Source organism: Lycium barbarum, chromosome 2 (genome assembly GCF_019175385.1).
Source record: "Lycium barbarum isolate Lr01 chromosome 2, ASM1917538v2, whole genome shotgun sequence".
NCBI lineage: Eukaryota > Viridiplantae > Streptophyta > Magnoliopsida > Solanales > Solanaceae > Lycium > Lycium barbarum.
The window spans coordinates 147,230,684-147,302,772 of NC_083338.1; the positions used below are offsets into that span (position 1 = coordinate 147,230,684).

The 72,089-nt window shown below is 34.1% G+C and overlaps 2 protein-coding genes, 2 long non-coding RNA genes and 2 pseudogenes across 8 annotated transcripts; 4 read left to right on the forward strand and 2 right to left on the reverse strand.

The window, feature by feature from the left end:
- Positions 1–2,708: 2,708 nt before the first annotated feature.
- LOC132629126 (B3 domain-containing protein REM16-like) lies at positions 2,709–5,237 on the forward strand. The gene is given in 4 exon segments (XM_060344859.1): positions 2,709–3,404; positions 3,406–3,817; positions 3,948–4,114; positions 4,198–5,237. Coding segments are annotated over 4 exon segments (981 nt in total). The 5' UTR covers positions 2,709–3,332; the 3' UTR covers positions 4,528–5,237.
- A 216-nt stretch (positions 5,238–5,453) lies between these two features.
- LOC132627931 (uncharacterized) lies at positions 5,454–8,770 on the reverse strand. 3 transcript variants are annotated; one of them, XR_009578006.1, is made up of 4 exons: positions 8,627–8,770; positions 7,856–7,915; positions 6,202–6,371; positions 5,454–5,868 (listed from the first exon to the last, which is right to left on the reverse strand). It is a non-coding gene; the product is annotated as an uncharacterized LOC132627931 (long non-coding RNA). The 3 variants fall into 3 exon arrangements; XR_009578007.1 differs by lacking the exon at positions 8,627–8,770 and adding an exon at positions 8,386–8,537; XR_009578005.1 differs by lacking the exon at positions 8,627–8,770 and adding an exon at positions 8,011–8,351.
- A 14,186-nt stretch (positions 8,771–22,956) lies between these two features.
- Positions 22,957–32,206, forward strand: LOC132627932 (probable transcription factor KAN4). Of its 3 annotated transcripts, XM_060343555.1 has the most exons (8): positions 22,957–23,443; positions 23,586–23,707; positions 28,558–29,020; positions 29,121–29,197; positions 29,521–29,557; positions 29,703–29,856; positions 31,631–31,721; positions 31,836–32,206. In XM_060343555.1, the coding sequence occupies exons 2-8, from the start codon at positions 23,690–23,692 to the stop codon at positions 31,971–31,973; spliced, it is 978 nt and encodes a 325-aa protein (XP_060199538.1). In that variant the 5' UTR covers positions 22,957–23,443; positions 23,586–23,689; the 3' UTR covers positions 31,974–32,206. The 3 variants fall into 3 exon arrangements, with proteins under 3 accessions (XP_060199538.1, XP_060199537.1, XP_060199539.1); XM_060343554.1 differs by having other exon boundaries at positions 22,957–23,707; XM_060343556.1 differs by having other exon boundaries at positions 22,963–23,707; positions 31,634–31,721.
- Positions 32,207–34,401: 2,195 nt separating this feature from the next.
- LOC132623506 (uncharacterized) lies at positions 34,402–39,018 on the forward strand. The gene is made up of 3 exons (XR_009576262.1): positions 34,402–34,956; positions 35,944–36,012; positions 37,949–39,018. It is a non-coding gene; the product is annotated as an uncharacterized LOC132623506 (long non-coding RNA).
- A 14,974-nt stretch (positions 39,019–53,992) lies between these two features.
- Positions 53,993–57,076, forward strand: LOC132623510 (cytochrome P450 CYP82D47-like; annotated as a pseudogene).
- Positions 57,077–65,801: 8,725 nt separating this feature from the next.
- LOC132629127 (CENP-B homolog protein 2-like) lies at positions 65,802–67,366 on the reverse strand (annotated as a pseudogene).
- Positions 67,367–72,089: the final 4,723 nt, after the last annotated feature.

Sequence of the window (72,089 nt, forward strand, 5' to 3'; positions counted from 1 at the left end):
TGCAACTCACGTGTGAAGAAACTAGCATACTTAAAAATGACATAAAAATCATTAAAAGAGCATAACGTAAAGAAAAGACATGATAACGGCATACAGGACGGAGCGATCAATGAAAATTCGCTCAAAAATATGACGAGATCTCTACCATTAATTAGAGTTTTCGAATTCAAATTTTGAAAACAAAAAGATTCTTCTAATTAAGGTTTTCTCATTTAATAGTCCCTCATCTAATGTGAATTCAAATTAGTTCGCCGTTAAACACAACATATTGAATGGTCAAGAAAAATATCAAAAAGAAAAATCTCAAGAACTAAAAAACCTATGGTCATCTTCAACTCGAGTACTCCTTCAGTTGATACTCTCCATACTTTTCTAGACTTTCAGTTCTCTTTCTTTATCTCAAGTTTTATATTCAGGAAATCTACAGTTGAGTTCTTAATAAATAAATAAAAGTGTTTCATTCTTCAGAGATTTGATTTTCTTGCAATTTTCTTTTCTTTTTGACTCACCTTCTACTGCATCCATAAAGGGATCTGAAAAATACCTCCTTTGTTTTTAGTTTGTTTTCCTAGAGAAAGAACAAAGAGGGTATATACAGATAATAAGCATCTGGATTTTTTGGGGGTTTTCTTTCAATTGCATACGCTGAATTGTTGAGATATAATTAACTACGCTAATGGTGGATTTTAATCGATTATTGTTTCCTTGTCGTCAATGTCTGAACACAAGGAACGAATTATCAATGACTTATACAAAGTGACTTTCACTCGTTCCCAACCAAAGATAACCCTTTTGTTGAGAGGAAGCCATCATATGCAAGAGCCGTTTGATGAATCTATATGTAATTTCCAGACGAATACGGTGAGACCACAGTAAGGAAGGAATCGATTCTGTGTTCTCGAAATCAGAGTGTTGGTGGAAGACTAGTCTTTGGGATGTGTAACGAGTGTTCCACAGCTTGCTCATCTTGTTTTCGCCTCCCCCCCCCCCCCCCCCCTCTCCCAAACCCCCAATTGTTTTTTCCTTTGGCATAATGAGGGATGAGTGTAAGAATTACAGGAAATGGGATCGTGTACGGCATAATTCGATATACACGTGCAACACACGTGCGCAAAACCAATCTACTTAGAAATGACCTTAAAAGCACTATCAATTAAATTAATCGGTATTTAAAAAATTTAAAAATATAATATTAAAAAAATAAAAATAAATGACAAGTGACGAAGGTCACGATGGAGTGATCAATGAAAATTTAACCAAAATTATGATGAGATTGATAAGATCTCTGTCATTAATTAGAATTTTCGAATTCAAATCTCATGAATGAAAAATTAGACTATTAAAATGTGTTTTCTTCTTCAATAATCCCAAGAGAAATATTAACGGGTACTCGTCTACTAATGTCTAGCTACATCGGATTGACTACTACCTCAAGGACTTGGCTCCGATATCATCTAGAGCGACCAGTACCTCGAGGACTCTGCATCCATATCATCTAGAGCGTCTTCAGGTCAATAAAAACCGAATATTAAATGTTTAAAATATCTCAAATATAAATCCTATTATAATCCTCAACTACTCCTTCATTTGCTTCTCTCAACTCTTCTACACTTTCAAGTCTCTTGCACTCTCTCAAGTTCTAGAATCAAGAAATCTGTGAGTTCTACAATAGATAAATAAAAATGTTCTATTCTTCAATTAAAGATTTGATCTTATTTGCAATTTTTCTTTTTCTTTTTGACTTTCCTTTTACTTCACGCATAAAGGGATCTGAGAAATTCTTCCTTTGTTTCTAGCTATTTTTTCCCTCATTTTTTTCCATTGGAAGAATGAGAAATGGATGTAAGAGTTGTAGGAAATGGGAAGAGGAGATGTACTGGTCTCATTTCCAAGTGGTTCAATTCTTTCAGATTCTCTCGGGACTTTTTGATCAGCAACTTGTATGTGGAACCATTGATATAATGAACAATTGGAAATTTATCGACAATGCATGCCATTTTTTTCTTCTCTGATCTTCAAGACTTCAACTTCTTCTTTTAATTATTTTTGGTGATTCCTATGTGACTTGCTATGTGGTGCTGCTCAAATGTTGAGGTGTTCTTTCTTAAAAAAAAATAATATATATATATATTGATTTTTATTTTTTGGAGAAAAGATGTCACATTTTCGGTTAATTGTTGCTTTTTTGGTGGTACTTTTTCAGAGTTTTTAGTTAAAATTGTCGCATATCTATGGGAGTAGGGAAAAGCCGACGGATTCGATCTATAAGTTTTAAATAAAAGCAACTGAGTTCGATCGATTATATTTGCGCCAAAAATTGGAAAAATAAAAACTACTCGAGCTTGTCATTTAAATATTCCGCAAGAATATTTTTAGTATAATCGGTCGGTTTTACTTTAATTTGTTTTTTTTTTAAGAAACCGACCAAATCGGTCGATTTTTTGGTCAAAACTCTGGTCAAACCTTTTACATAAACCGACCGAATAATCGATTGAGCTCAGTCGTTTTTTTTTTATTCCCGATTTTTGGTGCAAAAAAAAAAAAGATTGAGCTTAGTTAGCTTGATTTATCAAAAAATTGGGATCAAACCGAACGAGTCCTTCGATTTTTGGTTGTCGGGTTTTTCAGTTTGTGCCGCATTTTTTGGTAGTCACCGTCGCCGGTGGAGCTAGGTAGAGTTGAGGATCCGAACCCCCTTCGGCTACCCTCTATATATATGGTTAAAATTATTTATTATGTATATAGTAGATGTTGAACCCCCTTGTCTTCTTCATGTATTTACTTTTTCATATTTTTGAACCCTCTTAATGAAAATCCTGATTCCGCTACTGGTCACCGTTAAGTTAATTATGTTAGTTGGACCAAAGATGCTCCACTTTAGCAAATCTGAGGGACTAAAAATGCTCAATGTTAGATTTGAAGGATCAAAATAGAGCTACTCCCTTAGAGAATAACTTGTTCTTGCATCAATGACAAAAATAACTTTTTATGCTTATAGCCTAGAATGAGTCAGTTTATTAAAAGTCATTTGAGTTGTTGTAACAACAACAACAACATATCTAGTGTAATCCCACAAGGTGGGGTATGGGGGTTGTTGTAACAACAGTAATTTTTTTAATGTATAGTAATATGTGAGTTCTTTTCACTATGTCTAGTTCATAGTTATTTCCATTTTCAGAGAAAAGAATTTTCCAAGTACAAATATTGACTCTGCCATATGCTGCCACAAACTAGAAATTTTCTCTGCTTTGTCGTGCTCCTTTCGTTTATTTGGATTTTGTCGATCTTAGCTAGTGTTCTTGTTGTACATGAAACATGAATCGTAGCCAGGGATGATGAAATTGCAGGCCATTCCCCCAAAATTTGCCAACAATTTGAGAGAAAAGCTAGCAGGTTCCGTTAGTCTTAAAAGGTCCAAGTGGTGCAACATGGAATGTAGGACTGACTGCAAATGGAGATACACTATTCCTCAAACATGGGTGGAAAGAATTCATCGACGCCCATTCACTAGAGGAAGATGACTTGTTGATCTTTAAGTACAATGGAGACTCGCGGTTTGATGTTTTAATGTTTGATAAGCAGAGCTCGTGTGAGAAACAAGCTTCATATTTCGTCAAAAAATGTGATCACACTGATGTTGCAAGTCAAGGCAGGACAAAGAAGCCTGTAACAGAAAGTAACGATGCAACTGATGAATCTTCACATGATGTGTTTGAGGCCACTGCAACAACGAAACATAGTAAGCATGCATTGACTCCAACATCTAGTGCACGGGGTACTCGAGCTAATGTCAATTTGCGGTCTAGGGAAATCAAAAGTAAGCCTTCTTGACTTGAATCTCAATAACATATAATTCATAATTTTGCTTAATTATTTGACTTGAGAGGTGAAACTATTCATGGTTTAATGACTTTGACGGATTTTACATAACTTGATAACAATACAAGGTACAAGTAGTAGAACTGGTGGGTATACCCTGGAGTTGACAACTAACAGACGGGCTATAAATGACGAGGAGAAACAAAAAGCATTTGACTTGGCAACTGCAGCTGTAACACCAAACAGTTTTCTGGTGGTTATGCGTCCCTCTCATGTATATAAAGGGTTTTACAAGGTAAATAAATGTTATGCTCTATATTTATGCAGTCGTAGTTATACAAAAATTTGGCTGCTGAATCAATTGAAATGCTGCAGTAAATTCCATCCGAGTGGGCAAGGGTCCATCTGCCTCGCAGGAACCTAGATGTTATGCTTCGGATTAAGGAGAAGACGTGGCAGGCCAAATTCCAAAACACAGATTATGGTGGTGGACTAACTGGTGGTTGGAGAAGGTTTGTTCTCGAAAATTTCCTTGAAGAATTTGACGTGTGTGTGTTCAATCTTACCTGTGGAGAAGATGGAGCCACAATCTTGGATGTCAACATATTCCGAGTTGTGGAAGAGGTCACCCCACCATCTCGAGTAACACCAGCTTCCTCATCAAAAGTTAGGAAGCCAAACAAATTTGCAAGGAAGAAAGCCCAGTAGGAACTGCATGATGGATTTCTTTTTAGTGGGGGTTTTATGTTTAGCTGTTGAATAGGTTATGGAGATGGCTGGCCTGATGGTTGAACATGTCAAACTTTTTTATTCCTTCTCTCTTTTAAATATACTATTATCGCCTTATCGGCTGGGAAATCTTAAGCTGTTGTAGACCATAGTTTGATGTCTTCTGTGATACTGGATTTGTTGGATTACTTTTTAGTTCAGTTAGTTTCCTTGTTCAAATATGTCCTTGCTAAAATGTTTTGAATATGATGAATTTCACAAGGTGAAGCGTATCCAAAGGTTACATTAATGTTGCATGATGCAACCAGTAAGGTTTTGCTAATGGTATTATATCGACAGAAAAAGTGCTCAAACATGAGTCAGATAACCATTTGGCTGATCAAATGTAGTCTCCTTTGCTGTATCTCCAGGACCAATTTTTGCCTCAGTGTGCAGAATAGTAATAAACTCTTTACCTTCACCTCGTTTCACTGAATGAAAATACTTAACCTTTCATGTCACCAGTTTTTCATTTGTGTCACCCCATATTCGCGATTCAAATGTGCCATCAATGACAACTTTTAATTTTCCATTTTTTAGATAGCTGTTGTGTTCAGGCTATTTTGTGTGCACCTAGACTATTATATCATCGGGTACCTTATACCCCTATCGGCACATATATTGGGTAACTTTTGTCTACCAACTTAAAACAGATGAGAAGAAATCACCTTGCTATTCGATGCCAACTTTTAATCTAATACTCTCGAGCCCAGAGAACACACCACTTTGCTTGAAAATCAACTATCATTATCAAAAAACCAACCAAGTTAGATATCATAGCAAGAGGGCTTCCCAGTATGATTTATATGTGCCGTTTACATGCTCTTGGTTTGCTTTCTCTAAATAAAAGAATGTTAAAGCCATGATTCCACAAATATCATATATCGCCTCTTGGAATGAGCAGTAATCAGAAACTAAAAGCTACTATATCAACTATTACAGATTGCGATTAGCACGTACATCCACATGCACAAAACACCAGATACTAGGCCAATTAACAATATAATTATAGAAATCAATGATGGAAAAAGCTTTTTTTGGTCGCCTATGCCAAAATATCTTGGAAGATATATGGCCTTGACAGTTACATAAAGGTTACAGAAGCGGATAGATCGTACTCGTAGTACCTTATGTCATCTCATCTACTACAAGAAAATCCCTCAGTTAGACGGTCTCTGGGCATGCAACAAACTGCCAACTGATTAAAGCAATTGTCGATGAGGTGAATAGTTCGAAGCCTTCTACTTTTAGAAGGTGCCATCCCAAGCCACCCTCAGATAACTGAAAATACAACAGCAGCTTAGCACATCATGAATTAGCACATCATGATGTTGAATCCAGCACAAATTTTGGACAAAGGGAGTAGGAAGCACATGCAACTATGTTTGTTTGAACAGAAGAAATTTCTTCCGAGTCGGACACTTATCCTGAAGTATTCATCTCAAAATTAAAGCTGGACGCAATAAAGAAAATTTTGAGTATCTTCGTCTTTTCTGGTCAAATGAACCATTTCAAGTTACAACCAAAGAGATTTCAAAGCTTAATTCATGTAAAAGAGCTGGCTCATAAGATTTTCTTGCTTCGGCAGTAATAAGTTATGAGAAGACAACTGACCTAGTAATGGATGGAATTGTTGCCACAAGTCCAGCACATGCATATATAATAGGGATCAAAGTCTTGGGTTTGTTTTTCCGTAGCCACAACAGAGATCCTAGTGCTGCCAGTAAATATCCAGAAAACCTGAAATGACATCATGGAATAAAACAAAAGTAGCAAAGCCCAACCTGCAAACACAAAAAATAACTCTGATGGTGATGAAGAAGAATGTTGCAACTTAAATTATACTTTATCTTTTTTTGTTACTCATTCCGTTCCAATTTAAGTATCCTACTTTCTTTTTTGTCCTATCCCAAAAAGGGTGTCTCTTTCTATACTTAGTAAGTTGACAATTCAAACACCATATGTGGCAAGTTTATAACCACAAGATTGAAAGGACATTTTAGTACATTATACATTGAGATATAAACACTCAGTTTTCAGTAATACAACTTCTTTAATCAATTCCGAATGCAGCTGTGAATAAGATTTTATATGATACCATTGTACTTTACTTTAGGAAACTGGCACTTAATAAAATATTGGCACAAGAATAATTTTATCTACGATCAGAAGACAGGTCCGTACATCACGCAAAATTCCCATTTTCTCAGTTACATTCAGCTAACCAGTCCGGTTAAGTAGGTATATCAGAGCCAAATTTAAAACTGATAAAGGCATGTTAAATCAGGCAAAATTGAAGCATACTAAACCAAAGTCCAACTGCTTGAAATTTATGATTTTGAGAAATATTTCTGTGTGTCAACTGATGTTAAAGAAAAATAAAGTCCCGCAAAATCTATAAACCCAATTAAAGCTTTAAACAATTCCTACAAAAGTAAAAAGTGTTTTTTAGAATTACCGATTTGCAACTTCTTCTGAATACAGAACTAAAAGAACCATCCATAAATGGTCTTTGTTGATATAGTACTAAGGTTTGCACCAAAAGATAAGATGCTTTTGCTAAAAGATGAAAAACGATGCACGAGGAAGAAGAGAATTGATCATTTGATTCATCAATAACCAGGTTTCTATATAGTAAAGTAACTTTTTTTTCCTGTAGTGTACCTAAGTCAACTTTTTGGTTTTGGATGTCTCTGCTGTTTTTGGTTTTCAATGTGTTGAAGACACAGTGTTCAGATCCCATAGGTTTTGGAAACTCTGCTCCCAATTCCTCTTGTTTTGATCTATGAATTCAAAGAGTAAGATAGGCAATAATTAAATTCTATCATCTACCAAGGAATTAAGTCTATGTCCAGCCACTTTGGAAATATATTAAATGTCCGCAAAAACAAACTTTAGTTGCAATCAAGCAACCAAAAATAGGGGAAGAACTTTTAGTATATTATGCATGTTTGTCTTATCTCTCAAGTGCTTTGTTCTTACCTGTTCACAAATTATATTGGTGCCACCAAAAGGTGGTGTAAATTTCAATTATCAGAAGCTGGCTGAGAAGAAAAAACCAGTGTCGCGGGGCCACAGGAAATTATGTACTCCCTCCGTCCTAATTTAAGTGTCTAGTTTGATTTGGCACAATATATAAGGAATACATACATATGAATTATACAAAGCAGACATAAGAATAATGCCAGCAATCAAGATAACAGCTCTTATAGTGGTTCTGATTAAAATAGGAAAAGGAAACATCCATTAAGAGAGAACAAAAAATTACTTGATATGGATCAAAACTGTCGATTCCAGTCACATTAGGAAATGTAGCCAAACAAACAAGCTGCAACAAAAAAAAAAGATGGATTATTAGAATAAATAAGATGCACTGCAGGGTATAAAAAAAAATGAACCAGAGAGAAGAATTATCTGCAGAACCTCTCAAAAGCCCTTTCCTAAAGCTGTTATTTGGAGAGCTATTTCATTAACTAAAACATAAGTACTGAATAAAAATCACGACATCAATAAAAATCATGACATACTCCCTCCGTTCACTATTACTTGTCCACTATTCCAAAAATAAATTTTCAATTTTACTTGTCCACTTTCGCATGTCGAGGAAAAATAATTTACTTTTCCTGTTTTACCCCAAGCATTAATTACTCATTTTCCAAATTCACTAAGACTATACACTAATTAATATGAGTATCATGGTAAATTATGCACTTTATTTATTATTTCTTAAGGGGCGTGCAAAGTCCATACTGAACGAGTAAAAGTGAACGGAAGGAGTAGTTAATAATATGTATTCACCTTTATTAAAACCTGAGCTAATATACAATCTCATTCATAGGCCAAAAGCCTTTTTTCAAAAAATAGAAAATTGATAGATCATATATATATGAGAAATCAGTTCATTAAATTGCATAATAACACATACAAAAATAAGAACAAAAAAAAAATCAATCAGTAATAGCATCACAGTATAAACTAAGCACAAAATGTGTCTAAGGAGATCAAAACACGTGTTGAAGAATAAGAAAAAAAAACGTACAAAGCGGTAGCGGAGTAATAGACGGCGTGACGGCCGAACGTTAGGATTGCACAGTTAATACATACGCATATGCTGAGATGGGCTTTTTTACGTGCTATTAGGCCACTTACTACTTTAATATGGGCTCTGCACGTTTTAAGTGGCTTAAAGCACATATTTCCTAGATTGTAAGGCCATTTTATAGCCCATACGAATGACACTATTTGAAGGAGAGTCTTGACGTAACTAGTAAAGTTGTTGTTATCTGATCAGAAGGTCACGGGTTTAAGCCGTATAAACAGCCTCTTGCAGAAATACAGGGCTAATAGAGTCCCTTATGGCTGGTCCTTCCCCGAGGCATAGCGGAACTTAGTGTTGTCAATTTGTATTCAAAAAATAATCTAAAACAGAATCTGAAAAGAGAGGAAACAATCTAACGTGGAATCTGAAAAGAAACGAAAATAAATTCGAGCCCACTGAATTCACAGTGTTTCCTTAAGGAAATTATTCCCATCAAGTACCCGAGGTTATGGAATATATCCTCCCAGGATAGAACGAATTAACTTACCAGCGTAGCGGAACATCAAACCCTGGTGAACGACGAACCACTCGAAAGTTGTAAATCACACTAGAATTTTTATTGTGCAAGAAGAAAGAAGAAGACAATCAAAATTTTCGTAAAAAAAAAAAAAATCTGAAGGGATGACTAGATATTTATAGCCAACAACAGGTGTCTATTAAGGAAATAGGTGTGTCTTTTCTGAAAAGGCATGTGCCTTTTCAGCAAAAAGTTGTCTTTTCCGAAAAAGGCCATTGAGATAAAACTTTCATTTCCCATTCACACCAAAGACATAACAATCCCCCACATGAATGGGGAATGACTCTATGATATAAAAATGCACGGACAAATGTGTGATTTACAAGTAAAGATTAATTGCATATGGATAAGTACGTTTTCCTTTGAACTTTCCGTAGTGAACATATGTCGGATATACTCGGTCAATCGGTAGATTTGTTATCTTTGAACCGTCGAGCTTTGGTGTATACCTAGATAATCATATGTCACACAATTAACCCTTAACCGTCTATGGTTCTCACGGTTGTGTTCGTTTCAGTCATGAACACCGCCTGGTTTCATGAGTGCATAGAAAATGAGCCTTTACTATCATTCTCATTGAAGCGGCTTACACTTCACACTCACATAGGTGATTTCTAAATGTGTAATCCTATAGATACACTATCTGGTCATATCTTTCCAAACTTAGAAACCATTAAAAAGCTTAAGCTTTATTAACTCGTTAAAAAGCCTTACTACTTTATCCTTGTTTCTGAACATTGTCTTCATCATGAGAATAGGCTGAGTTATTTGACAATGTCAAACCGTCATTCATAACTTTGTTTGATCTCTTTGAACCTAGCTCTTGGGATCTCCAGTCTACTAGGTAGAGTTACTGCCATGATGACTTGTCCAAGGCCTTAAACCCATTCCCCTCGATGATCTTTCAACCGCCTCTCTAGTTAGGCCTTTTGTAAGTGGATCTGACACGTTATCTTTTGACTTTACATAGTCAATTGTGATAACTCCACTAGAGAGTAGTTGTCGAACAATATTATGTCTCTGTCATAAGTGAGATTTTCTGTTATACATCATGCTCTCTGTCCTTCCTATTATCGTTTGGCTATCGCATTGTATGCATATTGGTGCCAATGGTTTGGGCCAGAATGGAATATCTTCTAAGAAATTTCAGAGTCATTCAACTTCTTCACCGATCATGTCTAAAGCTATGAACTTAGACTACATTGTGGAGTGGGCGATACAAGTTTGTTCAGACGATTTCCAAGACACTGCTCCTCCACCAATGGTAATAACATATCCACTTATGGATTTTATTTCGGTTGACCCGATGATCCAATTTTTATTATAATGCGAAACAAAGCTTATACAATATGATATATTGCAGACTACTTACTACACTTAAAGTGACATGATGATACTCGTGGATGGTTGACATTAGTTGTGGCCACAACCTTGTAAAAATATATATATTTCTCAACCATTCCACTTCTTGTAAGTCTACTTCTTCAAATATCCAACTGCTAGCACATTCACCGATGTGAAAATCGCTATTGTCGATTTTTATCATTATCATCAATTGGTTCTTCGATTTATAAACCAATGAATTTATATATTAAGTGAACCGTCTTGTCTTTTCAAAGAATTATCTTTCAACAGACACATTTTATCATGAAAAGTCACAACTTTCAAATGACATCCATTCACGAAATTAATGAACATGACCAATAATAAAAGACATATGATCAGCCTCATCAAATTAGTAGTTCTATCAACTAGTCCTTACCAAGACAGAATGAGTTATGTGAATATTTCACTAACTACCACATCAATACCACCAAGGGCATATCATGTCAATACCACCAAGGACATATATCGTGGGGTTGACATAATAGAATAATGTCAATAAGTCAAAATTTTCTGATTCTATCAAACTTTTCTGATTTGTGAACCAAAAGTCAATATCCTTTACTATTGGTGGCATATCCTACGAAAACGCAATCAATAGTTTTCGGTCCTATTTTTTACCCTATTAGCTTTAGGAACTTGCACTTTAACCAAACACCCCCACACTTTGAAGTAATTCAAGTTGGGCTTTCTTCTTTTCCATTTTTCATATGGAATAAATTGTGTTTTTCTATAGGCACTCGATTGAGTATTCTGGTAGTCATAAGGATAGCTTCCCCCACAAGTTTGAGGTAAACCAGAACTTGTTTATAAGGCATTTACCATCGATGTTAAATCATTCCTTCACTGTGCAACATCATCATTAAACAGGTATGCACTTAGTTTTCGTGAATCAGTACTAGTACATACTAGTCATCCATTAGTAAAAGGAGAACTAAAGAAATCAGCTCCTGCTCCTTGCATCATAACCACTTTATCAGCACTTAAATTATCAATAAAAAATTGATGGCCTGAATCTCTTTGAGACTGTTAGGGAAATAGGAAACGGGACTGATGAAGAAGGCTTTGCCATGAACATAGATGACATGAGCATATTTAATGTCAAGCAATTAATATGATTCTCTTCATATATATTCTTAACCACTGAGTTTTGTAATCAGGAGGACAATCACAAGGAGTTATAGAAAAAACGTGTCCGTTCACACTTTAAAACTCCAATTAGAATTTTCCTTTAATTTTCATTTCTATCAGTCATTCGTACACAGAATGCAATGAACATCCTTACGATCATAATCTTTCTTTTCTCTTAACCAGAGAATAAAACGGTGAAGTTTTATATCTTCAAACCTAATACTTTCTGGCACAACCAAATTTAATAATTCGATGAAGTTTTATATCTTCAAACCGAATGCAGAAACTTATATATACTCAATGAAGTTTTTATATCTTCAAATCAAGTAATCAAATAAGTAGAAAGTTACGAAAACTTTAATCTCAAAACTAGAGTAGGAAATCCGAAGATTTCAGTTTCCAAAAAAGTAACTTTTTATTCTTGACGGAAAAAAAATCGTTTTATCTCAGGAAATAGTACTTTTTTTCCCCTTCAAAACAATGAGAACCAACGAAGATTTTATTTCTTCAAACCAACACAATTTACTAACTTCGGCAAATTTTTTATATTCTTTAAACTAAATTTACTAACTCGATAAAGTTTTTATATTCTTTAAACCGAGTAGTAACTTGGAGTAGAAAATCACAAAGATTTTAATTTTCAAACAGTGGAGTAGAAAACCATAAAATTTTTAGTCTGCAAAAAGAGTACTTTTTTTTTTCATCAGAAAAGAGTGATTTTCTTTTGTAAGTAGATTATAAAGAAAAACGCTTTAACCGTTGGGTTCCATACTTTCTGAAAATTATAACTGATAGATCTCAAGGAATGAAATTTCAAGTTATGTTGCTGAGACAAATTTTCGACACCTTGCCATGTAATACTACCACTTTTTGAATTCTCAGCCTGTCATAACAGGTTGGATATAGAAATTATCCAATACACTTGGCTATCATATCATCATTCCTGATGGTTCTGCCAAAAGAATATACTTTGAGATCATTAAATAATAAACGTCTACCCTACTATTTATAAAACTAAATTTCATAAATCATAAAATGGTAGAAAATAAAAAGACGAGTAAAGAAAATAAAATCCGAATTTATGTCGTTTCAAGATCTTCAACCAGTGGCCAGAATAAAGCAATTGATCCTGAAAAGTCGTGTCATTTGACTTATTCAATGACAACTCCTCGTAGTCACTGTATTGTAGATCTCTTCCGATGCTTTCTAATCCATGTCATGATGCCATCTTTATCAAGTATTGGCCATAAATTTGTCCCTTTTTCAATTTTTACACAATACGTATCAAAATACTACGCTACTGTTTTGGCATCATTGAAAGCCAAGCAAGATTATAAAAAAAAAAAAAAAAAAAATTAAAGATCAGTTCTTAAGGAACTTTGCCTCCAAGGTGCACATGGAGTGCTTCTCACCATTTCTTGACCAGCAACTTCCAGTATTTCTTTCTATCATCATAGTCATCACTCATCAGAAAGATTGTATTTGACACTAATTACTTGGTCTGAGAAAAAGATGCCACAAAATCTTTTCAACCAGACTTTGTGCAATGACCATTTTTGATTGGTCTACCCCTTAATTTTTCCTTATAAACCAGAGAGGACAAAGATAGGTACGGCAACCATGTCATGATGTTTTTCTTTGACGCGAAATAACAAATTTCTAATAAGCATATCCAATATGTTGTACCTAAACTTATTTAAAATACATATCATGATCATTACAAGTGAATCATCTATCCTATATTTCACATAAATCACGCAAAGGGTGGAAATATATAACCAAAAAGTAAATAGAGTTAAAGAGAATATAACCCGATTTTGTCACTTCTTCTTGATCCATTACTTTGATGAAGTGGCCATATTTGTAGTCAAAATTATTTCTCATTGAAAAAATCTTATGCTTTACCAAAAGGTGAATCCCTTTTGTTTTGCACCTTTAATTTTCACATTATTATGAATAGGTGTGTGTTTCTTTTTTTCTTTTTTTTTTCTTTTTTCCCCCGTGTCTTGGTCATATGTGGCAAGTGATCACACACCCACTGATACGAAAAGAATTTCACTTTGTTGTAATTCAAAAATCCCTTGGATTCAACTGGAAACCAGACGTCCGAACAGATTACTAATTACGAAGACCATCATTGTTCATACGCTCATCACTTTTGATCCAAATATTCCCTCGTTACTTGAAGTTGATAACGCAGATTTGCCCAAGACCGTGTCGCTTCTTGGTTTCTCTTTCTCGTTTGGTCTCCACCAAACAAAGGTTACGAAGAACACAAAAATAAATAGTAATTTCCTTAAGATTGTTGTCAATTTGTATTAAAAAAATAATCTAAAATAGAATCTGAAAAGAGAGGAAACAATCTAACGTGGAATCTGAAAAGAGACAAAAAAAAAGTTCGAGCCCACCGAATTCACAATGTTTCCTTAAGGAAATTATTCCCCTCAAGTACCCGAGGTTATAGAATATATCCTCCCAGGATAGAACGAATTAACTCACCAGCGTAGCGGTACCTCAAACCCCGATGAACGGCGAACCACTCGAAGGCTGTAAATCACACTAGAATTTTTATTGTGCAAGAAGAAGAAGAAGACAATCAGAATTTTCGTAAGGCACGAAGCTCAAAGGTGAAGGAGATGCTACACTATTGATGGATTTTGAACTGTCTACCTTAACCGTGGAAGGCACGAAGCTCACCAAGTAAACTAACTCTCGACACAAAACAAAATGCGTTCAAAGAATATTTCTAGTGAAGTTACAATCTAACTTGTGTCACAACTTCGAACCCTAATTGTGACAAAGCTACAACTGCCCTATTGAATGGACAAAATGTCACCATCAAATTACATTTTTTTGCACGGATTGCCCTTCTTTTGGGGTGGTCTTTAAATTTTGCCCCTCATATTTGTGGTCTTTAAATTTTGCCCTTCGCTTGGATACCTGAGGTTCTGGGTTCGAACCCCCGCTCAGGCATAAAATAAAATAAAAAATTCGCAAGGCAGGCCTGAGGAGAGTGTATGCCGGATCCGGCATAAAGTCCTTAAGGAAAAACTAAAGTTATGTCGGAGGGGGCATAACTTTTCCTCAAGGCATAGTTTAGTTATGCCTTATGGGGCAAAACTTTTCCTTTAAGGAACTATGCCTTATGGGGCAGACTTTTAATTAAGGCATAACCAAAAGTATGCCCCATAAGGCAGAACTTTTTCTTAAGGTATAGACTTTGCCTTATAAGGCAAACTTTTAGTTATGCCTTAAGGAAAAATTCCGCCTTATGTGGCATACTATAAAAGTTTGCTCATTAAAAGTATGCCCCCACTGGCATAAACTTGTGAAGGAATTACCAAAGTTATGCCGGACCCGACATACTTATGCCAAGTCTGCCCATAAGGCATAAGTATGCCGGTTCCGGCATAAGTTTGGTAATTCCTTAACAAGTTTATGTCGGTGGGGGCATACTTTTAATGGGCAAACTTTTATGCCGGACCCGGCATAAACTTGTGAAGGAATTACCAAAGTTATGCCGGACCCGGCATACTTATGCCAAGTCTTCCCATAAGGCATAAGTATGCCGGGGTCCGGCATAACTTTGGTAATTCCTTCACAAGTGTATGCCGATGGGGGCATAGCGAAATTTAAACTCTGCCTTGCGATTTTTTTTTAAATTTTGACTGTGTGGGAGTTCGAACCTGGAACCCATGGGGTTTAGCCGAAAGGCAAAATTTAAAGATTTCAAATATGAGGGGCAAAATTTAAAGACCACCCCAAAAGAAGGGCAATTTGCGAATTGCCCATCAAATTAAACTGTAATTTGCAAAAATGGGCTGACAGAATAGATGGAATTGGAATTTGGCAGGCCTTTGTAGCTTTTGTTGGTTGTATTGGTTAGCTGTAGTGGGCCGGCGGGTATCCGCCGTGGATGGGGCACAGACATTTAAATCTTCTGGCTTTGGATTAATTGCAACAACATATAAATCTATCAAATAAAGTATATTTGACAATTTGTTTAAAAAGGGCATATGGTTTCTCTCTCTCTCTCTTTTTTTTTTTAATCACATAGTAATATTTTTCAGTGAATAATGCAACATTGCATGCTGACAAAACATTAACATCCAGCAATTCGCCGAAAAAAGAAGTAAAAAGGAACATCATTCCCTACATAAAGTGCCAAACATTTAATTCTCACACGCAGTAATAAATTGAAAGAAAAAATGGAGATGAGGAGTCAAAATTGATCTTGATTGTACCTCGTGTGAATTAAATACTGTTATGATTGCCGTTCTATTATTGTCAAATTATTTGTCTGGCATACTTAACGTTTTAATGTCTTCTCTAGGAACTATATAAAACACACACTACTTATTGTCTCAGTTCAATCACATCTTTAAACAAAATCCTTATCTACTCATCTTATTTGGTTAGACATTAAATGCAACATTTGCAGGTCGATATGTGAATGTTGATGTCTTTGGAGGAAAATCTAACTCCCCAAGAATCACACACCAAAATTACTTCCTTCGGTTCATGCTATGTCTTAAGGTTTTGGTACATCCCTTTAAAGTATACATCTAATTGCTATATATATTTGACCAAATTATAATCCTTATTTGTCTTTAAACATCTCTTTTATTTAAAACTCCATGAATAAACAGCACTCTTGACAACCAAATTTGGAAAGTTGACTTCTAGCCTGTTTGGCAAACTTCTGGGAAGGCAGAAGTGCTTTTTATTGAAGAAAAAAACTGTTCATTTTATAGAGATGAGGTGTTTGGCCAAGTTGTTAGAAAAAAAAAGTGCTAAAAGAAACAGTGTTTCTGAAAGCACTCTTAAAAACTTAATCAAGCATAAATTGTTGACCTAATATTAGCAAAAATATTTTTCAAATTGATTAGTCAAACATACATTATTTTTAGAGAAAAATAGTTTTTTGAAAAAAACTTTTCAAAATAAAAAAATTTAAAAATATGACCAAACAGACCATATACAAAAAGAACATTTTATGATAACCAAATACTCCTATGACCTAAATGTTCATATAGTTAAAAAAAACAAAGGATATTATCAGAGGGAATAAGGTGAGAGTAGAATCCTGAGGCAGACAGATCAGAGAGCATGTCATTTTGATGTAGATATGGTTCCAAAAGTTCGCCGGCAGAGAAGAAGGTAATCCAAATTAAAGGATGAAAGGAACCAATTGCCCAAGATAATATATTAAAACATATAGATCGTGGATAATATAATAAGGAAGTTCAAAATCGGTTTAATTAAGAAATCAGATGGATCTCGTGTCTAACTCAATCTCAAAAACTAACTCATGAAGTTATGAGATTGTCCAAGACTATATAAGATAATGATCAAAAGGCATCATGTAACGCAAGAAAAACAATGATTCAATAATTAAATTACATATACGGGTAATATAAATATTTTTTGCGATATTAGTGTAGGTTAACATATTTTTGCAGGTTATTTTATCTTATTTCTTAAGTTGTCAGCTTATATACTTGCAATAAACGAGTAAATAATAACATCATATTGTGAGGGGAAAAACAGGTACAGTGACGGTAATAAACAGAATTATCTCAAATTTTTTGTCTGCGTAGTAATTTTCTGTACACACTCAAGTTCCATTTCAATGGGGTCCAACAATCCAGAGACTTATTACTGTCATTTTCCCTGGTCTACAGGTAAATTCATAAGTACTTCCAGTTTTCATCAGTACCAACTTGAATGTGTAAAAAGAGGCCCTACTACTATGCACTATTGTTATGTAACAAATAGTAGGATTTTGTAGTTGCATCTCGATTTGGAGTCCGATATATATATATATATATATATATATATATATATATATATATGGATTGATGGAGCAACAGCGTAAATAATTAATTTCAAGTAATATATGAGAAGGCAGTAGTAGCTATATTGCTATAAAGTGTGACCCATATGTTCATAAATTCGCCCTGAATTCACAGCCATTTTATTGTATTCCACAAATGATTAAACTTATATATCCACTGATAATGTAAACAACTTTACATTATCAACATAAGTTAATTCTTTTCTATTTCTGAATAACTAGTTTCACTTTTCATCATGAATAGTTAACAGTGTGAGGTCGTTTTTGTAATGATTTAATTGTTAAAGATTTTTTTACACCGCGTGTATAAGCAAAACTCTTGTGCAAAAAGATAGTTTTGCTCTTGGAGGAGCTTTAGAATAAAGAGTTCAGAAAGCAAAGGCGGATGCAGCCAGTAAATTATGGGTTCAACTGAACTCAAAAAATAGTTTTAGCACGGAGTATAAGTATATATGTAAGGAATTACTAAATTATAACAATTACTACATTTTGAATTTATAATTTTTAAAGTAAAATAGATTCAGTAATAAATATTTAAAAATTGAACCTATCAAATTAAAATTTTAAATTCGTCTCTATTCGAAGAGCTGGAATATAGCTACAATGTCTAGTGGTTGAGTACAACTACTCAAAGTATGTACAGTATGTACTCAGGGGCGGAGCCAAGTGTAGTTGAGGGGCGGCAGAAAATTACAGTGTATATTGAAGATTAAAATTATTTTTTTATGTATATATGGTAGGTGTTGAACCCCCTTAACTTCTTGTATATTTACCTCTTTATATTTTTAAACCCCCTTACTGAAAATCCTGGCTCCGCCACTGTTAATGTACTAGGGGATCGGAATAATGCACATATGTTGCTACCAAAATGTCTCTTATTGAAAGCAATGAACTACCCTATTTTTAGCTTCTCAATTATTGAACCTTTTTTATGTTTGTTTGTACCCTTTTTGACTGTCTTTTCTTTCTCATCTCTTGTACTCCCCATACCATTCCACAATATTCAAAACAATAGTAAAAAAAATTAGAAATCAAATATTTAGCAGTACTTTTGGACTAGTTGCCTCAGGTACACTAGAAATGTAAAGACAAAAACGAAATGGACCGTTTGTTTTGAAACAGCAAATTAATCAAATGATATATATCTTTGGTTTTTTATATTTGAAATAATTGCGCTTTTGGTCCAACGGTTATTGATAAAATTTGGTTTTGATCCATGTAGTATTGGTTAAGCAATATAACATTTGATTAACTAAATTTTATGTTTTCGATCTTTTTTCAAAGCAAATATGTGATATTCAGCTATTTTAAGATTATATTACCTTAAAATATGAAGAAACAATAAAACAATAAAATAACATAACATAAATAATTGAAGATTTTATCACTTAATAATTCGTTATATTAGTAATGACTTATAATTAGAGGGATCAAAAGTATTCATGATTTGTTAAGTTCCTCGTACAACAAAAAAAAGGTTAATGATGACCAAAATCAAAGTTTATCGATATTTGAGGGAGTAAAGGCGCTAACTTCTCTTTATATTTTAATGGTTAATTTTTTTATTTTTTTTATTTTTTTTAAGGTGGCAATGTCGTGGCTCATGGCACACGTCAGTCGAAACGGCGTTGATTCCGCTGATTCCTTTCTTTCTTTTTTGTCTTCTAATTTTGTACTCTAAGGGGATTTGGGAAGAAATAGTACTATATAATTATATGGTGATTCTATTCAAACTTCGAAGCAAACATATCTCTACTAGCTTTCTCTGTCTGTAATATAGTATTCTACGTACCCCCTTTACGAATAACTATGGAAGAACTATTATTCTTCTCAATTATTTTAAGTTGATGTGTTCAAGTAGCACTATAGTTTAACTTGTTAACGACAAAAAGATGAGTATAAACGTAGAATATAGCGCTAGTTAATTAGTAGTATGAATTATGGAGTATCTACGAATCTAATACTTGATGAATGATGAGTCATGTGCTTAATGCTTGACCGTCCATGTCGTTTAACTTGCGAAGAATCGACAATTCAATTAATTAATTAATTAAGTTTCCGTTTATGCATTTAGGATTTCATATTGAGTTATTGGATTTCATATCAAGTTATTCTTTACTTAGGTCTATGGAATAAAGAACATGCTTAAGAGATCTGAAACCCTTTTGTAGCTCTTGGAGGTCACTTTGCTATACTCTTACTTTAAGTAACGTTCATCGGATGGCATCTTAAAATTCTGTAATTTTTATATGATCTCCGTCTTAAATTTGCATGTGGTATAAGACCATTTTTATTTAAATGTGGATGAATTTTTGCCTCGTACAGGTCGAAGACCGAGCAGAAATATTTTTTGAAACACAGAGCAAATTGTACAATTACATATTCTTTTAACGTGTAGAAAAAAACTAAAGGAGAACCCTATCGTAATAACCCAACGAAAATGTGAAGTAAGAAAACCTAGCTTTAAATTATGGCCAATTATTTTGAAATTTTAGAACGCAAAGAAAAAATTTATGCTTACAACTACAAGACATTTTATCAGATCCAGTAATTAAAGTCAGAACAAACTGTCCCTCAAAAAGAGAGAAAAGAAAAGTTAGAGAAGCATTAATTTAAATTAATTACACATAAAATGAAAAATTACAAGGGAAAGAGGGGTTAGGTGTGTGATGTAATGAGACAAAGGTAAGGAATATGGAATATTAGCTTAAAGCAATTTAAAAGTTTTAAAAGCGAGCCAGCTAAAGAGAGAGATTGCGTGTTGACCAGAGGGAGTATAATACTAGCGGATTTAATTATATGAATAATAATTCCAACTATGAACCAAAAAAAATAAAATTAGTTGTTGTTATTATAGCTAGTATTAATATTCCAATCCGTAGTCCAACACACAGGATCGGGAGAGAAAGAGACAGATAGAAAGGAGCTCGGTCGATCAAGAAGAATATTAATGGGCAGAGATAGAGTTATAGAATAAGGTTGAAAATTCTCATTTCCCGGAGAATCTAGAGCGCATCAGGCGCTGACCCTGCTTTTCCTATTCTATTAAACAAATCAACCTTTTTCTAATCTTCCTAACCCACTCGCGCAACACCCCACCCCACCCCTTCTCCCAAACACCCCCACGCAACACACACACACACACATATATATATATATATATATATATATATATATATATATATATATATATATATATATATATATATATATATATATATATATATATATTATTCAATTTCTTCAGCTAAAATAACTAAAGATGTACATAATTTAGTCCGAACACTGTCATCATAACAAAAAATATTAGAGAAATTTCTCATCAAAGTTTAAATTTGATTAGTTAAGTGAATTTGAATTTTAAGGCGTTTGGATGTGAAAATGTTGGAAAAATTGAAAGAATGGTCAAAAACACTTGTTTGGCTAAAAAAATTCATAGATTTTTCAGACTTTTTTCGGTGGAAAAGTACTTTGAGACACTTCTTTAATCTTATGTTTCATTCAGAAAAAATCATAAAATTTCTATACAAATATAAACGCATTATTCTTGTATATACAAACTTCTTTATCCAAGCATTATTTGAACACTGTTTAAATAATTGAAGGGACCACTACAAGAAAAAAAATATTTGGCAACTTTTTTTTTTATTGTCATAGATTGATTATTGTTGCAAAATGTGCTGGTCAACAATTTTTTTTTGGTTGCCAAAAGTACTTTTTGCAACAATAATCAATACAATGGCAACAAAATTAAATTTTTTGGCAACAAGAAAGTTCATTTGCCAACAATAAAACTAAGTTGTTGCTAAATATTAAATTTTTTGTTACTATTTCTATACTTTCTTGTAGTGGACGTCTTAGAGCAACGATAAAATTATTTTTGTGTGACCTACAGGTAACGGGTTCAAACCACGAAATCAATCACTAATGATAGTACCGTTAAGGTCGACTGCCTACATTACCCCGTTGAGGTGTGCCTCTGCTCTGAATTTTCTATGAACACGGAAAGTTTCGTACGTGCACTAAGCTATCTTTATTTTCTTTCTAAAGGAAATTGTTCAAAAGATAGCTAATGTTGTGTTAATAAAACACTTGTTAGGGAGATCATATCTGATATTCTTAAAAAGCCTAAATTAAAATAAGTCATAGGTCAAAAGAAACAAGTACTCACAGAGAGGGAGTATGTCAACTGGCTATAAGGTAGAGGACAGAGTCACGGCCACAAGTCACGTGGGTTGACGCCGAGGAATATGGTTGGCTTTCTCTCTCGGTAATACCCATACACTTAGCTTGAATATTTTAATGTTGTTGGGAGAGTGGCCAAGAAGAAGGGCTTAATAGACAAGATGAGAAGGTGAGTCCAATACTGAGGAATATTTGGACACGGAGAGGGAATATTGGTGTTCCTACTAAAAACATTACTCCATTTCACAATATACTCCCATCATTTTTGTAGTTGTAGTCCTTTAAACGCAAGTGTCGTTGCCTTTTTGGACCTCCCTATATTTGCACACAACTACTTCTACGCTCCTCTCCTCACGCTCCATTTCTGTATGCTTTTTTTTCTTTTTCTTTTTCTTTTTCTTTTTTCAAGATAAATAAAAATGAAAAGATAAAAAGAAAAGTCATTTCATTACGATGTTTTTTTGTTCCAACAAATTTATGAAATGTGCTAAAATGAATTTAACATAAACAAAGTCGTCCCTAGGAACTTATATATAGCTCTAGGACAAGAGTATAACCTTGAATGATTATCGTAAAATAATGCATTAACTTAACTTATTTTTATCTAATAATTTTTATTGCATTAATTCAACAAATAATTTTTGTACATAGGTTCGTGTAAAGACCAAGAGGGCGATGCATTTCCTTGCTACCCTTATGTTGATAATCTGACCTTTAGACACTCAGTTAGTACCTTGAAGAGTCGACTCGAACATGAAGAAAGTCTAAAGGAATAAATCTAGATATTTATCAGCCATTGAAGCCTAGTCATTTTGATTGTGTATTACTCGGTAGGGGGAAAATAGAGCTCTAGAAAATTAATAGTAGTTTCATGAGGATTAAACAAAATTCACATAGTTTCTATATCGTGGCATTTGAAAGGTACATTGTTGAACTACATGCCTTCTCAATCAATCTAATTTCCCCACTACGAGTTCCCTCAGGAATAGGCTAGACTTTTTTGTCTTGATTTTTACTCATAAAAGAAAATGGTGATCGAATTGATGTCTTAGTCTAAAAGGTTATTTAAGAAAATATGAAAAATGAGTCAGATACATGTGGGACTGAGGCGCCGGTGTCGCCGAAAGTCCTAGCCACCCTCTGACACTTCCAGCCTATTCATTTCCTTCTCTACGTCTACGCTTTTTCCCGTTTTCTCCCAATTAGCCACGACTAAACCCCGTTATTTGTGGCAACTTCCCACGTGTACACCAACACTCTTTAATGTTTCTACTCTAAATACCAAATATAGATTCGCACGTAGATATAGTATATTTGATATTTACACAAAATATATCTTGTATTCATCGTCTTTTCCACTAAATCCCTTCTTTGCCAGACCAATTAAGACTAGTCTTAGTCTAAACTTATATATCCCGTGGCTGGATTTAGATTAGATCTCTGCCAATAGACAGCTTTTGAAATTTCTAGTAGGTATATATGCTCAAGACAGCATTTTAATGAAATTATTCCTTCCTTTTTATTTTATGAGAGGAACAGACCTGAGAGAAAAAATCAGAAGACATTAACAAGATTTCAACCCTACAATTTTGTGAGAGGAACAGACTATGGGGAATATTAGTTAAAATGCTAATGGAGTATATGAATGTGCACCAATAGTTTTATCCAGTGTGGAAAAAGAAAGGTATTAACGTCGCTACTATTCTTTTCCTTGTGTAAATTGCAGTGTGATAATGATGGAGAGATGAATATTTGTAAGGAGGTCTCTATGCGTTGCAGAATACTAGTAGTAATTTCTGATGAATGTCATAATGTTGCTTGTCCAGAGACAACATTGCAAATAGGATTGAGGCATGGAAGAAATCAAGAAATTAAATGCGCTTGTGCCTTGTTCAGAGGAGACTAAGGACTCCAATTTTATGCTGGCTTTATGCATGGACTAGCCATGGTATGGAATTCTTTAGTATGTAGCAATATTTCAATGTGTCAACTTGAAACTCTTGCCTAGTTAATAGCCATGATTTTCTGCTCCCCTTTGAATTTGTAGCATATAGTCAAAATTCATAGCGGGAATGTCAATTAGTCCTTAGTTACATTTTCCGTTATGGCTATATATAAAAATAGTAGTCCTAAAAATAAATGAGCATAAATACTCGAATTTTGTTATAGAACTTGTAGAATAGGTAAAAAATATATTATTTTAAAGTATGAGTAAAGGGAAAAGCTATAAAAACCATTATTTGACGAGTAGTACTCTTCTTAGTATGACATCTTTCTAAATTTGAAAACAATTTAACTTAAACTTTTTTTTTTATATTTTACCCTTAATGAAAAGCTTTCATAGCTACACAAACGTTATGACATGTTTAATCCCACAAGTTTTAGAAGTCTTGTGACCATATACATATATTATGACAAATTTAAGATCACAAGTTTCAAACATTTTCGTTCCCTTTTAAAACTCGATATTTAATGAAATATTACATAAATTAAAATGGAGGAAACGTCTTCTTTCTTGTCACGCCCCGAACCTCGGCCAGGATGTAACACGACACTCGGTGCTTGACTACATGTAACCGAGCAAACCAACTGGCTGACTGAATCAACATGTGATAACAAAACATACTGAATGCGAAAATAAAACTAACACATGCTGATATACTAAAAGTCTGACTGTATAAATCACTGAATGCGAAAATACTGAGCAAAGTCTGAACATAACAAAATTGCCAATCATGACTAACATAAAAAGCATGCGACTCTGACCGTCTACTACTCTAGTCCATGAAGCCTCTGAAGAGTACTGAAAATACTGACTGTTTACCGAGACAAAGCCCCGTCATACCTATCTCTAAAATACTGAAAACATGATTAATTGTAATAAGGATAACGCCCCAAAAGAACTGAGGCTCACCAAGCAGTTGGTATGAGAATCCTAGTGAGCCGATCTATCGTCCTGTAAATCAATATCCGCATCGTAAAATGTAGGCCCTGGACAAAAGGGACGTCAATACATTTGAATTGTACAGGTATGTAAAACAACTAAATGAAAGAACTGTAAGTGGGGTGCTCGAGAAAGGGCAACCCAAATCAATAAACATGTATATATAATCTGAAACTGAACTGAACAAAAGAAGTAAAGTAATAGGTACTCCATGTTCTGAATATGAATCACCTGTTTTACTGGATTTATAATCTATGGCCTTGGCCAAGAATAAGTGCATAAATATATGGCTCGGCCCAAGTAAGTGCATCCAGCTATGGATTCGGTCAAGTATAAGTGCACAAGTATGTGGCCTCGGCCAAGTATGTGCGTCATTCGGTGGTCTTGGTCAAGTATACATATATATAAGATTGTGCCCTCGGGCAAAGATACAGGTGCTCAACATTCATCAACTTATATTAAGGAACTAAGAATCATACTGTAATGCATAACACTGGAATACTGAACATTCTATGTTGAGACATATACTTCATAAACTGATTATGGAGATTAAAGCATTAATTGTTTATAAACATACTGACTTTTCATGACTCAGACTCATGGGATGTCAAACACGAGTTTATACTTATTACGTACTGAGTTCACAATATTTAGAATGATAATCATGAACAACTACGAAACTATATTCTCAAAGGATAGAAGTTCTCAACTTTTCATGAACTTCGGCATAATCTCTATTTCTGATGCAACTCATAATAATCTTGAAGAATGAGGCGTGGGGAAGATCAGTAATGTTCCCACACGTAGATAGTTAGCCTTACATACATGTAATCTCTCCAATCTAATGAACTAAATTTCTTCCCTGACGAAGAACACCAAAACTCTAGCTTTGAATCGCTTGAGAAGGATTTACCTTGGAAATCCTATGTTTTAGTTGAAGAATCATGTTACTAATCATGAATTAATGTTAGAATTGCTTTGGAATTGTTAGAGAGATCTTACCTTGACGTTGGAGAATGAGGAGAGGAGAGAAACAATTGCTTAGGGCTTTAGAACGAAGTAGGAACGTCAAAAATGGCATAAAATTGTCAAGGGTCGCTTTTATAGGCCTAAGGCGAAGTACCCCTTCGATCGCTGAGCAAGCTCCAAAGCGAGCTCACCCCTTGCTTTGGACCTCGCTGAGCGAGCTCCAGTGTGAGCTCAAACCTCGCTCTGGCCCTCGCTCAGCGAGCTCCCAGCTCGCTTTGGCGCTTGTCAAGCGCGTTTCAGTAAAATGGGTATAACTTTTTTTACAAAGCTCCATTTAGGATCCATAATATATCGTTGGAAAGGTATTTCAAAGGGCTAAAAATTTCATGTTTTGAGTTTTCTCAAATTACTAATAGATTTTAACGAAATCAGGATAGGAAGATAGACCTTCCATAAACTTAGTCGATTCTATCGAATCTTATGCACCTCACAATCCGTCTTGATTCCAATACAACTATTTCCACCCAAACTCATCCTGATGGGACTTTATATGGCTAAAATGTCACGTTAACACTCATTTAACACATTCACACCTAATCCGGATTTATGGAGTGTTACATTTCTTACTCAAACTTGGTCATTTCTATGTTATCTCTCTCATTTTATTAGAACAAAACCTAAATTCAAATTTATATATATATAGCTGAATTAGTTATGAGGAGGTTTGGTAAATTTTTAGGACAATTTTCTTTCTACAAAAAGTACTCTCTTTTAACCAGTTCAATTTCCAGAATTGAGTAAGCTAGTAATTAGGCTGGCAATGACATAACTATTCATTTTTTCCCAAATTACAGAAATTAAAACTTATTGGAGGGTAATGGATATTTTGGCCTGCGAGGGCTCGTTTGGTAGGAGGATAAGTTATCTCATGTAAATGAGATAAGATGGGATTACTAATCCACTCTTTATGTGGGATAACTTATCCCATCTTTTATCCCATGTAGATGGGATTGGATGGGATATTAAAGAAGTTATCCGACCAACCAAACATAGGATTAATTTCTATCCCATTGGATTAATAATCCAGTCCATCCTATCCCTCCTACCAAACGACTCCCGAGAGTCACTCAAGCCTCTTTCACAAAATTATTGGTTGGAATATACTAGTAATTCAGAAAAACAACTTAAAACACCAAAAATAAACATCAAATGGAATAAAAACAGCAGAGTGAAGAGAATTTTAATAATAGTACTAAGTCGCTATCTAGGACACTTGAGAGAGAACAAGAGAATGTGTGTGTATATGAGAGAGAGCAATTCCTTTCCCAATATTCCATTGAACAGTACATTAATTTGTTTTCTCGAATTCCAACCATTCCCTTCAAGAATACATTGATTATATCTGTGCACCTCTTATTACGCACCATTTTCCCAATTGTAAAGCTAACAGCAAAAGTGACCCCACACACGGATCAGAACTTAAATTGAATACTCCCTCGGTTGACTTTTACTTATCCACTATCGATTTTGCATACTCCTTAAAAAATAATAAATAAAGTACATAATTTATTATGATATCCATATTAATTGTTGCATGTTTTTAATGTATTTGAAAAGTGATTTGAAATGAGTAATAATACTATGGGTAAAACAATGCAAAAGAAATTATCTTCTCTTGATATGCTAAAAGTGAGAAGCAAAAGTGAATCTATTTTTAGAATACTGGATAAGTAAAAGTGAGCAGAGAGTAGTAACATTTAAAATTCTCAGCATTAAACTCATTTTATTGTTAAGATTTGAAACTTATTAAGATTTATATATATATGAGTCTGGCCGAACTCAGTAACATTGGTCCAAACACTTTATTTATTTTAAGAAATTCATTGAATATATACAAATTATTATTCCCTCCATTTCAAATTGTTTGTCTTACTTTTGTTTCAAAAAGAATGATTTTTCCCTTTTTAGCAATTTTTTAATTCCAACTTTTTAGATGACATGTTTAAAACCGCAAGATTAAATGACATTTTGGTACATTCGATATATCGTTAGTTAACAATCACGAGATTCAAAAGTCTTCTCTATTTTCTTAAATTTCGTGTCAAATTAAAATCAGATAAACAAATTAAAATGGAGGGAGTAATTTAAAACTCAATACTCCCTCCGTCCCAAAAGATTGTCTTACTTTTCTTATTAGTTTGTCCCAAAAAGATTGACACATATCTATATTTAGAAACAATTTAATTTTATGAGATAATTTACAGTCACATAAATATTTAAGTCTTGTTTTGAACGACACATTTTAAAAGATTTCTTTTATTCCTTAAATTATGTATAAATTTAAAGTAAGATAATCTTTTTGAAATTGAGAGAGTAACTTTAAATTCTGGTTCTGGCTCCTCGTGGCCAAAAGGCTACATTCGCTCCTGGCCCCCCACCCCTTAACTCTTTGTTCCCAAAGTCCAAACAAACATTTACTCTCACAGAGGAAAACTTAAAGGTGCAATTTGATCCATCTGTATCCTTAAATACAGTTCCCTTTTTACACAAACCTTTTTACAGCAATTCCTTTGCTTTTCAGATCCAAACTCCCAAGAAAAGCCTTGTTTATGTTGACTAGAGCTTACTAATAGTCTCTGCTATACTTCTCCTCGACCATCTGCACATTTCTACTTTTAGTTCTTTTATCAAAAATCCCTATCCCCTATATAGCTTCTTTAGCAAAAGGCCTATTATGAACCCTCCTCCTTTTGCTCTCTCTCTCCTTATACACATAACATGCAAATCATAAGGCACTCATGAGATAATCACAAACTCAATCCTTTAAACTTCATTTTCTCTCTTTTCAAGAGACCCCTTTTTAAAAGGCCCTTCCTTTTTTCCAGCTAAAAATTAATATGACGGACGGAGTTTCAACGGTGCCTGATCTTTCTTTACAGATCAGCTTACCGTCATGTATTTCAAAAAAAGATCAGTTCAAAGAAGTTGTTGGCTTTGATTCAACAACGGATTCCGGTAGCAGTGCTAGTGGGGGAAGCGATTTGAGCCACGAAAATAACGGATTTTTTCACCCAGATAAAAATAAAGCGTTTAATCTTCCATTAATTCCATCTTTTGAGCCAACCCTAAGTCTAGGGTTCGCGCAACTACCAATAAATAGAAACGTTGTTCATCATCATCATCAGCATCACCAGCATTATCAGTCACAAATATACGGCCGTGATTTCAAGAGAAGTTCGAGATTGATTAGTGGAGTGAAAAGAAGTGTTAGAGCTCCTAGAATGAGATGGACTTCAACTCTTCATGCCCATTTTGTTCATGCTGTTCAGCTTCTCGGTGGACATGAACGTAAGTTGAACAGTGGGAATTCATATAGCTGACTTCAACTGTTGTCTAAATGATCTTAAGTTTTAATTTATATTTTTTTTTTCCATTGAACAAAAAATAGGAGCAACACCAAAATCCGTGCTAGAGTTAATGAATGTGAAGGATCTAACCTTAGCTCATGTGAAGAGTCACTTACAGGTATGTGACATAACTTCTTTTTTTTTCCTTCTAATCAATATTCTTTTGAATGTATGAAGACAATGGATCTCTCTATTTGATTGCTATGGATATTTTTTGTCCCTTCTTTTTCCTCCTTTGTATTTTGTATTTTACACTGCAAGTATTCATGTGAAGACTCAGTGTTGAGTGTTTTTTTTTTTTTTTTGGGGGGGGGGGGGGGGGGGTGTTGGAAAATTTGGAGTACAAAGGGGTTAGGACAAAAAAGCATCTAGAGAAGTAATCTTAGAAATATAGACTTTTCGTCTAATACTTTTTGTGTGGGTTTTCAATTTTTCATGCAGATGTATAGAACAGTGAAGAGCACTGACAAATCCACAGGTAAATATTTGGAATTTTCATATCCTAAAGGGAGCCCAGTACTTTTCACTCCCATCATTCTTTTTGTTTGCAAGCTTAAAAATTATTATTCTCATAATTAAATCATGCATAAATATTCATTTATTATTTGCTTATTAATTTGCAGCTAAAGGGCAGACAGAGAATATATTTATGAACCCAAACAAAGGGATTAATATTGGTGAATATGAAAAATCTTGTGAGGAGATTGATACCATTAATATAACTGGCCCTTCAGTATCACTATCAAGCACCATACCACAAAATACGGCTCATATCAGGTGAGTGCATCTGCAACTACATCAGCTACATTTTATTATCTTCTGACTTTGTTTGAAATTAATATGCTGCATTTTCATTTCTTCCATCATTGCAAATTGGAAAACAAGCAACTATATATTAATGGGTTACTGACATGTACGCATATGAAATAGATAAGCACCAAACTATACTATACAGTTTCTCTGTGATATGTATATCCCTATAAACACAACATGAATTAGTCACGAAATGCGTTGGCCTATGGTAATCTGTCGCTAATTCCTATTTAACGAATTCGTAAACATGTATCGTAATAAGTACGAAGTATAGTTGTAGACAACTGGTATTAAGGAGGCATACGTAGTTATAGATGCAAAGAATTAATAGCATCATGTGGATAAATAAATAATCAATTGGAGGAGGAGGCAGACATACACACACAAAAATGCCTTGACCGTGGAATTTATATTTTCCTGTTCATGATGGTGTCTCTCTTTGTTAATAGTGTAAAGAGATAAATGCGATTAAATACTCAATAGCTCCAAGTACCTTGAGCTTGGTGAATGTAATGAATAAGGTCTTCTAGGTATAGAGAGTAGTGATTTAAACGTGTGAAATCCTATCTTATTGCTGTAAAGTTGGGAACTCAAAATCTAGTACTAGCAATTAGGGACTTTTATATTTTGACTAGGCACATTTATCCTCTAACTAATTGAAATTGTATGCTTTGATTTCTTTGCTAGTAAGTATTCACAAATTTACGATAATTATTAATTGCTCCATTACTTAATTACCAAGTTGATAAGTTAAGTTTGTATTGTTACTCCATATTTGACGGTAATAGAATTTTAATGATATTACATATTATCTAAATATAGAAATCAACATATTATATCACAAGAACCAAAACCTTAACATGTTAAAATCCCAAATCATATGGATCAAGGGTACTTTCATTATTTGAAAGGTAAAGCACTTGTTTTTGTTGGTGAAGAGGGGTTAATTTGAGCACTGATCTCTATATATGTGAGAATTTTTTGTTTCTAAAAAGTCAAGGGGTTCGTTTGGCTCAAATCTCCAAATTGTACACGGTCTAGGGTTCCACTTGGGTGTATTTCAATTTGGATTGGTAGGGGTCCTGTATTTATCCCATGTATAATTATGCGACACTTTATTAATTCAATGAGCTTTTTGGATGGACTTTGTTGACTTCATTCATGAGACGGCCATGGAAATACCATAGTACTAATCATGGTTAAATACCCATTGGAGCATTAACACTGTTGTTGTTAGATCTAATATGTACCCTCCCTAAATAATCTAAAGAATCTAAGTTCTATGCACTAAAAATAGTAAAAAAAGTTATTTACATAATAATCAAGTAACTTATTAAGTACATATAAATCTAACATGCTATCACATCACATGTTAAAAATCATTAGTAGTGTTACAAGATTTTTATATTATCAGTATATATAATTTAAATCCATCATCTAAAACATATGCTTAAATGTTCTGAGGTCCTTAATAATTGAACTTTAATTATATTAATGCCCTAATTTTGTTTCTAATTCTAACATGTGATTTATGTCTTCATTTTGATGTTCACTTTTTACATTGCTCAATAATGGTCCATATACCTAGCATATCCAGACAAAAAATGCACGTTAGTAGGTTAGATATATATATGTAGCCCACAATTAGACTTGATTGCCACCATCAGATCTCTATATGAGCCCTTTCAAAATGATCTTCTTGTCTTACTAACTTGTTGAATCATCTTAATCAAATTAGCAGGGATCCGTCGTCATTCATGCCTGAAGAGACAAATGCATGGAGCCACTCAAATAGAGAAACATTTGCTTATCCTCACATCTACTCAAATGTAAGTTACATTAATTATTGGAATATAGAGGTTCTTTTTTCTCCTATTTTTAACTTTGAGGACCTAGATCTATATAAGAATGTTAATTAATTTTATGTAATTGGATTTATGCAGATGGGTGGAGTTGAGACAGCCGATAACAAATCTTCTAATGATACATTGGTTAATCTTGAATTTACACTAGGAAGACCAAGCTGGAAAATAGGATATGGTGGATCATCCTCAAATGGTTCGACTCTTCTCAAGTGCTAAAATACTGGATTATGTAGAGTTTAAATTAATTAATTAAGTTAACGTAGTTATTAGTTATAGTTTTCTCTGTGACAGCAGGAATATGGTCCAATTTTGTCTTGACCGCGAAAAAAGAGAAAAGCTTTTAGTTGATTTTGCTAAATCATTTTAAGGTTAGGTGACAAATTTGATGTGGCTAATGATTCTCTTCCACTGAGTATGTATCATTTTTTTTTCTAGAAGATTTTCTCTGATGGGAAAGGCTCCACTACTATGAATTTGACCATGTTTGAAAGTTTCCAGGCTCAAAAATTAATGAGTTGAAATAGTTTTAAGAAAATATCTAGAAACACAAAACAATAATAAGCAAGATAGCCATTAGCATAAAATGGCAATAGTGCTAACAACTACTATCAATTAGATAAAGTAGAGTGAAGGTGGATTCAAAGTTTTGAATTCCATAAAAGATAACCTACCAGGTTTGAATAAATTATTTATATATATTAAGTAAATTTTATAACACAAATATATAGTATAAAATTTTGGTCAAAGCTATTATATTCTACCGCACCGATAATTAGAAACTCTATAAAATCAATTATATCTCAATCTGTTTGAGATTGAGATAAAATCTCACAATCATGTTACTCCATAAAAACTTATCACAAATCAATATTATACAAAATAAAAATAATATATAACAGTAAAAGTAAAATAAAATGTATTAGTAGTTCATCATATTTTCTACGACTCCTAAAAAAGTATAGGACGTCAAGTTAAAGTGCTAACATGATTAACTAAAATTTTGCATGAATCTCAAGAGATTATAGGACTTTCGAGACGATTTTTTTTCAAGTGATTTTAGATTTATCTCGTACCCTTTTAGCACTCTCATGTAACTATGATTTCGTATCTGCATGTGGAGCGATTCATTTGGTGGTCAACGTAATATATGATCAAACAATCTCAATCGACCTTCTCTCATTTTATATATCCTCGATATGTGCTACTTGAACTTTTTCAAGGAAGTGGTCATTTTTAATTTTGTCTAGCCTTGTGTGATCGTCATCCATCTTAATATTTGTATCTGTGTGATACAAGTTTTGTGAATGTATTGGACTTTAGTGATCCAACATTCACTCTCATATAATATTAATGTCCCTATAGAACCTATCTTTCGCTATGGTAGACATTCTTCTATCATATAATACCCCCTTGCACTTTCTCCATTTCAACTTTCAGATTTGATTTTATGTATAACTTGTTAAACTGACATTCCACTTTCTCCATTTATGGTGGACACCCTAGTCAATCAGCATACTATCATTAAGAAATAACATATATGTACCATAAAATACATTTTTTGTAGAATGTTGCCGGGTTCTTCTGGCAATGAAAATTTAATTCAGTGATTGTTCAGGTGCATAAATTATGGAAAGCACCGTATCAACTTCTGGAAATAATGAAATAACCCGGGCCAATTTTTAGGATAAGAATGGTCTGGATCCAGTCTGTGTTAAGCAACTCAAGAATCCTCTTTATGAATATGACAACGCCTTAGCCAAAATGACCCAAATCCATTACCTATTGGACTCATGGGTTATGGCATTGCTCTGAAGTTTTAATATGACAGTACTTAAAGAATTACTAAAAAGTTTCTTGACTATATTTTATTTTTTTCAAACGTTTCCTAATTACTTTTAATCTTGAAGTACTGATGTTTGTGATACTTTTACAGAATTTTCTAGATTTGTAAGCCGTATTTCAAGAGATAAAAAAACTAATGTGAAGATTCACACTAAAAGTGGAGCAAAAATATTCTTGAAGGCCGGTTAATGGATCAACGGTGAAGAGGTGACATCCGAAGATGGGAAATATTTCGTGGATGTGGTTTAATCCTTTTTTTGTTGGTGTTGGACTAGGAGGATTTTTCCTGGTTTTTATGCCAATACCTCTGTTAAATGTTCCTCATTTGGGTAAAGACGTTCTAGTTACATAGAGGCGAATTAACAGGAGACTTCATTTAATCTTTAATCAATTGAAATATATATTTTGGTTCATAGATAGGAAATAAGATCATACATTTGGACTTTTAAAAGTATGTGATTCTCACATATGAAGTAACAATACAGGCGTGTACTTAGCACATGGAAAACTAAATGGTGGAATGGTTAATAGTTTTAAAAATTTATGAATATTAACAAGCAAAAAAATTAAAATTGCACATTTCAAGTAAATAAAGGTTAAATATATTTAATCAAAAATATAAATAAATGAAAAATAAAATATAAGAATAACTGAGGGACCACAAAAATATTTTTTACTTACAATATTGTATTCATCAATAAAAAGTTTTTAAAGTCTTTGCAGGCTAGTCTCTGACTTTATCCATTACTGGAACGTATGGTCGATATTTTTCTTCCGTTTTTAGGTCTCTGTCTTTCACCATTACTGGAACGTAGGGTGGAAATTTCTTCATCCTAAAGTGGATCTTTATTTTTGCCAACTAGTCAAAATATGAGGTGAGTTTTAATTGGAACCACCGAATTCATATCCAAACACGTCTATGCGTGTGTGAAAATTTTGAAAATAATGCATGTCTACCTAGTACCACTCCCGTCCATATAGTGTGATACACGACCAATTGAGTCTAATAGCCTGTTTGGTCAAGCTTATTTTCTTCAATTTTTTTTTCAATAAGTGCTTATTTGAAAAAAAATGAGTTGTTTGGCCAAGCTTTTGAAGAAAAATAAGTACTTTTGAGGAGTAGCAGAAACAGTTTTTCAGAAGCTAAAAAAAATAACTTTTCCAAAAGCAGAAGCAGTTTTTAATTTTTTTCTTGGCAATAATACCCTTAGGAAAAGAAGTTATATACCTTAATAACCCTACTTAATTAAATCCAGTAATAAATATGATATTCTACAACTTATTCGTTCCCCAATGGTTCGACGTCAATACCCTTCAACCAAGCCTTGAATGTCAACAACAATTCATTTTTCACAAGGTATGATTTCTTGAATATGTTCTTTTTTATTTATTCTACATATAAAGGTTTTTTGTGCTTTGTGTTTTTCCCAATTTCTTAACTTTTTTTGTTTGGATCATTGTTACGTATTGTATGGTATATTATTATAAATACCCGTACGTCTTTGTTCTTCTATCTCTTTCGAGTTTTGGTTTATATGCTCTTCTTTTCTTTGTTTATCTCTGTCTTCTGCTATGTTTTGGTAAACAAAAAGCTTTAACTAATTTTAGTTAATTATAAACAAAAAGCTTTAACTAATCCAAATGAGATTTTCAAATTTTTTTCACTCTAGTTTGAGATGTACAATTGAAAGAACTTTTGGGGTCTGGAAAAACATTATACCATATCTTGAGGAAGAAGGAGGGCATTCAGGCATACATTCAGAAATGCAAGGCACGTCTACTAATGCTATGAAGTTGTTGCATGATAAAATTAGGGATGATATCATTAGCAACTCTTCTCATGTATAAGTATTTCTTCTTATTTTAGGGTAGACTCATAATATTTGATTTTTGGAGCGATTTTTTTTCCATATATTTGTGGACTGACGTTTGATATATTTAATTACGTTGAATGAATCAAGTAATTTTAAATTTTATTTTCATAGGTTACTTAAATAAAAATGAAGGTTTAATCATAGCCCTTCATAATAAATATTTAACGTATTTATCAACTTAATAATACTATTATTAAGTAAATATATTCATGTCCTTATTCGTAATTTGACATTTAAAAGTACTTTTTGAACATCTTGGCCAAACACAAATTACTGTACAAAAGTGTTTTTTAGATTGATTGGGCCAAACACAAACTAGTTCTTACCAAAAGCACTTTTTTAAAAGGCACTTCAAAAAAAAGTACTTTTCAAAATAAACAGCTTTTAAAAGCTTGGCTAAATAGGCTATAACACTCCCGTAATGCAATTTTTTTTTTTTTTTTAATTTTATAATTTTTTTTATTACATAGGGGAAGAAGAAATGGGAGAGGGGATTACAACGTGGGATTCGAACCCTCACTAACAAGGTGAAAGTTCAGGTAACCAACCAACTGAACCAACCAATTTTCTTTCTTTGTAAATTGGATATAATAGTAATCTTTAAGACACTGTAATTCTTGAAGATCTACTGGTTATTAGAGGTGTCAAATAGGCGGGTTGAGTTGAGATTGGGTAAGTCAAAATGGACTGAGTCAATAAATGGGTTGGGCTAAGATTGGCCGAAATGGGCTAAAAATGAGTTGGATCATGACCCACCAAACTTGACCCAGTTTTTTTAAGGGTCCACTTTCCCCCACCCCCACCCTCAGCTCAAGCCCACCCTCCCTTACCGTCCATTGAGGTTCGAGCCTTCGGGTCTGAGTAGCGGGCAGGAGTCCGTAGAAAATATTTTCCTATAAAAAAATTTAGGAAAACATATTTCACAGAAAATATTTTTTAGGAAAATATTTTCTGTGAAAACTATTTCTGAGAAAAACATTTTTCGTGGAAAATATTTTCCTTAATATAAAACATACGTCAAACTTATAAGATACATGATGTTATACCCCATTTTAACCGGGGTCATAATGGTTTACAATATTCCGGTAATTCCGAGGTTAATTAAAGAAAAGGAGTCGCCACCTAATTATTATGGTGAATTAGGACACCTAAAATTAATTAAAGTCATTGTCTAAAGTTACTCCATTTTAAAATCTACGAAATCAAAAGATTCTAGGCAAGAGTTCAATTAATCTAAAGGGAAGGTATTAAGCATCCTTTAAGATCCATTAAAAATGGTTAACCGACCGGACTTAAAGTTAATTAAAAAGGCTATGTGTCAAGTGTCATACCCCATTTTAACCGGGTTGAAGCGGAGTACAACATATTGGAGATTCCTGTTTTTGTTTGTTTTAAGGAGTCGCCACCTAATTATTTATGGTGAATTAGGACACCTGAAATTTATTAAAGTTATGCTTAAAGTTAACTCTGTTTAAGGTCTGCGAAACTTAAGATTCTAGGTAAGGGTTCAATTAGTCTAAAGGGAAGGTATTAGGCACCCTTTAAGACCCATTAACAATGGTTAACCGACCGGACTTATAATTAATTAGGCTAAGAAAGTAGCTATGATATTTCAAAAAAAAGAAACATGATTTTGCAAGTATGGCTAAAGTTGTAAATAGGCATGTAAGAATACTATTTAAAATAGAACTTGTAGAAAAATGATAATTTGTATAAAAGAGTATTTTTAATGCTATTTTGAAATACGACTTATAAATGTTGTTAAGATTTTAAACGAAAGTGTAATAATGTTGTTTAAAAGTAATACTTATACGAAAACATAATAATTTACATAAAATAAGATTTTTAGAAAAATAATAGTTGCAAAAAGAATTCAGTTCAAAAAATGGACATGTAATATTTATATTGGAAGGAAATGACTAAAATTTAAAGAGTTATTTAATAAAATTTTAAAAGTTGTTCTAGATAAATACGTATTTCAATATGTATTTTTGAATGTTGCAAAAAAGAACTTAAAAATGAAAAGGTTGTTTTGTTGAATTAGCTCGCCTTTTTTATTTCTCAAATGAGTTAGCATTAGTGTCAAAATATGTAATGTTTTAAATTTCTTAACTAAAATATGTGGTCATGTTATTTGAAATTCTATTATTCTAATAAAGTAGATATTGTAGATATTATGAATAATCTAACAAAAAAAGGATGCAATCTTAAGGGATTAACCATTTGGTATTCTTTGAATTAACCACCCGTTATTCCCGAAACTTATCTATACTAATTTTCTTATAATTCATTTAAGCCAAATAGAAACAAGAGTAAGATAAAGTGTTAGTCAAAACCATACAAGTTAAGCATAAAATAAAACAAAAGCACGAAGTAAAATTAAATGGGATTAATCCATTTTTTCATGGACTGCTGCTATAGTCCGTTTTGCTGGTGGGCTTTAGCCCAAATTTCATTCTTCTATTGGTGCTGCAGGCTGGGCTGACACAGGAGGAGGTTTTGTTGGGCTTTCAGCCCAACGCCACGCGCGGGAGGAGATAACGAGTCGTTTGGACTCGTACGCGAGATGTCATGCATAAAACGAAAAGGAAAGGATTAATACATAACCAATAAATAAGACTAAACATGTATAGTGTAAATGATTCGTGTATATATGGTGTATATTTAGGTATATCCAGTATATACATGCACACATATAATGGATAGCTACATGCTTGCGATGTAAGAGCGTAAAAAAGGGACAAGCAGACACGAGATGTTTTGTAGATTCGTCTCTATATAGCTAAATCCTTTACGCAGCAGTTCAATATGGCAGAGGACATTAATTTAGTATTCCATACCATATTCACTAGGTAAAACAATCCATTAACCATTTAACAATTTTAGTTAATAGTGAACTACTTTAACGGACACATTAACAGCTTCCGAACAGACAGTATGGATAAGGAGAACTTCAATGAGTGCAGCAGGAATCATTTCAACACACAGGACACCATGACAATACGACATAGCAGTGGGCGTATCTAAAGGGAGGCAACTGAAGAAAAAAAATAATACAACAGACGAAAGCGGCGTATCACAGTTTAGTGTTCTGCAATCCGGATAATCAGTGTTTCTCCATATACACATGTTGGATCCTTTTCAACAATTAGGCAGAATGGGGGAGCTGTCCAATACAGGCTACTAATACAGGGGCAGAAGATAGCAATTCTGGGCTAAATAAAATACTTACTAAGTGTGGCAATTCATGACTTAATGATTAAAACAGAGAACTGCTATATTTATTTGGGATGAAATACAGCAAAGGGAAGGCTATTGACATTGCCGAATACCTGGTCTGTGGATACTACTAAAGAATCATAAATTGCTAAACATATACATTTGACATTTAAGAACGACAAGGAAACTGGGACAAGCACCTATATAAACTGAACAACTATGGTCAGTACCTAATGAATTACAGACCATTACATGTTGCAAGTGTGTTTACTAGCACATAAAACTTGGCTGTTTAATAGCAGAGTGCAAGCAGATCTAAGTATACGAGAGAGATGCAGGAGGAGATGACAATGCAAGCAGATTTGTATGCATAAAGATGGCACGAGAAATGGTCCTTTCAATTAAAATTAATGAAGTGGCAATAGTATGTGGAAACATGTAGAATTCCTATGAGGCAAGCAAAGGAAGAGGCAACAAATAGTAGTGGCAGAATTTTAATTCAGCAAAAACCAAACTAACTACTGAAAACCAGCAATCCCACAGTAACATGTCAAACACAATCAACATATATTTCCTCAGAATAAACATGTGCATATTAGTACTGTTGGACATCCATTTATATTTTAGAAATGCTTCAGAACCATCGAGGCCAAAACAGACCTATACCCTGTGAGATAGACTTGACAAAATTCAACTCGTATTGTAACTTAAAATCTGGATGTACGTTAAACGGCTACCTCAAAAAAAATAATAAACCAACTCATAAGACTCCATTGCTTTACTCTCAAAACTGGTTTTCACAATTTTTGAAGCTGTGGTTAAAACTGAACGCAGAGGGGATGGTTATTAAAGAAAACATGATGACTGAGCGAAAAGGGGCTGCTGCCATCAAACAGCGACTGAAACCATATTTTTTTCACCAAGCCACCACGACATTTTGGTACACTAAAAGAACCCTTGTGAGGGTATTTGGCTAAACATGTATTTAAAAATATGAAAAGATCAGAATTTAACATACAATGCTCGGGCCAGTACTGATTTAGAATTCACAAACAATCTATTGATTCATTCATGCTTTCATACATATATAAATCTTCTCCATCAATTATATCGTAACAAACAATCCTCATGTGTTACTACCTGTTTTAATGATACACATAATATACCTGAAGTACACCTATCACGATGTGTATATCAGATGTATATCGAATGTATACCTTCTTACTTTGATAAACCACTGTATATCCGATGTATATTAGACCTTAAATAAGTTCTAAGTCCTGTAAATTTCATCTAATCATCCAAACTAACAGACATCTTTCAAATTTCATCTTAACGATCGTTATTCTATCCTAACAGCATCCAAACATCAAACAAACAACATGATGACAGCAAAATTAACGTAACCACTGAACAGACAGCAGAGTAAACTAAAATCCTAAACAAACAGAAATTACAGATCACGAGTGACAATTATATCGAAGTTTACCTGTTCGTGGTGCAGTGAAGTGAGGTGTCGAAGTCGTCGAATCTACGCTCTCGTTATGAATAGACTCGAACAGGAGCGAACCTCAAAATCGATTAAAGAAACTAAAGTTTTCAACCAAACAGATAGAGTAATCGTTGGCTGCTTTCTTGGAATCTCCTATATTTGATAATTAAACTTTGGTTTTGCAGGGAATTTTTGGTTCTAACTCCTTCGTTTTTCTCTCTGTCCCCCCTAATTTTATATACCCAACTTCGAAATATTAACAGAGCAAACAGAATAAATATTTGGAATTTCAAATTGATGTCAAGAAAACCATGGGATCTTTCGGGTCCCCCCCCCCCCCCCCTCTTTCAACGACTCAAGAACAACAATTTATAGGGTTTAAGAGAAGGGAAAGAGGAGCGTAGGAGAGAGGGGAACGTGGGACAGAGTGGGATGGAGAGACAGAGGCGTGGGGGACAAAGGTGAGTGGAGAGGAACGTGGGCGTGGGGGACAGCAGTGGAGATGGCAGAGGCGGGTGAGGGATGAAGAGAAGGGAGAGAGGAGGCGGAAGATGAGGGAAAGAGAAAGAGGAAAGGAATTAGGGTAAAAGAAGGTGAAGGAGTGGACCGGGTCGGGTCGGTTTCGGTTAATGGGCTGGTCCGTTTGGGCTGGCCCATTAATTTAAATATGGGCTGAAATAAATGTGAGTTGGGTATAAAAATGCGGGTTGTTTGTTTGGGTAGGAAATAGTATTGTATTTGTATTTCGGGTCATGAATTTGGCTATAAATTGTTGTTCCTTCCTCCGCTATTTAATTATTTTTTTGGGTTTCTAATTTAATAACTGGTATTTAATATATATTATGTAAAGACAATAAATAATTAATTTGTAAAAAATAAATATTTTGCAAAGTGTTGTCTTGTAATTAATTTAACGAATCCAAATCCAAAAAAAATGAAATGATGACGAATCATCTAAAATTTGTAGTAAAGTAATACTTGTAATGTTAAAAATAAAAGTAGCGATATTAATAGTAGTAGCAATAAAATATTGTAAAAAATAAAGTGTTTAGCTCGTCAATGAATTTAGACGCCCGAGTGAATAAAAAAAAATGAAATAAAGGAGGGACAAAATTGAGTGTCAACATCAAGTGCAAAATACGAATATATCATATGATAGGAAAGTAATTTATAACTATGTATTAAAAAAAACATGGTTAAAAAAAGTGAATAAAGAAAACCAAAGTTGCTTTCTGCCAAAAATTATTTTTTTTATCGTAGAAGGGGATTAGGTTCAAAATGCCCTACAGGTGTTCAAGTAAAGCTTCTTTAGAACTAAAAAAAAAAAAAGATGGAATTGGTTTATTTCTGAATTACGTTAAGGTTAAGAGATTTTTTTTTACTAGTGATTTTCCAAGTGATCAAACAGAAGACAAATACTTCAAGCTCTTTTCTTAAAACAAAAAATACCAATGACAAACAAAACATTCATAATGAACACAGAACAGGTAAGCATAATGTTCGTGTGGTAAGCAACAAAAGAGGACTGTGACAGAATGTTCTAATCTCGCTTCTCTTCATTTTCTGTTCGGATGCGAGGAACGAGTGAGGATTGTATGTTGGTCCCGAAACTAACGACGGCATAGTCTCAAAATGAGACTGCTCGGGCAGTGAGAGTCTTTATGAAGACTCCATTTTTTGCTCCGAAGTGTACATGTAAAAGAAGGGAAAATAAAGATTAGCTGGGTAAAAAAAAAATATTAACATTGTAGCGGGATGAAATACACATAGCAGTGGCAAATCCCATCCCAGATTTAACAGTAACGGGCAAATCACATATGCAACGATTTATGCACTGATTAAACTAGCAAGGGAATGCATTTAAACTTGGAATGAAAGTATGGCAGAGCATTTTTCATACATAAGAAATACAAACAGTAATAGTAACCTATATATAATTTCTACAATGAGCTGAACAATTTTTTAGCACAAGAGGCAAAACCAAACCAGCAAACACGTAGTGTGTTGTGTGCACATAACAAACATCGCAAACGTGATTTTTAGAGCAGAATAATCTTAGTCATGGAGTAATTTATTTTACTAAAACAGGGTCATGTACTTAAGGAAGAACAATACATACTCAACTTTTATCTAAACGAACATGGAAACCGGATTTCTAGTATTTAATAAACACATAATTTCATGGGAAACAGGCAGTAATAATACATGTTCAGATGTACATTCCAACTACAACTTAACAAACAACAAGAACAAAGAAAAAGAAAAAAAAAGGATGACTCTTAATATCACATAAATGTATTGGTTGAATATAGAATACACCCATCACATAAATATATCAGTGTGAACATAGAATGAACCTAAGTCATGACTCCTCTAAGTAAATGTGGAACTCTTTTAAAAACAAAAGAGAAGAATCAAAATAGAGCCGGATATTACCTCTTGTAGGTGCAGCAAACTAGGATGTCAAGGCCTCGAATCTACTCTCTCGTTATGAACAGATCCGAACCTTGAGCCGAATAAGTTCGAATGAAAGTGTTGAGGGTTCTAGCGAACCAAAATTTTCGTATTTCTTATGGGATAAATCTAGTGAGAAATTGTAAGTAAATAGAGAGCAAGGATGTGTATGACCAGTAGAGTTATAGTGATATAGAGGCGGCTGAGTTCCTCCCTTTTTCGGACTCCAAAGAGGAGTATTTATAGCATGAAGCTAGGGCTTCCAAGAGGGAATTCAAAAGACAAAGCTCTGCCATAGCAGATGGAGGTGTGTGGAGAAACATGGAGAGAGGCTAAGAAAGAGGCGACGTATTCTCTCAAGTCAAAAGTTTTTTGAAAGAATAGTACTCTTCACGTGAAGAGGCAGGACTTTTTTGATGTTTTGACTGAGGGGTGAGAGAATTAAATAGGAAAGAGGGAGGATTTCAAAATATTTACACCAAAATGGAGAGACAACTTCCATAAAAGGCTGAGAAAGAGGTTTGGAATCTCGTGTACAATAGGAAAAAGAAATGGGGTGTGTGACTGCTTTTGATCAGATTAAAAGTTTGGTGTTTGATGTAAGGTTAGATTAAATAGGAAAGAAGAGTTGAAAATCAGGAGAGAGAATTGACAAGAAAAAAAGTGAGTTTAAAAAGAAGAGAGAGAGTTGAAAAAAATAAAAGGAAGTAGTTTGAAAAGAGAGAGAGTTGGACAGGTAAAAAAAAATAAGGGGAGAAAGTCAAGAAAAAGGAAAAAATGTGGGGCCTAAGTCAAGAAAAATGAGAGAAGAAATAAATATGGGATAGATGGAATAGTAAGTGGGGTAGATAGAATTATCAAGAATTTGCCCCTTATAAAATAATATTTTGACGAAATAAAAATTATAACACGTCGTTTTAAAATACGAGCTTCAAAACGAGTTCAATATTGATATACTTCAGAGCAATATTTAAAAATATGCAAAACAATGCGGTCAAAATGAGCCGTAATTCATACGTCATTTTTAATTAATAATTTTTCCGATTTAGACGGGGTGGGATACGTATCTTCTTTTCAAATCACGTTTGTAAAAGTAAATAACTCGTAATTTCTTGTCATTGTTAATTTTCATGAAAAAATAATAATTAAACGTCAATTTTTGTAATTTTCTCATGATTTTTAATTTTTTTAAGGGCATCCTTACTCCGTCTTGGACTCAAAAAATTTGAAAATTAAAATACACGGTTTATGAGGTGAAAATTGGGTGTCAACAGCTGCCCCTTCGGAGTTCGAGGAAGGAAAGGCCATCCTCGAGCTGCGAATTTGACAAACCTAATTTTCACCGAATAAAGAAATTACAGCCTTCTTTTACGCAAAATTTTGAAAGTATGGCCGGACCCCGATTTCTGGGCTTCCTACATATCTCAGGCCACATGAGAATTCAGGCCGTTTGTAGTTCTGACTCTATGAGGACTATGAAAAATAAGAGTTTTGTTTAAACTACCTAGAGGTGTCTCGAGATAATTATAGGAATATGGTCGAGCCTCGAATTTTTAGTAGCCTACATATCCCTGGCTTTGGGAATCAAGTCAATTGTAGTTCGAAATTTACGTTGGGAGAGTGTTAGTTATGGATTTATAACTTTGCGGGGGTTGTAGACAGGTGACAAGAATGTTCGAGAATGGAACATATGCTTATAGCCTCCTAATTATAAATGTGGCGCGCAACACACCTATAAGTACGACTCTACTAGACACGATGTAGATTCTAAAAAATTGCCCCAGTGTTGAGTTACGAAGACACCGTGATATAGAAAGGGATACAAGATTTTAAAAGAGTTGATTGAGTAGAGTTTTAGCGGTGGATGTGAAAGAGAATTTGGATAACCAACATATTACATGTTTGTGGACACATGCGAAGTTGAGTTCGAGAGTAGATCCGTGACCTTTGCTTGTGAGTTTGATATTCCTCTTCAGCATAGTTGCCATAGCTCACTGCATAAGATAAAGTTTCACGTTGTGTTGCGTTTCTTGTAGATTGTATTTCCTATCAAAACTTAAAGTAAATAATTAGCAAATGAAGTACATAAGGTAAAATATAAAAGTATAATATAAATGAATTTGTGACAAGTCGAAATAATGTCTCTAAAATATTGACGTGGTTTCCTTAGCAAACGATGTGTTGTAATGTCTCAAGCAAAAATTACTTGTGATTCATGCTAAAATCATTAGTAAAGTCTGGGGTAAAGTTGAAAGTGTAAAATTCATAAAGAGTGTAAAAATGATAATAATTATGAGTGTGAGAATGAGGATGAAGCCGCGTGGCTTAATATTGTATCTGATTGTCTTCAGGGACTTGGATGATGAGTGATATTTATGCAAAAGACTTAATAATCTCTCTGGTTGTCTTCGGAGAGTTTAATGATAAAAGAGGCCTTCGGCTGTCTTTCGGGACTCAATAAAAAATGATGTCTGTAAAATTTAAGGTAAAGTAGGCAACGTGAATGGTAAAGTAATTGATAAAGTAGAGAGTAAAGTGATAGTGCAGTCGTTTGACTTATGCAGATGAGGCTGCATAGCCAAATAATGTCTCCGGTTGTCTTCGGGGACTTGATGATAAATGATGTCTGTAAAAATTCAAGGTAAAGTCGTTAAAGTAGATAAAATGAATGATAAAGTAGGGAGTAAAGTAAGAGTGTAGCCGTTTGGCTTATGCAGATGAGGCTGTATAGCCAAATGACGTCTCCGGTTGTCTTCGGGGACTTGATGATGATTCCCGTAAAGTTCAGGGTAAAGTCGTTAAAGTAGGTAAAGTAATTGATAAAGTATTGAGTAAAGTGATAGCGTAGCCGTTTGGCTAATGATGTTGATGAGATCGTGACAGGTCAAATTAATGACGTCTTCAATTTTTGACATGTAACCCTGATTTAATTCGCCTTCGATCTCGACAACCTACAAAAACAAGTGTATTTGTTAATAAAGTCATAAAGTTATTGTGATAAAAATAAAATTAAAGATAAAGTTAGAAATAAATCCGTTTGGCTTTTAAAACAAGGCCAGAATGGGCCAAGTGACGCTTTTTGGCCACGATTGATAGACTTGACTGTTGATCTCGCGGTCTTTTATTCCTTCACTCAAAGAAAAATTCTTAGTTCGGGAGGGGGAAGTTGATTCGTGTTGACTAGAAGCTTGACGTTGTTGGCGCTCCATTCGCCTTGTTTGTTTGGATCTTGTGATCTCCGTTCAAGTCTCGATAGATGAATAGTAGTGAAAACAATTGAAAGAAAATGTTTCATTTGAAAGATATATATGTAAGTATATGTATATAAGGAAAGATATATATGTAAATATATGTATATAAGTTGTAAAAAATTTTGCCAACTTTTAGATTGTGACACTTCTGAAACAATTGAAACGTCATTTGTCTATAATACTTCTTGTTCAGTAGCCTTAATCTTATCGATGTCCAACCATTCTCTTGTCTATATCTTTCAAAATCTGCCCCAGTTTCGACTTCGGGAGGGTGCACTAAACTTGTATTCTGGTGTAACCGAACCTTATATAGGTTGCTTACGTATCCCGCCACCAGAACGTAGTTTGTAAGGTGCATAAAAATGATTTGAAATTTTTCTAATAAAAAGATAGAACCCGACATGGATTGCCTATGTATCCCACCAAGGGAATCAGGTTAGCGTAGTTCCGTTACATAAATAGTAAAAGGTTTGTTGGACTTCTACCTAAATATGACCGAACTGTATGTCGATAGCCTACGTATCCCACCGAGGGAATCAGGTCAGGCATAGTTCTCCTTACATACAAATAATAAGGATTTTTTTTTTTTTGGGATTTTCTGCTATAATGCAACCGAACCCTATGTGGGATACCTACGTTTCCCGCCGAGAGAATCAGGTCAGCGTAGTTCGTATTTACATTAAGGGGAGGTTACAAACTGAGCAATCTAATCTAATGTCGTCCTTTGATTTCTTCTTGAATTGATAGCCTTCATTCCTGTGTCATTATCCATCGCCTATTTCAATTTTTCCAAGTGGAATCTTATCTTGTCCTCCAATTTCTCTGTTATTCTCTCGAGATGCATGTTGCCTTCATGTTCTTCATAATCGTGTTCAACACATAAACTTTATTCATTCGTTTCATTATATGTCGCAATCATACAATTAGCAGATTTGATAATGTATATACTAAATAAAAATAGAAAATAACAAATAATAGACAGTTAAAAAAAAATAAGAAATGCATTCATAGATATTGCAATTAAGCTTCCAAAAGATGAGGCAAAGCAACAAAAGTTTGGGGCATGATTCAGGCCTCAATTTTTAAAATCGTGCTATTTCAAAAGTTCACTACATGTTCAATCTACCAAGACTCCCGACGAACCAACGACAGAGTACAAGTCCAATTCTTCAAAGTCTCTCCTGGTTCGACACCCCAGATGGTCGGTGTCTTGGTGTTGTGAGTAGTTGTAAAAGCAACCTTCATTGGTGCTTGTCTTTGGACTGTTCCTACGGAAGCAACAAAGGTTGATGACATGCCCTTTTCCACCTTTCCAATTGGCATAATGGTTCCTTTCAAATCCCTATCTTCCTTAACAGTTATCATGTTCACGTTGGCATTTTCGTGAGTAGGTAAAGGGTTGTTGTCCACAGTGGGTCGAGCTCCAGTAAATTGGATTGCTCCTTCCTTAATCAAGGCTTCGATTTTATTTTTGAGACCATAGCAATCCTCAGTGTCGTGCCCAGCAACTCCAGAATGATATGCACAACGCTTGGAACCATCAAACCATCTCGGAATAGGATTCAGAATTTTCTCTTCAATCGGTTATATCACGCCTGCTGTTTTCAATCTTTCAAATAATTGAGCCAAAGGTTCGGCGAATCGGGTGTAGTTGCGTGTATTTCTGATTTCAGGGTTTGAACGGGCTTTAGGTGTAGCATGTGATCGATTGTGGTAAATTGGAGCTTGAACGGATTGATATGGAAGTGGGTTTTGATAGGGAGGTGGTTGGGGTTGGTAGTAGTTTTCTTGGGCGTTGTAGACAGGGTAAGGAGTTAGTGGAGCTTGGTAGGGTTCAACATATTGGTAAGGGTAGAAAGGTTGTTGTGGATGGTTAAGGTATGTAATGGCTTGTCTCGGCTTACGTCCTTGGATATGCATGACTGCAGCTATATCTTCTTTCTTCTTTTTAGTCCCGCTGATAGAACCAAATTGAATAGCTTTGCTTGCAGCTTGCAAAGCAGTAAGATCCTGAATTTTTCCCGATTTGATTCCTTCTTCTAAGGCTTCTCCCATTCTGACAACTTCTGTGAATTTTTGTCCCATCATGCCTATCATTTTCTCATAGTATATACCAGTTTGGCATTCAATGAAGGTAGCAGTCATTTCTCTATCACTCATCGGGGGTTGAACCCTGGCTGCTTCTGACCTCCAACGTAGCGCATACTCGCGGAAAGACTCAGTTGACTTGTTGGTTACCTTAGTCATGTAGACTCTATCTGGTGTGATATCGGTATTAAAACTGAATCGGTCCATGAAGTCTTGTGCCATATCACTCCAACTGCGCCATTTACGGACATCTTGTTGCGTATACCAAGTAAGAGCCTCACCAGATAAGCTTCTTATGAATAGCTTCATCCTTATATTCTGATCTCTACCTACTCCAACCAGTTTGTCACAATAAACCTTTAAATGCGTATGAGGGTCGCCTGTTCCATTAAATGTATCAAATTTCGACGGTTTGTAGCCTACGGGCAAATCAACGTCAGGCTGAACACACAGATCTTCATATTCTACACTCTTACTTCCCCTAGCAACTTGAAGGTTTCTCATTGCTTCTTTGAGACTGTGGATCTCTTTTAACAACATATCATCCGCCATTGCTTTTGCATCCTTTTTCATTTCCTCATTTTGATCCACCTCGGGTTGGAACCTGATCGTTACTGGGTTGGTAAAGGCTTGTGTTTCCGCTGCATATACCGGAGGAACATATTGCGCATTAGGATTGACAGAATGTACCCCTTATATATGCTGGGTTGGATAAGTTTGGATGGTGGGAGTGTTTTGGACTGGAGGTGGTGTGTTATAAGTGGTATTTATAGGTAGTTGGTTTGGTGGGTTTAGAGGAGTAGTTGCAGGTGGTGGATTAGTGTTAGTGGATAAAGGAACATAAGGAGTGTGAACTAGCGATTGACTTGGTGGGTTGACGGGTGGTGGATTAGGAGTAACATAGGTAGTGTAGGTGGGTGGTTGACTTTGTGGAGGAGTATAGATGGATGATGGATTTGCAGGGGTGATTGGAGGTAAGTTGTTGTTGGTAGGTGCATTATTTTGTGGAGGGAAATGTTCAGGAACTGGAGATTCAAGTGATGGAAAACGAGGTGGATTTGGTGCGACATTTCTAGGTTCAGGAGGTGGACTTTGGAGTGTGATGGACAAATTGGTCAAGTCCCTAACCCGATTCAGTTCTCCACGTAGATCCTCAATCTCTTGAGTCAGGCGGGCGATATGTTCATCATGTTGAATAGTAGTTCTATGTTCGGAAGTCTCGGGAGGATCACTAGAGATCACGATGTTTTCCAAACCAGTTGAAATAGATGCGGCTGGATCAGACATTGTAGTTTTCCTTCCTGGAACAACCCAACTACGTCGAGGTAATGCTGACGTCTTTGACCTTGTGAAGTAAGGATGGTCGGCGAGCTCGAATGTCAACACGAATCAACTCTTTTGGGGATAAAAGATAAACAGGAAGAAACATAAAATGCAAATGATATTAGTCTCATATTAAAATATCTAAGTAAAGTCATGATCACGTAGAGTTAAATAAGTCATGTAGCAAATAATTCATCGAATAAAGGCAAATAAGTTGTCAAGCAAAATGTAAACAAGTATATCAAACAACAATAACGGGTCCTAATATGCATGTGACCTCTTTGTGCTAGAGGTAGGCGTAACGTTTGTTTGAAGGGTAAAATGTGTCATAATACGTCATCCCATTGCTCTCGGCTAACTAAACAAATTCTATTTTCTAAGAAATAAAGTACAATTGTGGTGTAATATTTATTACATACCAAATGAATACAACATAAAACACTTTCTCATCTAAGTAAAGTAAATACAATTTGTCATGTCTAAATTTCTGGCTCCATTTTGTGATGTCCTTAGCTCTCGCCACTTGTTGATCACAGACGTACTCCAATGTAAAATCCATAACTGTCATAGAAAGGTTAGTCATTTTCTCCCTCCTAAAGTTTAATTAGTTAGAGCAAATGGTCAATATTTAGGCGCAATTATCCTTCCAACATGCACATAAAGTATGATTAGTGTCACTTGGGGTCGCATACCCACTTGGACGTTTGGGTAAAGTCATCTAATGGGCTTAATACACCAAGGGTATTAAACCTCCTAGGTCATGAAATGTATGATCCTAATAAAGGGTGTTGGTTTAGCTCTACTCTAGGTTGATTAAGAGCGGGTTCACTAGACGCAAGGTTCCCGAGCGGACAACTCGAGTGAGAAGGCTACGCGGTCACACTGAAAATCCGGACACCCCACGCATATGCCAACTCTCCTACAATTTGGAATTTTGAAAGAAATTTGCGGGTGCGCAAAACACACCTCGCGTGTACGTGTGATAGTGTGAATTTCCAGATGTGGAGAAAAGTGATACGGGATGACAGTTTATATCAAAATAGTAACACTTAAATAGTTTATATCAAACAAACCATTAATATCATGTAAAAACAGTTAACAACAAATAAAGTAATTAAAACAAGCACACAAAGCCTATTTAAAATAAGTCTGTTATGGTTAGAACCTAAGTATAGTTCCCCAGCGGAGTCGCCAAGCTGTTATACCCCATTTTAACCAGGGTCAAAATGGTTTACAACATTCCGGTAATTCCGAGGTTAATTAAAGTAAATGAGTCGCCACCTAATTATTATGGTGAATTAGGACACCTAAAATTAATTAAAGTCATTGTCTAAAGTTACTCCGTTTTAAAATCTACGAAATCAAAAGATTCTAGGCAAGGGTTCAATTAATCTAAAGGGAAGGTATTAAGCATCCTTTAAGATCCATTAAAAATGGTTAACCTACCGGACTTAAAGTTAATTAAAAAGGCTATGTGTCAAGTGCAAAATACGAATATATCATATGATAGGAAAGTAATTTATAACTATGTATTAAAAAAAACATGGTTAAAAAAGTGAATAAAGAAAACCAAAGTTGTTTTCTACCAAAAATTATTTTTTTTTAACGTAGAAGGGTATTAGGTTCAAAATGCCCTACAGGTGTTCAAGTAAATCTTCTTTAGAACTAAAAAAAAAAGAAGATGGAATTGGTTTATTTCTGAATTACGTTAAGGTTAAGAGATTTTTTTTTACTAGTGATTTTCCAAGTGATCAAACACAAATACTTCAAGCTCTTTTCTTAAAATAAAAACTACCAATGACAAACAAAACATTCATAATGAACACAGAACAGGCAAGCATAATGTTCGTGTGGTAAGAAACAAAAGAGGACTGTGACAGAATGTTCTAATCTCGCCCCTCTTCATTTTCTGTTTGGATGCGAGGAACGAGTGAGGATTGTATGTTGGTCCCGAATCTAGCGGCGGCATAGTCTCAAAATGAGACTGCTCGGGCAGTGAGAGTCTTTATGAAGACTCCATTTTTTGCTCCGAAGTGTACATGTAAAAGAAGGGGAAATAAAGATTAGTTGGGTAAAAAAAAAATATTAACATTGTAGCGGGATGAAATACACATAGCAGTGGCAAATCCCATCCCAGGTTTAACAGTAACGGGCAAATCACATATGCAACGATTTATGCACTGATTAAACTAGCAAGGGAATGCATTTAAACTTGGAATGAAAGTATGACAGAGCATTTTTTATACATAACAAATACAAACAGTAACAGTAACCTATATATAATTTCTACAATGAGCTGAACAATTTTTTAGCACAAGAGGCAAAACCAAACCAACAAACACGTAGTGTGTTGTGTTCACATAACAAACATCGCAAACGTGATTTTTAGAGCAGAATAATCTTAGTCATAGAGTCATTTATTTTACTAAAACAGGGTCATGTACTTAAGGAAGAATAATACATACTCAACTTTTATCTAAACGAACATGGAAACCGGATTTCTAGTATTTAATAAACACATAATTTCATGGGAAACAGGCAGTAATAATACATGTTCAGATGTACATTCCAACTACAACTTAACAAACAACAAGAACAAAGAAGAAGAAAAAAAAAATAGGATGACTCTTAATATCACATAAATGTATCGGTTGAATATAGAATACACCTATCACATAAATATATCAGTGTGAACATGGAATGAATCTAATTTATGACTCCTCTAAGTAAACGTGGAACTCTTTTAAAAACAAAAGAGAAGAACCAAAATAGAGTCGGATATTACCTCTTGTGGGTGCAGCGAACTAGGATGTCAAGGCCTCGAATCTACTCTCTCGTTATGAACAGATCCGAACCTTGAGCCGAATAAGTTCGAATGAAAGTGTTGAGGGTTCTAGCGAACCAAAGTTTTCGTATTTCTTGTGGGATAAATCGAGTGAGAAACTGTAAGTAAATAGAGAGCAAGGATGTGTATGACTAGTAGAGTTATAGTGATATAGAGGCCGCTTAGTTCCTCCCTTTTTCGGACTCCAAAGAGAAGTATTTATAGCAGGAAGCTAGGGCTTCCAAGAGGGAATTCAAAATTCAAACGGTCAAAAGAGCCGTTTGAATTGAGGAACAGTTAGCCAAAGTTGAAGGGACAAAGCTCTACCATAGCAGATGGAGGTGATGACGCGTGTGGAGAAAAATGGAGAGAGGCTAAGAAAGAGACGACGTATTCTCTCAAGTCAAAAGTTTTCTGAAAGAATAGTACTCTTCACGTGAAGAGGCAGGACTTTTTTGATGTTTTGACTGAGGGGTGAGAGAATTAAATAGGAAAGAGGGAGGATTTCAAAATATTTACACTAAAATGGAGAGACAACTTCCATAAAAGGCTGAGAAAGAGGTTTGGAATCTCGTGTACAATAGAAAAAAGAAATGGGGTGTGCGACTGCTTTTGATCAGATTAAAAGTTTGGTGTTTGATGTAAGGTTAGATTAAATAGGAAAGAAGAGTTGAAAATCAGGAGAGAGAATTGACAAGAAAAAAAAGTGAGTTTAAAAAGAAGAGAGAGAGTTGAAAAAAATAAAAGGAAGTAGTTTGAAAAGAGAGAGAGAGTTGGTCAGGTTAAAAAAAATAAGGGGAGAAAGTCAAGAAAAAGGAAACATGTGGGGCCTAAGTCAAGAAAAATGAGGGGAGAAATAAATATGGGATAGATGGAATAGTAAGTGGGGTAGATAAAATTATCAAGAATTTTCCCCTCGTAAAATAATATTTTGACGAAATAAAAATTATAACACGTCGTTTTAAAATACGAGCTTCAAAACGAGTTCAATATTGATATACTTCCGAGCAATATTTAAAAATATGAAAAAATACGGTCAAAATGAGCCGTAATTCATACGTCATTTTTAATTAATAATTTTTCCGAGTTGGACGGGGTGGGATACGTATCTTCTTTTCAAATCACGTTTGTAAAAGTAAATAACTCGTAATTTCTTGTAATTGTTAATTTTCATGAAAAAATAATAATTAAACGTCAATTTTTGCAATTTTCTCATGATTTTTAATTTTTAAATTTTTTAAGGGCATCCTTACTCTGTCTTGGACTCGAAAAATTTGAAAATTAAAATACGCGGTTTATGAAGTGAAAATTGGGTGTCAACACATGATACTAAAAATGGACTGAGTCAATAAATGGGTTGGGCTAAGATTGGCCCAAATTTTGTCTGAGCTGAAATGGGCTAAAAATGAGTTGGGTCACGACCCACCAAACTTGACCCAATTTTTTTAAAGGGTCCACTTTCCCCCACCCCCACCCTCAGCTCAGGCCCACTCTCCCTTACCGTCCATTGAGGTTCGAGCCTTCAGGTCTGAGTAGGGGGTGGGAGTCCGTAGAAAATATTTTACGTGAAAACTATTTCCGAGAAAAACATTTTTCATGGAAAATATTTTCCTTAATATAAAACATACATCAAACTTATAAGATACATGATACTAAAAAAGTGAATACATAGAAAAAAAAAAAGTAAATCTCAAGCAATAAACCTAAATTAAAATAAATCTTAAAAGTGGGCTAAAATCTGCCCAATATGAAATTTATCACGAGCCCAATCCATAAAATTTTGAACGGCTTGAGCGGGTCATCTGTTGGGCCATATTAGACACCTGCTGGATATCTATAAAATCCTCACTTTTGAACACTGACTGCATAACCAATTAACTTTATCAATGGATTTCTCTCTAATTGCCCTTATATCACTAACTATCTCCTTTCTTTTTTTCTTCTTTCTTCACAAACAATTTTTCTCAGTTAAATCCCATGATAAAATGGTACCTGTAGCTGCCGGAGCATGGCCCATTATCGGCCATATCCACCTCCTCAATGGACCTCAAATGCCTCACAAAATTATAGGCCATATGGCTGAAAAATATGGGCCCATTTTCCGATTAAAGCTTGGTGTAAATCAGCTAGTAATTGTGAGTGATTCCAAAATAGCCAAAGAATGTTTCACCACAAATGACATGGCCTTTGCCAACAGGCCAAAATCCATAGCTTCAGAGATCTTAGGCTACAATTACGCCATGTTTGGGCTTAGCCCATATGGGCCTTACTGGCGAGATATTAGGAAAACAGCCATAATTGAGTTCCTTTCCGCTAAGAAAATTGAGATGTTTAGCCACATCAGAGAATTTGAAGTAAAATCAGCTATTAAGGAGACTTATAATTACTAGGTGAAGAATAAGAGTAGTAGTAATTTAAATGGTGCTGTGAAGATAGAGATGAAGGAATGGTTTGGGAATTTAATTATGAATACTATTGTGAAAATGCTATTTGGAGTACAATACACAGGTATTTAATTTTGAATTTAAATTATTTTTTGATCATAAGTGTAATTTAAGGCAGGTGACTAATCATTTGTTATACCTATAATAGTAGAACTTGAAGTCTTTGATCTTAGTGGTGGATGTCATGAGTTCAGTTAAACTCTCAATTTTTTTTTATTCATGGACTATATAGTCTACAGAGATATATGTGAAAATCCCTGCAAATTAGTACTCGTGCCTGGCTCATTTCGCTTTTCGAAAGTAAGTTTGATTAACTTTTGAAAGTTAAATATGATTAGATCAACTCAATAAGTTTGATTAACTTTTGAAAGTTAAATATGATTAGATCAACTCAATATTATAATTTAGATATTCACAACAAAAGTTCGTTTAGTTGCAACTTTTCTCACGTTGATATGATTTGAAAAAAATATTTTAAATTGTTGATCAAAGTTCACATAGTTTGAATCTCGAGAAGGAATAAGTGTCATATTGAGACAAAGAGAATATTAGTATTATGTTTTTAATTGTTTTGAAAATTTTGAATACTAAACCATAAAGATTAAATCTTAAATCCGTCTCTCTTACAGGTAAAGAAGATGAAGAAAGACTTAAGGCTCACAAAGCAATTAGAAGATTTTTTGAATTGTTGGGGGCTTTTGTTGTGGCTGATTTTTTACCTTATCTAAGATGGTTGGATATTGGAGGCCATGAGAAGGCCATGAAAGAGACTGCTAAAGAATTGGACTGTCTTGTTGAAGAATGGTTAGCAGAGCACAAAAGAAAGAGAAAATTAAGAGGAAATAGATCTGGGGATGAAGAAGATTTCATGGATGTCATGTTGTCCATTTGTGAAGACAAAGATCTACATGGCTTTGATGTTGATACCATTATCAAATCTACTTGTGTGGTACGTTCTAAGTTATACATCTAATTTGCTCCAAATTTGTTCTGTTTCCTACTTAAAAATCAGATTTTATAAGATATTGCTTATAATAACGTGATCGTTATTTTTTCTGATCTTATATAACTTGCTTACAATATAGGTGAATTCAAGATTTGAAGTTTTATGGGTTCCGACGATCCATATTTGTCGTAGAAATACACTAGCTACTTTTCGACCCTGTCTTTGGAAAATAGAAACTATGATGGAGTTAAAAATTCCACAAGTGAAATTCCACCACAATATCTTGGAGTTTCACCTATTAAATTTCATGATAATTATTATTTTTCGGCTACATCGATTGAAAAATAACTATTTGTGAACTCTACCCTCGCTTGCAACGTACCCCTCACCCTTTTATGTTACTGGGTTCACCGCTTATTATATGTATACATAATTTAGTAGATTTCTCAACACATATGCATAATTTGAGATATAACTATTGAATTCTGCCCGAATGCGTACAATAAACTATATATCCGTCGCTGATTTACAATATCATTGTATATAACTTAGATTGTTTTATTTACTATTGTGGAATGTAGAGCTAACCGCTAAAGGTTTTGTAGACTTCATTGAAGTGTGTGACTATCTTATTTAAACTAGAGAGAATTCACTTTTAATTATATACTTTATCATATCTAGGACCTCTACCTGCTCATTATATCATATTAAAATGTGTAACCACCTCATTTACAAACTAGTTAACTTAACTTCATCTTCAACAGGCTCTGCAATCAGCAAGTACCGATACCACGATCATAACGCTGACATGGACTTTATCTTTACTCATAAACAACTATGAAACACTAAAAAAGGCCCAAGATGAGCTTGACACTCACGTTGGGAAGAACAGATGGGTCCAAGAATCGGATATCAAGAACTTGGTTTATCTTCAAGCTATTGTTAACGAATCATTACGTTTATATCCAGCCGCACCACTATTACTAGTGCACGAGTCCAGAGAGGATTGCGTTGTTGGTGGCTACGATATACCAAAAGGCACTCGCTTATTAGTGAACATATTAAAGTTTCATTATGATCCAAATAGATGGCCAAATCCGCAAGAGTTTAAGCCAGAGAGGTTCTTGACGACACACAAAGATGTCGATGTAAGAGGGAATCACTTCGAGTTGATACCATTTGGTAGCGGAAGAAGAATGTGCCCCGGAGTTTCTTTGGGCCTTCAAGTTGTGCAATATGTGTTGGCTGTGCTGCTGCAAGGGTTTGAAATTAAGAGACCTTCATATGAACCAATTGATATGAGTGAGAGCTTTGGATTGACAATTCTCAAAGCTTCTCCACTCGATGTGCAACTTACTCCACGCTTGGATTCTAATCTTTACGAATGAAATGTTGATCTTTTAATTTCTAGTAAATAAAGGTCATAATTATGCTATAATTTTCAGCAATTACAATGTTATGTTTAGTTTTATGCCTGTTTCACCGGCGATATATTTTTAGTTTTAAGCATTAGGGACATGAAAATAATATATAAAAGTCTTTTGTAGAGTAATTTTATTTCATTTAAATTGTAAGGATTACGTTGTACCATTTCCTCCATCAAATTCTACAACAAGATTCAAGTGTTAATTTGTATTGACATTCTCGGAATATTGGTATAATTTATAAATTAGGTTATATCTATGTCTACTAAATCATAGTTCATCTCTAAGTTGTTCAGACTCTTTATTTTTGGTGTCATACCCATGTCGACCCAATGTGAGTGTGGGTATGGATCCGTACCGGATATGGTCAATTGATTTTGGGTACCTTGACCTGAATTGACGGAGAAATTTGGTACAAATACAATGATTTTTGTAATCAAAATAAAACCTAAGGTAAAATTTAAGAAAATAGAATATCTTGTATATAGAAATTTCTATGTCAGTCCTTTTTCTTATATCTCCTTCCGGGATTCTTCGCTTGATCAATATTTTCTCCTTGGAATACCTTATAAGTTTCCCAAATAATGTCTCATAATTTAAACATATAAGTCTAATTTTTAGATGTAACACCCTGATTTTTTTTTTAAACTAACTCTTGAATTTTCGATTGACCATATCTTGATAGTAAGGGTATATTTTAATTCGCACTTCCTGAACGTGAATTTGATAATATTTGGAACTTGTTTGAAGTGTTATGGTGTAGTTATGTAAACTACTCCTACTATTATTATCTTAGTAAATTAAGAATGAAATAGATATTTAATATTTTGGGTAGCCATCCTTTCATATTTATCCAAACATAAAAGTTGGGCAACCACCTTTTCTTTCAATCCTTATCCAAGGAATATATAATACCTTTGGGGGCTCATATCTCTCCACCTCTTCAAAAAAAAAATTCTTTAGAAAAAGGAGACCCCAAAAATCCTCTCCTCTCATCAAATTCTCTCTCTAAATCATCAACAAGACTTGTTTTGGGTGAGCCACAAGTTACTCCACACTATTGAAGTAAGTTTACAAAACCCGCTTTTGAACTGGACAGTTATTAGTGTTTTCAACATATTTTTTTGTATAATATTTAGTTTTAAGTTATCCAAGCTATTCTAGAAAGCTATTTCATAGATCTACAACTTTCGTTCAGGATCCAAAACCTAATTTTTCTTGTATTTACTCGAAAAGGGGTAATGAAGTACAGGGAAGGTGCTGCCCAGATTTCTGTTTTACAAACCCTCCATGGACTACTATTAGTATTTTGAGCATATGTTTTTGTATAAAACTGCTATAGGAGTGATATAAATTTCTCTGAAACTCCAAGACATATATCTACAACTCCAAGACATACATCTACAACTTTCATTAAGACCACAAAGTCTATTTTTGCAGTTTACCCCTTTGAAACTGAGTCACAATACAAGACAGTAGTACTGTCCAGAATTTCTGTTTTGATAGTTTAGGGTGATTTTCACTGATATCATGTTTAGTTTCGACATGCTGAAACCACTGAACTTTAATAGATATTTGATTATGTATTTAAGGTATATATACATACTCTTGTACAAGCTAAGGGAAATTGGCTAAGGAAGTCGATATATTTATTTGATCGTTGCTTTAGGGATTTATAACTTCTTGATGTTTGTTTGAGCTCCAGAAGCACTAAAGCTCCAAGGTTTGCACCTAAACTTGAACTTTTCTTTCAATTTATTTTGTTTGAGATATTGTGAGAAGCTTGAATTTTGGTGAAATAGTATCTACTTTAAATTGTGGTCATATTAATTTTATTGCTACTTTAATAGTTTACTTGCTTTGTTGGTTGAGAAAGAGTATCTTGAGACTTCAATATGACAACGTTATCATTGAGGGTATAATTTAGTAATTGAGTTATGAGTATGTTAAAATCACCTTGGTGTTATGTGAAGTATTTTTGTAAGACGACTTAATTCGCCCACACATATGGATTGCTTGAGCATTATTGCATTCTTGTCGAGACATTGTCCTTCTTGTGATAGTGACCTTGTCACTTATAATGACATACCTAATGGTATTGTTCGGATCTTTCCCATCTTGACAATGGACTTTTGTCCATTTTCGAGTATGAGTGGAAAGCCACTTTCAACATAGCTATTAATTCTCTTGATTATTGGGTGACGACCCTTCTCGATTTCGGATCTTGCCCATCTTGACTTTGGATTTACATTTCGTCTTGATGATGGACTTTTGTCCATTTTCGAGTATGAGTGGAAAGCCACTTTCAACATGGTTCACGATTCTCTTGATTATTGGGTGATGACCCTTCTTGATTTGGGCTTCGGTCCTTCTTGTTATTTTATTATGCTTGATGTGATGGCATGACGTATGTGTTGGGCGAAATTAGCTAACTGATGACTTTCTCGAATTATCTTGGGAAGCTTTCTTGACACTAGAGATATGAATATTGTTATTTGGAACTACTTCTTGGGTTGATATTTGATTCTCTTGAATATCGTATATAGCTTGCTTTGATAAGTCTATGACTTGAATTTACTTCTTGCACTCACATTTGATACATAGCTCGTTATTCAATTAACTACTCGGTGGACCTTTCTGAATTAGCTTTGGAAAGCTTCTTGACATTTGAGATTTTGAATATTGATATATTGAACTATTTTATTATTTGATATTTGATTCTCTTGAAACAATTGTACCTTCATTAAGTGCTTGGTGATGATTTTGGTATGCTCATTTCTAGAATTTATTTTTGTACTCCTTACATAGCATACTTTTTTATATGAAATGTTAGTTAAGTTTATGTGCCACTAAACTTTATTCTTAGCGATAGTTTGTTACTATCGTAGGTGATGTTCCGAGGGAGACTTAAGGATGGCCATTTGAAGTAGACTATTTGGAAGCTTAGATGAAAATCACATTTGCATGAGTATGTTCATTTTGAATACTTTTGGGGACTTGTACATGATCCATGTGATACACTTAGATATGCACTTTTGAATGAAATTTGGGTCATTAACTTGATTTTGCTGAATGACTTGACTATTTTGGGAGTGTCCATGTCCAAGTCTTGTAATATTTTAAATTCAGTACTTATGTTGAACTTGGAAAATTTAACTAGTTTGTAATTGAGATTGGGAATTGAATTTCATGCTTGGTATGAGCCTTGGATGTTATAGCATGAAAAATATTTCTCTACTACGTATTTGATGAATTCCAAAGTGTTGATTTAACTCAAAATAGGTGTTGTCCATTTTGTCCTTATTGAATATCTACATTTTAAGGGGGTTTTTATATGAGATTCTACTATGTTGAGATGTTGTATTTTGAACTTTATTCATATGGGTCTTGCACTAATGAGTTATAAAACACTATGTTTTAAATTAGTTTCTTACAAACTTTTTAGTGTATTTGAACTCTTTATCTATTACAAACTATTTTTACTTAGTAAGTTTGATTAGCTTTGTTAAGTGGCATCCTCCCAAAGGCGGTGCTACATTAGATATTGGAATTATTTTATCTGAATTCACGCACTTGTATCCGTACTTGGATTCATACTCCCGAATCTTAAAATTTAGATCATAAAGGATCCGACCCGCACCTGTATCGGACACATGCACCCGAGTCCGAATAACTTAGGTTTATTTAACATTTTAAGGAAAAGTGTTGGGTTCCAACTGATGGAGTTTTGACTTCAATTATGACAAAAATTATAGGAGATATAAAATAATTGGATGACTTTAGTATCACAAAAAATATACTCCTTCCGTTCACTTTTACTTGTCACTTTTAGCATATTAAGAGAAGACAATTTTATTTTCCTGTTTTACCCATAGTATTAATTACTCACTTCAAATCATTTTTCAAATCCAATAAAAATATGCACTAATTAATATGGGCATATTGGTAAATTATGCACTTAATTTATTATTTCTTAAACAGAGTGAAAAGTCCAAAGTGGACAAGTAAAAGTGAACGGAGGGAGTAAAAATTACTTTATTAAATTAGTTTTATGATTTGAATGATTATTCAAGTGATTAACTCGAAAAAAATTGAAAGTGTGCACTTAAATAGTGTAAATGGGAGAATTACATATTTCTGAATTTAGAGTTAGTAATAAATGATTCATAATAATGGTACAAATTTGGGGACAATCGTGGAGCAACGAGAACCTCGAGTGGCGTAGTTTAAGGTTACTCATACCAAAGCTCTCAGTCATGTCAATTGGTTCATCAGATGGCTTTGTACTTTCAAGCGCATGTAGTACGTTAGCCAAAGTCAAGTGCAACAACACAAGTGACGAGGAAATCCCAGGGCAAATCGTTCTTCCAGTACCAAATGGAATCAACTCGAAATGATTGCCCTAACATCTACTTCTTTATGAGTCATCAAGAACCTCTCAGACTTGAATAAATCGGTTTCTGACCAATCAGTCGGATCCCGTTGAATCTTTCACAAGTTGAGCAGTACTCGATTACCTTTCGGGATATTGTAGCCACCAACGACGCAATCTTCCATGGATTCAAGGGGTGCTGAGAGTGGTCCAGGTGGATATAAACGTAGTGATTCTTTAACTAAAATTGAAACGAGTGGATTATCCTCTCTCAAAATAATACTAAATCTAAAATTGAAAATTACTGGAATTCGAATATATAATTCACAAAATTTGAAGAATGAAAGGGAAAACGGCCAAAATTGCCCCTAACATTTGCAATGTGTCTTATGTCTTTTGTGTTACCTATCGGATCATAGGAGGCCTCACTATTATCCTTCGTTTAAAATATGCCCATTCAACTGACGATTTTCCACTATTGAAAAATGATTTGATCCTGAGACGGCCGACCGGCCGACCATGTTTAAACCTTTTCATGAATCACCTACACATATATAATATTGTTTTTAATATTAAAAGGGCAGAAAGTATGAAAAGAATGTATAAATAATTAGTATAAACAAGTGGATTATCCTCTTTCTCAAAATAATGAGTACTAATTCTGTTAGGGTTTGCCCTGAATTTCCTATTTTATTTGGATTTTATTATAATTGTGTTTTATTTCAAAAAGGTTTCTTGGTGGAAAAAGGTTTTCTTTGTGAAAAAAGATTCTACCATGTCTATCTTTTCTTGGAGGAGAAGTTTTAGACTTGTATAAATAGGATATCTTTCTTCTCAAACAATAACACAATAGCATCGACAATGTAGTCATTTAAAGAGTTTTGTTTAGGAGGAGATTTTTCTCTCAAATAGTTTTTATTCCATTAGATTAGTTTTTCATATGTAGATCAATTGATCAAACCGTATTAGAATATTATATCTTTTTCAGCATGTTTTTCTTTGTTGTCCGATTTATCATGTTCAAGGTTTGCAATGATTAGCTTTCACATGACGCCTTTATTATTTCGATCCCAACAAATGGTATCCGAGCCGATGGTTCAACGAGGTAGAAGACAGGTTCAAGGCAGATTCAAATCAAGCTGCAACTAATTTCACGTTAATGAAGATTTTGTTCAGAGTACTACATATGAAGATGCATGTTTAACCTTATTTTTAACATCCCTGCTGCTGAATCTTTAAAAGTAAAGAAAAATATTTTTTAACAATTTTTAACCATAATATTTTTAATCATGGCAAGCTGCAATAATGAAGATTATGTGAAGAAGATAAATCAAGATAATTTTTCCAGAAAATTTGGGCTAAGAGGAGATTTGTTAGGGTTTGCCCTGAATTTCCTACCTTATTTGGATTTTTACCATAATTGTGTTTTACTTTAAAAAGGTTTCTTGGTGGAAAAAGGTTTTCTTTGTGAAAAAAAATTCTACCATGTCTATCTTTTTCTTGGAGGAGAAGTTTTAGACTTCTATAAATACGAGATCTTTCTTCTCATACAAAAACACAATAGCATCCACAATGTAGTCGTTTAAAGAGTTTTGTTTATGAGGAGATTTTTCTCTCAAATAGTTTTTATTCCTTTAGATTAGTTTTTCATATGTAGATCAATTGATCAAACCGTGTTAGAATATTATTTCTTTTTTAACATGTTTTTCTTTGTTATCTGATTTATCGTGTTCAAGGTTTGCAATGATTAGCTTCCGCATAATGCCCTGATTATTTTGTCACAACCCAATTCGCGAGTCGTGGTGGCACCTACATTATCCCTCCGAGTAGGCGAACCACATTAATAATAACAAGTTAAATAAGCGAAAAAATAAGAATAAATTATCAAGTTTTAAATACTTATCATAACTAGAAATGGCACAACAACCCAAAAATCTGGTCAAAGGGTACAAGAGCGCTAACATAGTATGGAATATAAGTCTGAAAATACCCGAAGGCTACATATTATCTGTCGAATACAAAAACAGAAATAAATTGAGGAGGTCCTTCAGGGGCCACAGATGACCAAGTAGCTCACCTTGAATAACTGAAAGATGTCACCCTCGCGTATCAGCCACATGGTGTAGAACTGGAGCCTGGATCGTACTCTGCACTCAACAAAAGTGCAACAAGGGTAGTATCAGTACAACACTAGTACCGGTAAGCATCATAGGCCGACAATGATTAGATAACACATGAAGAAGTTGAAACCAACAAGTAGCACATGGAGCCAACAGGTATGGTCACGTATCATATATAAGTGAAGTGTAAAGGAATCATGAAATCAACCAAGACAAATACAATTCACCAAGTGATCAGTCAAATATATGAGTGGATGAATGCAATGCAATGCAATAGTCACCTCTCCCACTCCACTCTCGTACACACATGCTAAGGGCAGTGCCTCAAAGCCATGACCCATGGGGGACCCGCGAAGCTCATGTACCACTCGTGCTCTCCGGCAGAAACCTCAGAAGCTATCAATCACTCTCAATCTCTGACAAGGACCTCGGAGTCTCTCTGTCACTCTCAATCTCCGGCAAGGACCTCGGAGTCTCTCAATCACTCACCTCACCATCATCACAAAAGTAATATGGAAAGTATGTCATACATGATATCAGTCTCAACACATATCACCAATATACAATCGACAAGTACAAGTCATATCACTGTCCACTGTTCAATTATCAATATTATAATTCTTTTTCATGTGATGAGTGATCTAGTATGTGACGGAGGTACAACCAGGTGATAATCACATAAAATAACACATATGGCGACAAGCCCACATAACAGCTGACGAAACCAACTTAATTGGAATTCACCTCCACTTCATGCTCGAAGGCCTATCATGCTATCCCCGTCACTTTCTACAACTACATACGATTCTCTAATTAGAGTCTAACTAAAGTAGACTGTAACCTACCTCAATGCCGAGTCAGTGCCACGAGCAATCAAACTAATGTCTTCCCTTTGCGTAGAGCCTCTGAACGATCAAAATCTATAAAATATGCGATCTACGTTAGAATATGAATCTAAAGACACCCATATTGCTATAATTATATTCGAAGCCCAAAAACATACCCCAAAAAGTGGCCTTGGGCCCACAAGGGCAAGATTGGAATTTTATTGAAAAATAATTTCACCCATTATCTAAGGTCATATATTTTTAAAATTGGTCAATTTCATCCATAAATGGACTCTCAAATCATTAATTCTCATTTCTTAAGACTAGGGCTCAAAACTTTCAATTATCCCAAAATCTTAACTTAGAATTAAAATCTAGCTTCCGACATCTCAATTACCATGAATTTAAAGATGACAATACCTCCCAAAGAGAAAACATAGCAAATAAATCACATAATCTCATATCTCCATCATCGTGTTCCGGATTGGTAATTATCATCCATATAAAAGACTATAGAACCCAAGATGAAATTTAGAAACTGGGCATGGACAATAATTGCTCCCCACGTTGGAATGTCACTATTTTACCTAAAGTCAAGAGTCATGGCTGCCAACTATATCTAAATACATTCTCTTCTGGTTGTTTGTAATTATTAACCAATGAAAGATGTCCACAAAATTTGTCTTCTAGCTCTAGAGAAATCAAGTAGCAACAGTTGTAATACATTACCAATTGAAACTTATTTCACCTCACCAACAAATATTATAAAAATCTATGACAAGAGATATGTTTGAAACAATAAATCAAAGGTCCAATACTAGTGCTCTAACCGAGATCTTACCTAAAGTCTAAAACTTGATGTTTCAACGCACTGCTAATTCTTCTAACGTGAGCAGCCTTTTTTTTCTTTTTCTTTTCGTGCGATGGATTCATGTGCAAGCCAATAATTTTTCACCCTAATACATCTACTATTCTAGTATGTAGTCTGGAAATAAATGGGCCTGGTCCACTACTCTTATAAATTATCCAAAGTACTTAGACACCCAACTAACACATAATAGTATAAATTAGGCTCACTAGCCACTTAATTAATTCTCCAACTCATACCTTATATGAGTGCAAATAAAATTTCTATGAATAAAATATTCAAACGCGTTAAATAGATATATTTTAAAATTTATCTATTAATTAAATCACCGTGCCACCAATTCCCGCAAGTCAAGAATACCATTTAAAAGTACGAAAGTGTATTTTAGCAAAAACGAGACCAAAAGTGCTAAACGACCAAATGGGTCGTTACATATTTCGATCCCAACAAATTCAACATGCACAACAACGGGAAATTGAATACAGCAGAACCTCTCTAAATTAATACTCGGTAAATTAATAAACTCTCTAAGATAATATTTTTCTCCGGTCCCGACTTGGGCCAGTGGAAAAAATCACCGATTTCGATAAGATAATATATTTTTGGAAGGCCCCTATATAAATATATGGTCCCATTAATATTATAAATTAATAATTCTTTAAAGTTACAAAAATATCTAAGACAATTTAGTGAAATATGATTCTAGTGCTTTTTATTTTTTGTTAAAGTTTAAATCTAGTTGAAGCTCATCTCTAACTTTTCTTATTGCATTCAAAAGTTCCAGTTTTGTCTTCTCGAACTGCACCAAAAAATTGTGAAGAGTTCTAGATACGATAAGTGCTTCCTTACGCGTTACTAGTTCCAAAGGTATTGTATCGTCTTCAACTTCATCATCAACATTGTTTTCTCTGATGGTATCCACAATTTCATCTAAGCTCTGGACCTCTGAACATGTATCATTTTCAACCAGGTAATCCAACAGGCTATTGACATCCATTTTATTGTGGTAACCGAGATCATTAATCATGACCTCAAGTTCATGAATGTCGTTTTCACAAGTGGGTTCATTTAAATTCCTTGAGGCTTCATCCCCCGAACGAATTTTGCAGTGTCAAAAATAATTTGCAATTGTCTCTTGCTGAACATTTGTCGTCCAAGCCGCGATCGCAAGATTGATAGCATCCAAAACATTAATCTTTCCTGGATCAGTTTGTCCCAGCTCATAGCCTTCTAATATCCTACGGTAAAATCTACTGCGATAATGCATCTTGAAAGCTCTTATTATCCTAGCATCACAAGGTTGAATTTTTGATGTCATGTTGGGTGGCAAGAAAAGCAATTGAACATTTTGTAGTCCTTCAATATTTCTTGGATGTGCTGGAAAATTATCTACCACAAGCAAAATTCGTCTACCATGTATTTTGTGGTCAAATCAACGAATATATTCATCAAAAAGCACACTTGTCATCCATGCTCTTTTGTTTGAACGATAGTGACAATTCAAGCTGTTCATGTTGACATTCTTGAAGCAACGTTGCTTTGCATATTTACCAATAACCCATAAAGGAATTTTTTCAAATCCATCATCATTGCAACAAATAACAACCGTGAGCCTTTCTTTGTCCTGCTTTCTTCCTTCAAGTTGTTTCGTAGCAAGAGAATGATCAGCTTGTAACCTGTAAAATAAACTAGTTTCATCCATATTAAAAACACCTTTCATGGGGAACTGGTCTATTTTTTCCCTTATGGACTCCAATTTCGTCTCCATGTCTTGTATATCAACCGAACCACTCTCTCCGAAACGACGAAATGACTTGATACTATGTCTTAGCTTGATTTCTCAAGCCAACCTTGAGAAAAGTTGTGCTCAAAATCTTGTTGAGGGTATAAAAGTTTCATTGTATCTCTCGCCTTCTCCAAAATTAACTCTCCGATTATATTCACGCGGTCTTGGTATTGGAGAAACCACTCATAAGCAACCTTCTCCATGTCTGGAAATTTTACTTGTTTGTGTCGCTTGATATCCCTTCCTTTTTCTAAGTTAGCCGAAAGATACTCAGTTGATCGTTTGAGTGTGTTTGATATTGTACCTTGACTAACTTTCAAATGAAAATTTTCATCAAGCCACAACTGTAAATAGTTTTGAGTGCATGTGGAATGATCTCTTTTGTACTCACATAATGCTTTACGTATTTGATCTGTCATTGTTGATTTTGTGACACCTTTTAGATGAGAAACCATTGTTCGGTACGATTTCACGAAATTTTCTATGTTGTTTATATAGTTTATTCTCTCACCATCATACATTGAATGTTTCTAGTAAAAATACAATGAATAATATTTTATTATTAAGAAACAATGAACATTACAATGATTTATTAATTACAATGAATAAACAATGAACATTACAATGAATCATTTAATAAAAAAAAAACATTACAATGCATCATACATTGTACTTTATGTATAATGAATTTATTTTTTATATTAATTCAATAAATATGATACACAAATTAGTAAGATTCAATGGTTTTGATGTAATCAAAATTAACCTTCATTGAATCTTGAAAACACTCTTTAAATTAATAAATATTAATTTATCGATTAAATAATACCTCTATAAAGTAATAATATTTCATGATCCTGCCAATATTATTTAGAGAGCTTCTACGGTATATATTTCAATAATTTAAAGAAGGAATTTTACTAATTGTAGCTTCTTTTAAGACCTAATTATTAATATTAACTACCCTTTTATTTAATTATATTTAGTAGCTAATTAACTTTTCTAAATTACAATTGGTAGCTATATCAAAAATACATACCCATATATATATATATATTCCCAATCACTACCCATTTCAGATTTTTCATTTTTCAAAACCCTAAAAAAATCTCCCTCCCCTTCTCTCAACCACCACCACCACGGTCGCGCCGCCCCTCTCTCTCTCTTCTCCCTCTCCCTCTCCCTCTGTGCTCACCCCTCTCTTTCTTTTTCAATCTATCCGGTGATCGGCGGCAGACGGCGATGGCACAGATATGGTCGGGTGTATTTTTGGTGGTGGCAGCGATTTTGAGATGGCGGCGGAGAAGATGACGCTGAGGTGGAGAGATTAGGGTTTTTGATGGTGGTGGAGATTTTTTAGGGTTTTTCCTCTTTCGAATTTGAGTTTCGTGGACGGGGTGGGATGGTACTCGGGTTCTTGATTTTATCAATGCTGGGTTGTAAGGCATTGCTTAAGAAGTAGGTACTAGTGGCATTCTATCCTTCTGGTTCGGATGAAGCTTTTCCTTGATTTCTAGGCTTAGTTGCTTTTGCCTTGTGCTATTGTGGAATTGTTGAGTGATGACTTGAATATGCAGTACATTGTAACTGGAAAGAATTTTCATTTTGTCGGAGGTTTGTGAAATTGTTAGTGCAGATGAGAATTGCTTTTCACTAAAGTGAATTCTGTACTTTTGCTTCATTGATCAAGTGCTGATTTAGCTGTTTGAAGTCACCCTTTAGTTTTGTCGGACGCTATAATCAGATACAAATACATTCAAAAAATTTACATCTCACAAATACACTGTTTTTGAATGTATTTATCTTTGTATTTTTTTAGAGTATTTTTTAGTGTATTTTGTTAAGAGCCAAACACACTATTTTTTAACATATTTGTCATGTATTTGAATTTTTTTGTCTTGTATCTGAATGTATTTGTTGAAGTCCATTCAAATATATGAAAATTTGAATGTATTTGGCTTCATATGTAGTTGAAATGTACACAATGTATTTGAAATACATAAAAAAAAAGTCATTGAAATGCATAAAAAAAAAAAGACACAGAAATACATTATAGCAAAAAAAAAAAAAAAAAAAAAAAAACTGAAATATATCAAATAAAAAAAAATCACTAAAATACATCAAAAAAAATATTAATATCTAATGTAATAGCTCCGCCGTTAAAGGTTAAAATTAAGGATCTTTTTTTTTTTACCGTATTCTCATGTATTTGTTGGCAACAAATACACGAGAAAACATACACTATTTTGTCAAAATGTAGCTACAAATGATAATATTTAAAAGGATAGCTACAAATAGTAGGAAGCTACAATAAGGTAGTTATTTGAGTAATTTTACCTTTAAAGAATGAGAAAATATCAAAATGGTGGACCCGCATAACTGTTTATAGTACTTGTAGTTGGCCATTTAGGCCTCAAATCGCGGCCTAACGAGACCGCAAAAGTGGGCCCATCAAGCTTACATGTAAGGCCCAATAAGTCTCAATCAGCATTTTTTTGCTCGGATTGGCCTTCATTTGAGGTGATATTTAATTTTTATCCATCAAATTGGTAATCTTTAAATTTTGTCCTTCACCTAATATCTCGAGGTTGTGGGTTCGAACCCTAGCACAGTAAAAAAAAAAATCGCAAGGCAGAATTTGCAAAACTCTGCCTTGCGAATTTTTAAATTTTTTTTTGACCGAACGGAGGTTCGAACCCGAAACTAAGAGATTTTTAGCGAAGGACAAAGTTAAAGACCACCAATTTGAGGGACAAAAATTAAAGACCACCCCCAGCGAAGGACAATCCTACAAATTGCCCCTCAACCAACATGAAGTAGTTGCACGGTTTGGCCTACAAATGGGCTGGTCTTTAATTTTTATCCTTTATAATCGAATTTATGTCTAGCGGGGCATAAATTCTTTAATGTAACTGTCATATTTTATGGATATTATGATGCGTGACTTATGCCTTTCTAGACATATGTTTAATTTTGAAGGGAAAAATTAAAGACCATTCCATTCGGACAAAAATTAATGACCAGCACAAATAGGCACAAAAGTGCAAATGACCCTTGCCGCAAGCTCATAAGTAAACACAAAGATGTGTACCGATATGATTTTCAGATAATTTTAAAATTATTAAATGATGTCATATAGTGTTGAAAATGAAGACAATGTTATTAGTCAAGATCGGGTTATCTTTAAATGTTTTATTTGATTAATTAAAATTAATCTTCTAAACACAAAATGAGGCTGAAGCAGGGTGGATTTAGAGTAACAACTATGGGTTCGATCGGATTCGGTAATGCTTTTATTCAAATTCTGTATTTGTCTTAAAAGTTCATTAAATATGTATAGATTAATAATTTAAAACTAAATAACTTAACAAATTAGGATTTAAAACTCATAGCCTTCAAATTCTGATTCCGCATCTGATTTGAAGTAAATAATTTCATCAAAATGAAAGTTAAAATATTAAAAGAGTGAAACGAAAGTTTTTCTTTTATATATTAAAAATATACTTATTTGAAATTTAATTATTACTAACATAAATTATGTCTCTTTAATTAAAATATTTATTTTTATATCTTAAGTTTGTAAGCCGGGGGCTCATGAAATTAGTTATTAAAGATATTCAAACTAATTTTTTTTTTTTTTCAAATCTGCAGGTTTTTGGATGATTTAAAGAAATGAAATTGGAAAGATATTTTTCCTAGTGTGTGAAGACGTGCTCCGCTACCCTGTTGAGCCACGTGATGTTTTGCTAATCAATAGGGACAGTCGGTGCAGTTGTATCTTTCCCAGGAAGAGCCAATTGTTTCTTTGACAACTAATCAAAATAAAAGGGAGGAAATAATATTTATATCTATTAGACTATTACTTCCTCCTCCCAAAAAGATTATCCTTTTGACTTGACATAAAATTTAAAAAATAAAAGAAGACTTTTGAAATGTGTGATTCAAAACAAGCCGTAGATATTTGTGTGACTGTAAATTATCTCATAAAGTTAAATTGTTTCTAAATATAGAAAGGGGACAATCTTTTTGGGATAGACAAAAAAGGAAACGAAGATAATCTTTTTGGGATAGAAAGAGTACAATTAATAAAAGAAATAGCTTTATAATTTTTTTTTATGTTATTCTTGACATAACATGTGTAATAAACTATAAATTAGGGAGACCAAAAGTGCTTTTGAGGAGTAGCAGAAACTATTTTTCAGAAACTAAAAAAGTAATTTTTTTCGAAATCAGTGTTTTGAAAAGCATTTTTGAGAAAATACACTTAAAATTTTAAAGCTTAGCTAAACACTAATTGCTGCTCAAAAATATTTTTAAAATTAACTGACCAAACACAAATTGTTATGATTAAAAGTACTTTTTAAAACAACACTGTTTAAAAAATACTTTTCATAATAAGTTGATTTTAAAAGTTTGACCAAATAAATTATAAATCTCTCCAGAAAAAGTAAAAGCTATCTTCAATAACAAGAAGAAAAATTAATTGATTGATCTCCACTGGTATCATCTCACACGTTAAGGCCTCATTTGTTTGCACTTATTGGAGGTAGGGGTGTACATGGACCGGGTTGGTTCGGATTTTTTAAACACCAAACCAAACCAATTGCATCGGGTTTTAAAATTTATACACCAAATCAAACCAATAAAATTCGAGTTTTTCAACCTCGGGTTGTTCGGTTTTCTCGGATTTTTTGGATTTTTTTTCGGAATAGTCTTGATACAAAACATATAACTTTTACTTTAAATATTTCTTTAGTCTTAGTAAGATACAATTATATAATTAAGGTGTTTCTTAAGAAAATAACACAAAATGTGAGAAGAGTGATGACATTATATTAAAATATTCAACAAAAGCTAATATAATCGGTTAAAATACATATTGCTAATTAACAAGCCATAAAAGAAAATGATCATAATCTAAAAATACTAAGTCATGCTAAAATAAGTATTAATTATATGACAAAGAAAAAAAATTTAAGTTATGTATCTTTACTCTCTAAATCAATTATGCAAAACTAAAGAATAGATATCCAACATTATTGTCATTTCTAGTGGTAAATTGAATTTCTTTTGTTAGGATTAGTGTTGAGTTGGTTTTGGTTTGGACTTTATTTGAGTTACTAACATCCATATGATATAAAACTTATTGACATTCAAAGTTCTAAGTTCAAGCTTGAA

What these genes read in the sequence shown, in the direction of transcription:
- LOC132627932 (XM_060343554.1), top strand. An exon ending in GAGCACTGACAAATCCACAG is followed by an intron (nt 29,558 to 29,702) that starts GTAAATATTTGG and finishes ATTAATTTGCAG; the next exon opens with CTAAAGGGCAGACAGAGAAT. An exon ending in CAAAATACGGCTCATATCAG is followed by an intron (nt 29,857 to 31,630) that starts GTGAGTGCATCT and finishes TAATCAAATTAG; the next exon opens with CAGGGATCCGTCGTCATTCA.